Source organism: Euphorbia lathyris, chromosome 1 (assembly GCF_963576675.1).
Source record: "Euphorbia lathyris chromosome 1, ddEupLath1.1, whole genome shotgun sequence".
In the NCBI taxonomy this organism is placed as follows: Eukaryota; Viridiplantae; Streptophyta; class Magnoliopsida; order Malpighiales; family Euphorbiaceae; genus Euphorbia; species Euphorbia lathyris.
In genome coordinates, this window is record NC_088910.1 from 114,648,940 (window position 1) to 114,721,028 (window position 72,089).

General features: G+C 35.6%; 1 protein-coding gene, 2 non-coding genes and 2 pseudogenes across 3 annotated transcripts; 1 reads left to right on the forward strand and 4 right to left on the reverse strand.

Annotated features, from left to right (window-relative positions):
• Positions 1-15,815: 15,815 nt before the first annotated feature.
• On the reverse strand, positions 15,816-17,877 carry LOC136210703 (uncharacterized). Its single transcript, XM_066002079.1, has one exon. The coding sequence runs from the start codon at positions 17,670-17,672 to the stop codon at positions 15,990-15,992; it is 1,683 nt and encodes a 560-aa protein (XP_065858151.1). The 5' UTR covers positions 17,673-17,877; the 3' UTR covers positions 15,816-15,989.
• Positions 17,878-29,602: 11,725 nt separating this feature from the next.
• TRNAL-AAG (transfer RNA leucine (anticodon AAG)) lies at positions 29,603-29,683 on the reverse strand. Its single transcript has one exon. It is a non-coding gene; the product is annotated as a tRNA-Leu (tRNA).
• A 9,537-nt stretch (positions 29,684-39,220) lies between these two features.
• LOC136219164 (uncharacterized) lies at positions 39,221-40,450 on the reverse strand (annotated as a pseudogene).
• A 9,115-nt stretch (positions 40,451-49,565) lies between these two features.
• Positions 49,566-59,302, reverse strand: LOC136219171 (protein HOTHEAD-like; annotated as a pseudogene).
• Positions 59,303-69,892: 10,590 nt separating this feature from the next.
• LOC136216253 (small nucleolar RNA R71) lies at positions 69,893-69,999 on the forward strand. The gene has a single exon (XR_010683247.1). It is a non-coding gene; the product is annotated as a small nucleolar RNA R71 (small nucleolar RNA).
• The last annotated feature ends 2,090 nt before the right edge of the window (positions 70,000-72,089 follow it).

The following is a 72,089-nucleotide window of genomic DNA, read 5'->3' on the forward strand; positions in this document are numbered from 1 at the left end:
TATCTCCATTATTCTTAGTTTGGAGAAGGTTCAATATTCTACCTGGGCGGAACTCTTTAAAGTTTTTGCCAAACCCCACAAAGTTATCCACCATATCATTCCGAATGGTAAAGCCGTTGCCTCTCCCTCCGATGAGGCTGCCAAAGATCAGTGGGAAACCTTAGATGCCACGGTTCTTGGGTGGATTTATGCCACCATTACTCATGATCTGTTAGAGACGATAATTGAGCCGGATGCTACCGCCATGGAGGCGTGGAATCGTTTACGTGACATCTTTCAGGACAATAAGTATTCGGTATTGATGATTACACCTGTCTTAAACACAACATGTGTAGTTTTTAATATTAGTATCATTGCAATTGCAAACTGTCTGCTAGATCTAGTTGTTATCATCTATTTTGCTTGTTAGTATTAGCATTTATATCTCTAAAACCGTGTTACTTTATCAATCTTTTTTTTTTTTAACAAAACTTTATTAAAGTTTTTAAATAGTGATTTTGTGCGCTTTTGTTCCAATATATCCATATAAAGACGATAATTTGATATTACTACCACTTTATTAATTTAGTGATTGGTGCACTTGTCAATAGTGTATTTGACTCGCAACACCTTGAAACCAAACAAGGTAAGAGTATATAGTTTTATGAATTCATACCTTCTTCTCAAATAAGGGTAATGTTGATCACTTATTTTCCTACTTAAGTCATTTATTTTTCTTCTTAACCACAACTTTACCAACCCCTCCCAATCCTCAAATCAATAAAAGTCTATAGGGTTGTGCTAGTTATGCTTTAAATTCAATGAAACCAAGTTTTGAGACTGAAAATTGTCTACGAGGAATCCAAAAAATTATAGTCGATCAATTATATTTATAGTTGCTATATGTATAGTTGGTCAATCTTTCTGGATATAAAAATATAGTTTGGTTCAACTATTGTCGTTAGTTTTTTCTTTGTAAATATTAGTTGTTTTTACTTCAAAATAATTAAAGGTAAAAAAAATTGTAATCAGACATTTTATACGTATTTTTTTTAAGTAAAATATAAATATATTAAACAGACATTTCATATTGAATAGAAAATAGTTTATCTTCTAAAAAAAATAGTTTATAAATACAATATCCCCATAAGTGATTCTGTTTCTGACTCTACTCAATATAGAACTATGTTAGGCAGCCTTCAATATTTACCTCTTACTCGACTTGATATCTCATTTGTTGTCAATAAATTGGCTCAATGCATGTATGCTCCTACCATTATTCATTGGCAGAGTATTAAAAGGCTCGTGCACTATTTACAACATAAGAAAATAACTTGTTTTTTCGTAAGGGTTTACCTCTTACTCTCCATGGCTACAGAGATGCTGATTAGACAGATAGTCTTGATGATAGAAAATCCTCTACTGATTATGCCATTTATTTTGATCGGAATTTGATTTCTTTTACTTCTAAGAAGCAAGAATCTGTGGCTAGGTCCTCTACTGAAGCCGAATATAAGAGTCTTGCAAATGGAGCATTTGAAATTGGTTGGCTTCAGATTTTGCTTTAAGAGATTGACTTTCTTTGTACTTAGCCTTCACGTTTTCTGTGTGATAATCTTTCTCCTACATATTTAACAGTGAACCTCATCTTTCATCAGATAAACAAACGCATTGAAGTTCATTTTTTCTTTATCTGTGATCGTGTTTCACGATGTCTCTTTCAAGTTCATTATGTTTCCACAACTTATTAGGTAATTGATGTTTTTACTAAATCGCTCGTTAAGGATCAGTTTTAGTTACTACAAAGCAGATTGAACGTTTATGTCAAACTAGCTCAACTTGAAGACGAATGGTAGACAATTATATTAAATTGTAATTACTGTATGGTTATATAGGAAGTTTACTGTTTAGAAGTCTCCTTATAATTTCACTTTAGCCTAATGCCTCTTATCTCTTCTCAATATTAAAGTGTCTGTTTGTTTCCATTTTTTGGAGCTGCTTTTTGCTTTTCAATACTAAACAAGAGATCGAAAATGTTTGGTAAAATTCTAAAACAATTGTTTTGTTTTTTTTTTAGAAAAAACAACTAATATCTACTACCTATCGACAAACAACCATCATCAAACAATAAACAGAAATAGCGGAATCGAACGGGGCTTAAAAAGCATAGCTTATAATAAGGTGTTTCCACCCCCATATATTCTCCTAAGATTTTCTAAGCATCTAATGTTTCACATTTATCAATAAGAATCCAAAAGTTAGAATCATATATTATATAATTTAAAACCCTTTAAAAAATATTGTGGGTTGGGAATTTCCAAGCGAGATGCTCAGGAATCACATTATTTTACAAAAATAGGAACCAGTAAAAAAAACAAAAATTGGAATTAAATCATCTGCCTAATTTTTATGTTCGATCTTACCTAATCTCCACTCTAGCTAACTCCAGCCCAAAGAATTCTTCTCAATTTTTTTTCCTTGTATTTATATTTTTAATATAATAAAACGATATATAACATTTTTATATAAAAAGGAAAAAGAAATCAAGTGATTTTTTTTTTTTTAATTTGATATTTCTGCACAAGTGTACTCAAAATACATAAATCTAACTGTCACGTATAGAACTATTTTTAGAATATTATATTTATTAGTTTGCTGAATTGAACCCGTCATAGCCACAACAAGTGCATTGCATGTTGGTGAATTATTTAACATTTAGACATTTTTAAAATTATGGATAGGAATTAATTAAGGGAAAATTACAAAACTGGGTCAAATGGGAGGCCCATTTACATTTTAATACCCATTATTGTTCAACTTACATATATAGACTATGCCCTGAAAACTTTCCAGAAATGCCCTTTATATATATATAAGGACTTTTGCATTTCTCTCCTCTTCTCTTTTTACGCGAGCACACTTCTCTTCCTGCGCGATTTTCTCTCTATTTTTTTTCCCTTAAGATCCTTCATCAATCAAAGCCCAATCCTTGTCATGTAAGTATGATGTTAGTTTCATATGGTTAATTCGCTTTGAACTCGTTGATGTTAGTTTACTTTTGAGGTTAGAAATTCGTAAATCTGAACTTCGTGCGGAAGATCGCGTGCTTCGCATATTATGATTTCGCTTCGCGAAATATTAATATGCGAAGTCTATTGAAGGCTATGTATGCGTTTGTTATTCGCATATGGAATATTCGCGAAGTAGGCGAAGATATGATGTTCCATCATTGGCTTCGCACACTTCGCATATTTTACGTATTTGCGAAGTATGCGAAGTAGGCGAAGATATGGTGTTCCATCATTGGCTTCGCACACTTCGCATATTTTACGTATTTGCGAAGTATGCGAAGTCTGCGAATGTATTTGCGTAATATGCGAATTCGCATAATCGGATTACTACGAATTATGCGAAGTATGCGAAGTGTATGTTATTTCATGATGTTATTACATTCTGTTATCTCATTTCTTTTTTTTTTTTGGTTTATTATTGACAGAAGAATGTCAGACCAGTTTGTGTTGTGTGTGATCATGTGGAATGGCCGGTGGAAAACAGTTGGTAAGACCACGACATACGATGGGGACGAGAAGAAATTGCTGAAGCTGTCTCCGGGATTGAGCTTGGAAAGGCTGCAAGAGATAGTATACACTACTGCTCATGTTGATCCAATGTCATTTGATCTGCGTATGACTATGCAGTTAACTATCAGATGAAAGCAACTACCTGGGGCAGTAGTTCCGATTGTTGATTCAAGTGATGTTGAGTGTTTTTTAGATTATTGTCGGATGAAAACTGATGCTGTTACCCCACTATATGCTAATTTTGAGTCACGAACAATCCAACCGCGAGTCACGAAGGTAGAGAATGTTATTCATTCAAGTTGTGATGCCAATGCCACAGTTGTATTTGAAACAAATCCTGAAGTAGACAACACAACTGTTGAACGCCCCCCTCATAGACCAGGAAAAGAACCAATCACTGAGTGCAATATTGCATCCCACACTCCTGGTTTAGATGATATTAGCTCGAATCCGGTTTATCATCGGGAGGACCAGCTGTACGATGATGACATTTGGGGTCATGATCACACAGAGGAAACGGTAAATGATGGACAACCTACCCCTCCGAGACAATCGCATTGCGAAGCTGTTCCCCAAAGCAGGGTATTGGCAGAGAGTGTAGAAACAATAAGGAAGAGGAGTGATCCATTTCGATGGCTACCTGAGATCCATGATGCACCCAAATTTACTATTGAAGATAGTTCATCGAAAGGGGTCGTCGGTTTAAAGGTACACGACATGTTCTCTAACAAACGAGAATTGCAGGCTGCACTAGGTAAATACGCAGTGAATAATAGGTTCGAATGGAAAGTGTACAAGTCTAACAAGTCCATGTTTGAGGTTAGATGTAGACATTCGGATGTATGTAAATGGCGTGCTAGAGGAATTGCGATATCCAATTCAAGTATGTTTAGGCTCCGAAGAATGGATACAATGGACAACCACACATGTTCTAGGGATCAAATGTTACCACATCACAGGCAAGCGGGGAAACGAGTGGCTGGCATGCTACTTTCAGCTAAATTTGATATCCAGGGTAGAGTGTTTAGACCAAAGGACATTGTGAAAGATTTTGAGACCCAATACAAAATAAACTTGTCGTATATGCAGGCTTGGAGAGCAAGGAATTGGGCGATAGAAGATGTGATGGGTTCACCGGAAGAGTCATACATGTTGTTACCAGACTACTGTGAGACGTTGAAAGCATGCAACCCAGGTATGGTAACACATATTCAAACCGACGATGCTGATCATTTTCAGTACTTCTTTATGGCGTTTGGTCCTTCACTTAGAGCTTTTAAAGAACACATTCGGCCTGTCATTTGCGTTGATGGAGCCTTCCTAAAAGGTAAGTATCCAGGACAATTGTACATTGCAGTTGGGAAAGATGGTAATAACCAGATTTATCCTATCGCTTTTGGGGTTGGACCAAACGAGAGCAACGAGGCTTGGAGTTGGTTCATGACGAAGCTGAAAGAATGTATTGGAGACATAGACAATTTTGCCATAATCTCGGATAGGCACAAAGGAATTGACTATGCTGTGAATTTAGTGTTTCCAAATGCAATACATGGATGTTGTTGTCACCATTTGAAAATGAACCTGCAGGCCAAATTCAGGTCAGTTAGAATGATAGGCGATGTGTATTGGGGAGCTGCTAAAGCTTACAGGGTTTCAGATTTTATTGAAGCATTCACTCGGCTACGTGAGCTACATGGCCCAACAGCAGTATATCTAGAGCAAGCTGGTATCCAGAAATGGTCGCGTGCATATTTTCATACCCGTCGTTATAACATAATGACAACAAACATTGCTGAATCATGGAACGCTGTAATGGTTGAAGGAAGACGTTTGCCCATCACAATGTTGATAGAGTACATTAGAACTACTGTGCAACGATGGTTCTATGAAAGACAAACAGCGGCTGGTAAATATTTTATACGTTGTCATTTATGGTAATTTAGCTGATACATAAATACATTACCTTCATTTTCCATTTCCAGGAGCACGAGAACATTATCTGTCATTGGACGGTGAACGGAAGATGAAGAAACATGTTACTAAAGCTATACCATGTACATTCAGTGGAATAAACCAACACACATTTCAGATTGGGGACCGAGGGAAAGGGGGTATTGTTGACTTAAATGCAGGTACTTGCACGTGTAGGCAATGGCAACTTTCTCAATTTCCTTGTAAACATGTATGTAAAGTTGCATGTGAGAATCGACTAAGTAACGTATACCAATGGGTTGATAAATATTACACCAACAACGCAGTTAGATTAGCTTACGCAGAGTGCATCTACTCACTCAGACCCCAGATGGAGTGGACAAACTGTGCCCCTCCAAGGACTGTGCTTCCCCCTGTAAGAGGTTCTGCCCCAGTTGGACGACCAAGAAGTCAAAACAGAAGACCGTCACAAGGTGAAAACCCATTGCCAATGATATGTAGCCGATGTGGGAATAGAGGGCATAATAGGTTGAATTGTGACCGACCGTTGCCAAATACAATTCAAACTCCCAGTACAATAGCAAGTTCACGAAGTTCTAGGACTTCGAACAATTGATGCAGTTTGAGCAAAATTTATCCTTATGTCTTGTGAGATTAATTATTGTAATGAATTTGGTTCTATCGAACTAAAGTGTGTTTTAGAACTAAAGTGTGTTTTAGAATGTTTGGTTGTATCGAACTAAAGTGTGTTTTAGAATGTTTGGTTATGTCGACATAATGTGTGTTTTAGTTTGTGTAAGACACTTCGCGAATATATGGACAACTTCGCGAATCAATAGCTATGCGAACTAGACGTTCGCGAATACACCACTTTGCGGATCAGGACGTGTGCTCGTGAAGCTGATATGATTCGCATAAGCAATGGTAGCTTCACGAATATATGGATAACTTGGCGAATCAATAGATATGCGAACTCGCGAATACACCAGTTTGCGGATCAGGACGTATGTCTGCGAAGTAGACGTTCGCGAATACACCACTTTGCGGATCAGGACGTATGTTCGCGAAGCTAATAAGATTCGCATAAGCAATGGTAGCTTCGCGAATATGAATATTGCGAACTGGTATGCTTGCGAATTCAGTCATATGCGAATTGGCGAATGCAATGGGCACAAGATATAACTAAAGATCTATATAATAATATATAAGAAAAGATCTATATAACAATACAAATTACTCAAAATGCATACAGTTTGCCATGAAAAATTTCAAGTACAACACGTAATCTAAGGAAATCTCCGTCATCTGGGTCTAATTCATACAATTGTCGTCCAGCTGTTAAAAGTTGAGAAAAAATGCACACCAGCATCCCACAATCGTTCGATGCTGTTCTCTGTTGTGGAGTGTCCGGTAGCCTAGTCCACCCTATCCGGTTGTCCTGATTTTGACCAGTCCACCCTATGGTTTTGCCAATAGCGTATGCAAGTACGGTCAGGGGCCTCTGAAGTACTTGACCAAGCTTCTCCTCACTGTCATTAGAAAGACAACTATCATATATGTACATGTGCATATTCGTTGTATTTAGCACTCCTAATATCCAGTGGTTTCCTTTTATGTTGAATGGCATGAATATTCGCTTCAACCCCTTCCATGGTCTCATAAACATGTCATCTCTCCCATTGATAGTATTACACACGTGGCCCATATCTAGATTGTGTGACAACTGTATATATCCGGTGAATTGGCTATCACATGTAGTCCAGTCCGCATCTAAGCCATTCTCGAACGACTAGCGCCGCAACAGATACATGAATGCATCGATGTGCTAGTTAAAAAAGAAATATAGACATAAGTCAAACACATGCTTCACAAACATAAGTCAAACACATGCTTCACAAACATATGCATCACAAACAAACAAAACATAATATCTAAAAGCAATACCTCCCCGTCCCAATATTTTCCCGGTGTCTCAGCTTGTATGAACCACGGGATTTCCGGCTGTAGTGGTTCGGTCCCTTTAACGAGCCTTGATGATTTTTTGTTGCAAAAATTCCTCCACACCTCATACGTAGACACATCGTCCTTATCAATCCGGACTGACCATGACGTAGGTACAAGAGGTGCTCTAGGAACGGCGGGACTCTGTGATACGACAATATCCATGCACTGAGCCACCGTCTTAGTTCCCTTATTGGCTACCTTCTTAGTTCCCTTCGTAGCCAACTGCTTACACCTTTTTCTTTTCTTTTCCTCCGTGTACGGTGTTGTCACGTGCTGTGATCGCTTCCTTTGTCGCACCGCCCTTAGCGGCTGAGGCTGATGCACATCATCTATCACGGCTTGTGTGTTCTCGCTTAAAGTGATAATTTCTTCCTGTCAAAACATAACGACCAACATCCTGTAAGGAACATATTTAAAAATAAATATAAATCTACGTGTATATAAACTATAATACCTTTTCAGGGAGCATCTCTTGTGGTTCCGTGTCATCACCGATTTCAATCACCTCCCCACACTGATCCTCCTTCCTCTCACCCTCTTCTTTCTTATCTTCTCCACACTGCTGTTCCTTCATCCCACCCTCTTCCTTCCTCTCACCCTCTTCTTTCTTATCTTCTCCACACTGCTGTTCCTTCATCCCACCCTCTTCCTTCCTCTCACCCTCTTCTTTCTTATCTTCTCCACACTGCTCTTCCTTCATCCCACCCTCTTCCTTCCTCTCACCCTCTTCCTTCTTATCTACTCCAGTCTGATCTTCTTTCCTATCCTGGTTTTCGTTCTTATTTTCATTTTCACTATGTTCCGCACCATGCTCTTCTACAACGTTCGCCTCCCCCACATCCCCAACAAATTTGAAGTTAGTATACATATCACATCCAAGACGCTCTCCCATCCGATCTGCCTTACTCACAGCCCGTAGATCCGCCATCAACTCCTCCTTCAACTCCACCCTCAACTCGTCCTTCAACTCCGCCCTCAACTCTCCCTTTAACTCCACCTTCAACTCTGCCCTCAATTCCTCCCTGAACTCCGCCTTCAACTCTACCATCAACGCCTCCTTCAACTCCACTCTCTCCCGCCTATTAGACTCATTGAACTCCGATCTCATCTTCCGCTCGAATTCATTTGCCAATGAATCTTTAAGTTCCACCTTCAACATTTCAAATCTCTCCCGCATCCTTGCCTTCCTTTCTTCTTCCTCATTTTCCTGTATATTCACGTCATTCTTCTTCTTAGACCTCTTCTCGTTTCTAATTATGTCCTCTTCATCTATATAAACATACTCTTCGTTCTGGTTACCTACAGCATTCTCTTCCTCAATCTCTACAGCATTCTCTTCATCATTATGTACCTCATTCTCTTCCTCATTGTTCTCCTCTTCTTCACTTAGCTCAGACCCCTTATAAGGTGCGAATAAGACATCAAGGTCAAGGTCTACAGCTTTCCCATCAAAATAATCCTTCATTGGCGCATACCAATCACACTTTGCCTCATCTTCCTCGATAACAAGTTCAGATGCTTGCACATCAGCTAACTGAAAACATGAAAAATCAAACCCAACTCCACAAGTACATGTTACTTACATCCAAAGCACACATTAATTCTGTACACAAGACATATGTACTTACCTTAAATATTTCTTCAGCTTCTAAGAAATTTATATTCTTTGCACTTATCCACCGACATATACGAGGGTACACGTTCTTTGGTCTCCTCAAATAGTATTTAGGGGTTGCATGCAATATCTCCAGTATCCAAGCCTACAAAGTATTAAATAAAAACCATTACATTTGAAATCTAACATTAATTAAATCACATGCATATAGGAAACATACCTGGAATGCTTGTGCTAATCCATGAAGGTGATATGGGACGACCTTCTTCTTTCCTTCTTTCGCGTTGTCCGCGTCAAATGCCTTCTTCCTTCCTGGGATCCCACGTCTCATCGTCTTGTACAGCTCATTCCAAGCAGGCACACCCCATGGAAACGAGTTAAATACAGTCGGGAAATCAGTTAGGTTGATGATATTGTCATCAACCTTTTTCACTGCATCAGTTGTGAGTAGGAACCTATGTATAACGAACAACATAGCCATTGCCACCGCATCATCGTTATTTTTTTTCTCCCAATTAGTCTCTAAGAAGGTATCGAATATATCTTTGTGATATATGCTCTCTCTACCTCCAAAATAGAGATTCCTCAATCTGTTTTCCCTTTTATAATTGCTCATCCGTTTAAAAATTGGTAACGGATCACCTAGTCTCAATCCGGTTACGAGTGCGAATTCACGCTGATCGAATTTCACTTCAACACCATTGATTTGGAACCACATTTCTCCGGATTTATCCTCTTTCGGATTGATCTCCATTGTAAGCACCCCATGGCATAGAGGAGAGGACAACGAATACACTTCGAAGTCCACCAAATGCCCAAAACATGTTTTCCTGAACATGGCCAACTGCACTGTGGATAATCTTTGTTTCACTTTCTTCATCACCTCAGCATCAGAACGAACTGTGATGGTAGCTCTCGTATCATAGGCGTAGGGGTACCTAAACGTGTCTTTTACACTCTTCTTAAGTGTCTTTGATGTCCTCTTCCTCTTTTTGGAATTAGACTTAGAATGATCACCCTTCCAAAGCATAAAGTATATCAAATTAGTATATGAGTTTACTTCGCGAAATGAGTTTACTTCGCGAATATGAGTTTACTTCGCGAAAAGTGAAATCTGCGAAGTAAACTCAAATGCATCGACTGCTATGTGGGCATGAATTTACTTCGCAGATTTTGCTTTTCACGAAGTAAAATCATATTCGCGAACTGGTCGATTCTGTAAAATTTGGTCCCCCCAACTGATTTTAACTATTTCTAAGTATCATTATAACAAAATGAAGCTCGGAACCAACCAAAAAACACAATTAATTTGCAAACCCTACTTCTAAATCGCATGAGAAGTAAAATCACCGTAGTATAGGAATAGAAGCGTTAAAACCTAATCAGAAATCACAAAATAACATACCTTCGTGCCGGTTCTTGCCATTGAAATCGGGTGGAAGTCGCTGAAAGAAGAAATGTAAAGATTGGAGGTGTTGAAGATGTTCGTCGTTCGAGTTTATAGTTATCGTCCTTCAAGTTTCGCGAATGGTTTAGGGGAGAAATGCAAAAGTCCTTATATATATGTGAAGGGTATTTCTGGAAAGTTTTCAGAGCATAGTCTATATATGTAAGTTGAATAATAATGGGTATTAAAATGTAAATGGACCTCCCATTTGACCCAGTTTTGTAATTTTCCTATTAATTAATTGAAAGGATATCTTAGCTAGCTAGCTACCCATCAAATCGAATTAAATTGGTAAAAGACTTGGAACATTTTTTTTTTCTTTCTTAAGTTGATAAGTAGCTGCTTCTTACTATATCCATCCATTTTTATATAATTCATCGACATAAATAGATATAAATGAGGGTAGTTATAACTTATTTCATAACTACATCTTCTACATGATGGTGTTGTAATCAAATAAAAAATTGAATTATTTGGTCAAATTTCAATAATGTATATATAGGTGGTAACTGGAATAACTTGGATTTTTTTTTTCTAATTATGAACTGTTTTTTTTTTTTGTTTAGATTTAACGTTTTTCAACATATGCTACTAAACCAGATATTTTAATTTGTATATCTAAAATCCTTTTAGATTCTTCAACTTTATATCTCCTAACTTCTAAATCGTTGAATTGTGCAAGAATTTTCCCAATTTTCAATTGTATATTCACATGTTAAGCTGATTTCGGTGGACGGTAGTTGCATAGCTTCGACTTTAGTTGTATGTAATTCACATAATAGATTTGGGGTAAAGAAAGTAAGGATTTTTTTTTATTATTCGTAAATTATCATTTCAGTTTGCATTTTATAAAATGCGAACCATTAAATTTACATTAAACATTCAAAATTACGCAGAAGATGAGTTGAAGAAGAAGATGAGATTGAAGAAATTTACTTTAAATATTCAAACTTTACTTCTACTTGTTCTTTGTTGTGCTTAGTTTCTATTTCTGTTTTCTTCATTCTTCTTAGAATGAAATATGATCCTTTTAAAGTGTTGTTTGTTTTTTTTTTGTTCAAAATGTTTACTAGATTGGGAAGAAGATGAGTTGAAAAAAGATATGAGGTCGAAAAACACGGGTTGAAGAAGAATATGAAGTTGAAGAAGATAAGGGGTTTGTAAGGGCATTGTTTGGCTCTTTCGTGGGAAATGCGGACGTGCCAGAGAATTATAGTGTTCTCGAACTATGAAATTGGTTTGAGTGCGCTTTCCAACTTCTAAGTAACAAACGATTGTAAGAATCAAAGAGACCTAAAATTCCAAAAGATTCGATTATCAAAATGATACCGAGCTTACAGAAATGATTGAAGAACAAAACAAAATAAAATTGTACTAGAGAACTTGAGTGAACTTCAACTTGAATTAAAATGAAAATTATAGCTAAGGCAATGACTGAGAAAATTAAATTGCTGAAGTCTAGAGATAATTTGCTAGAGTTTTGCTTGAGTGTATGTTGAGTTGTCCTTTTTGCATCGTGGTTCCTGCATTTTATAGATGTTGAGAGTAACTTCATGTTGTTTCCACCAATCCATGTTCTCTACCATATTAGTAACTGATCAACTTTGACTCAACGATGAATTGATTCTGGAATTTCTAACTTTCTTGCTTTTTAATTGGGTCACAAAATGCACGTTAAAAATCTTAAACGACCTTCTGATTTTTTCTTAATTTACCTTGAGTCTCCCTTGAGGTTCAGCTTAGAAAGTAGTTGTCCCTTGATACTCACTCTCGGAAAATCTACTTAGACTTAATTTAGGTCAATTAATATATTTAAAATATATAAAAGTCAAAAAATTAATTATGATGCAAACATGTATTTTTGGAAAAATTTATTGGAAGAATATAGTTTGATAGCATATATCTAAATGAGTGTGAAAATATATATTCCTCTGAAGCAATTTTATAAATTAGTGTAGATTTAATTCTATTTTTTTTTTATCTCAGCAAGTTTTGGTTTTTTCCTATTTTCATTTTCCACATTAAGTTTCTTGCGTAATATTTTACTTCATCATTTAAAGCTAAAAAAACAAAGCTATTTTAATATTTTGAATTTTACACCTTTGTACTATTAATATATATATTAAAATTATTTGTTCTATTAAAAATCTGAATTTTATAATTGAGCTTATTAAGTCCTTGTTTGAATATGTGAAAATGTACACATAAAGACATAGTTAAGGCTGACAAAAAAAAAAGTAAAAAATACAAAAAAAAAAAAAAAGATTTATAAAATTTAAGGTTTAATAGTATAAATTTGAGTCCTCAACCAAAAAAAAAGTATAAATTTGATATTAAAAATCTTAATAGCACAAACACATGAAGTAGTAAAATTAGAAAAAGAAATGGTAATCGAGCAGCTTAAAAATGCATTTGGTTTGTTGAAACATAGAATAGAATGGTCCAACAACACCCAATTCTAGGGCTTATTAGTAGTTAACCAAACTAGGCTTAGGCTTCCCTCATCTCCCTTTCCCTTTATGAGCCTTTAATCATAGCCCAACACATCAAACCTTAATTTAGATTAGGCATGTGTATGAGATCGTTGCTGCAGGCCTTTCATAGGGAATTTCATAAGAGACCCGATCTTAAAGTTAACAATTTCGTATTTCGTGTTAAAATCATGTTATCTTATATGGTTTATATGATTGTATATGATATAAATACTAAAAAAAATAATACTAATATCAATCGGACTATCTATGTAGATCGTATTTTCGTATCTGAAATTGCTAACTTCGGGTCCTCGAAGAAGAAGAAGTAGTATGGTGGAATCACATGGAAGAAGAGAGAAATGAAAATTAAAAAATCGAAAGCTCTGTATCACTTATTCAAAATGAAGGACTACATAAAATCTCAAACAAGAACTGTGTACAAACAAAACTAATTTCTTACATTGCAGATCTCACACAACTCACTTACACTCAATTAGCTCTCTTAGGCCCTGTTATTTTTTACTTAATTTCAACATAAGTCAGTTAAGTTCAGTTCAGCAGCATTCAGTTCAGTTCAGTTAATTTCAATAATTATCATTATTTATTATCATTATAATTATTTATATATAATTTATAATTTAGTATTATTTATATATAATTCATCATTATTTATTATAATTATAATTATTTATATATAATGTATTACTATTTATTATAAGTTATAATTTAGTATTATTTATATTCATCATTATTTATTATAATTATAACTATTTATATGTAATTTATAATTTACTTATTATAATTTATATATAATTTAGTATTATTTATATATAATTTATCATTATATATTATAATTATAATTATTTATATATAATTTATTTTTTTGGTAGGAATTTATATATAATTTATTGTATATTGCTTACCACTAGGACAATTGCTTCTCTTGTGTATTGTATCACGCGCGCTGCTTAATATACCATTGTGCTAGTAGCTTCTATTGTTTAATATTTGACTCATGCACTTATTAATATCGATTAAATATGCATAATAATGAATTATTAATAAAAAAAAGAAATGTGTATAATAATGAATTATTAATAGAAAAAAATCAAAAAACATGCTCCAATTTTTTATTTATTTAATTCCTTTATATTTTTGTAATTTATGTTATATAAGAAAATATATTTTTTAAAACATACGTTAGAATATATATTTTAACTTTTTTTTGAAACAACATATATTTTAACTTTTAAAACACGAACTATGAAGTTTAGAACGTACGACATATTTTTTTAGAACATGTGTTATGTTTTTTCGAACATGAGTTTTAAATTATATTTTTGGAACAAATGAAAAAACGATCCAGATATCTACTGATTTTTTTAGAACATTATACTTAATTTTTGGAACACAAACTATAAACTTTAGAACATACGTTATGTTTTTTAGAACACACGTTATGTTTTTTAGAACATGTGTTATTTTTTTTTCGAACATGAGTTATAAATTATATTTTTGGAACAAATGAAAAAACGATTCAGATATCTACTGATTTTTTTAGAACATTATACTTAATTTTTGGAACACAGACTATAAACTTTAGAACATACATTATGTTTTTTAGAACATGTGTTATGTTTTTTCGAACATGAGTAATAAATTATATTTTTGGAACAAATGAAAAAACGATCCAAATATCTACTGATTTTTTTAGAACATTATACTTAATTTTTGGAACACAAACTATAAACTTTAGAACATACGTTATGGGTTTTAGAACATACGTTATGTTATTTAGAATATGAGTTATAAATTATATTATAGAACAAATGCAAAAATGGTCCATATATTTACTGGTTTTTTTAAAACATTATACTTAATTTTTAGAATACAAATTATAAAGTTTAGAACATATGTAACAATATTTAGAACGTCGTCCTTAACATTTTAAAACATAAATTACAAAAATATAGAGGAATTAAATAAATAAGAAATTAGAGTATGTTCTTGGATTTTTTTCTATTAATATTTCATTATTATGCAAAATTCATTTTTTTCTATTAATAATTCATTATTATGCACATTGATATTAATAAGAGCATGCGTCAAATATTAAACAATAGAAGCTACAAGGATGTGGTATATTAAGCAGTGCGCGGCATAATATATAAAAAAAGCAATTATCTCAGTGGTAAGCAGTGTGGAGTGTAAATTAAGGGTCCAACGTTTGAACCTCAATAGAAGCAGCATTTTTTTTAATTTTTTATACTCAAAACTACGTAGTTTTGAGTATTCTCACTATAAGAAAGTGTCATCACCTAAAAAAGGGTTTTCACAAGAGCCCTCTTATATATATATATATATATAAAATTTATCATTCAGTTCAGTTCGATAGCATTCAATTCAGTTCAGTTCAGTTCAGTTAATTTAATTTAATTTAAGTCAAAAAGAACATGGTCTTACTCACCTTATTATACACACCCATCCTTATTTGTTTAAGCTTCACTTCTCTCTGGTATTTTTGTTTCTTTTCAATAAATTAGATTCTGAAGTTTGGTGCTTCTGTTCATTAGTGCCAATCTATTTAGGACTAGCAAAAGGACGCCTCTCATTTCGACACCCAAGCTTTTACTTAAGGAAATATATAAATTTTCCTAGCTTGGCCCCAGCCGAGTGTAAATATAGACAGATTGAGTTGAATTTAGGTAATGTAATCCAACATCAATCCCAATCCGAGCCCCGGTCCGGCCCAAACCATTAACATATCCATTAAGTACTGAGTATGAATTGAAACATTTGGAACAAAAATTCATTAAAAAATTATGAAAGAAAGAAAGAATTTGATAAACAAATCATGCCATTCTCATCAGAATGTGATTTATTTTCAAAACCCAAAGAATTCAAATTGTATAATCTAACACAACTCCAGTAATCTAATATCTCCTCCTCTACTTGTTCTAAACTTCAATTATATTCTGATTAAGAGCAGTATATCTCCATCTCTCTTTCTCCACAAAATCCGCATCCAAAAAACATGAAACAAACGACCAAAGCCTATAAACATCCTCAAAACTCGTCAAAAATCCAAGTGCTACTGTAACTACACATAAACCACTCCTTCCCTCCATTAACATTTTCTCCCTCTCTTCTTCTTCTTCATCAGGAACCCAAATGTTCCTCAAAAATCCATAGCTCAATGAAATGTTGTTTCTGTCAGCAAGTTTCTGCACAAGTTCAGGATCAATTTTTTCCCCTTTCCAATCAAAAACATTGAATGCCACTGCAGGCCCTCTTTCAAACTTTATCTTTGGCCCATAAATTTTAATTGGGGGATGCCCATTTTCTGAATATGGATGTTCTAGACTCATTAATGCATTTATCAACCAGTTTATTAAGTACCTTGATCTTGTACTTATAAGAATTAGCCCCAATTTATCTGCATCATCTAAACCCTTGAATTCCATTTCTGAATCCCCAATTTCTGATTCTTCAATTTCAGAAATTGAGAGTTCTTCAGATACCTCAGATGGTTTTACAGCAGGGACAAGTTTCACTATACCTGTGTTTGTAGCCATGGATGAATCTTTTAACACGGAAAGACTCGATCTTTTCACGAATAAACACGCGAAACCAGATGGGTTTTCGCCGAATATCTTGAAGAAAGAGCAGATGAGAAAATCAGGCTTCAAGATAGAAAGTCCTAGAGTTTCCATATCTTTAGCTCCTAATGAAGTTGCGTCAAGCAAGACGTGCCATCCGTTTTCCTCGGCGATTCTCATCCAGGAGTATGAATATCTTGCTCCGGTAACTCTTGATTGAAGCGGAAAAACAAATAATCCTCGGCGACTTTTGCTTTTTCTCTTGCTTTCTAACTTTTTCTGTAATTTTCTTCCCTGGATTCTCATTCCAGGCCAAACGAATTCAGCTGACATGATTCTTGCTCGTTTTTTCTTACAATTCTCGATCATCGATTTCACGGACTCGTTTTCGTAGTCATAAACTGTAAGAACATTGCTGTGAGACTGAAACGGATAAGCTTCTGCAACAATTTTGAAAGCGGAACCTTGATTCGCGGTGAAAACCATAGTATATTCATCTTCAGAAACATTCATGAAGCTCATAATTCTCCTCCGTATGTTCGTTTCCAGGTCGGATTCCGGGGCGCCGTATTGCAATTGAGAATTCAAGCTCACTGACTTGTAGGAAACATTGAAGAACAGCGAATTGGAATCGGAATTGGAATTGGGATTCGAAGGAGGGGTAGTTGATGTAGAGGGAATTGAAATGGAAGAAGAAAGCTGAGAATATGAGAAGAGGCCATGGCCGATGTAATCAAGACAGACATGATCGGAGGAGGATAGATGATAGTAGTGTTGTTGCCGGATTTTATCGGCGTGATCGGTGAGGGGAAATTGAGGGAATGATGCGATGAAATTGGTGAGTGATTCGTGTAAAGAAGGGATGGATTCGTGATTGGTGAATCGGGAATTGGGGGAAATTGATGAAATCATTGCATTTTCGAATTCATAGCGGGAAGAAGCAGCGGTGGTTATGGATTTAGCTGTTTCAGATTGAGGAAAGCCTGGAAAACAGCCATTGAAGCAAGCTTCTTTTGCCTCTATAAGGCAAGGTGAAAGCATTATCTTCTGCTTGCTGCTACCACTTTATTCTTTTGTTCTAGTATATTATAGTCCGTCTGATTCATGATTTTGTTGACAGTGATGGGCTCATGATATGATAATTAAAACTTTTTTATTTTTGTATTTTTACATTAAAAAGTTTAAAAGTATGCAGAGATTTAATGGAGTTTCCAAGTCCGGAAATTGCCTGTCTTTGAAGATTTGAATGGAAAGGTGCAAACATCCTTAAATGTAGGATGAGCATTCCAATTCAAACTAATACTGCTATATATTCAATTGCGTGTTCTCTCTGCTCCCTCGTTTTTTTCGATTATCAAGTTAATCATTTAAAGCACTTCACTTGATGCAAAGTTACCTGTTTTTTTTCCGTTTACCTTTTCACTTTAAAATTGAGAGTTACAGGTGTTTGGTTAGAGAGTTTCTGAATCCATTGTTTTTTAAAAAACAAACATCAAACTGTAATAACAAACATGAAACAATACAGCAAATGCACTCTTAAATTTATACAACAACAATAAAACCTTAGTCCTGAAATGATTCGGGTCGGCTAACATGAACCATCGTACAAAACCGTGAAATCAAGTCGTGTCAGCGACATAAATTCTATTCCTCCATTCTATCCACTATCATATTTTCCTCAATCCCCAATGAACTCATATCACTTTCGATCACCCTCTTCAAAATTTCCTTAGGTCTTCCCCTATCCCTCACTATTGCATCCATTTGCCACTCTTCAGTCCTCCTAACTGGCGCATCAAGCGTTCTTCGTCTTATATGGCCAAACTACCTTAGTCGGTTTTCTCTCATTTTATTCTCAATAGATGTAACTCCTACTTTTGCCCAAATTATTTCATTATTCACTCAATCCTTTTTCGTATGACCACACATCCATCTCAACATATATGCATCTCCGCCACTGACATCTTATGAATGTGACAGTGTTTCATTGTCCAATACTCTGTACCATATAACAATGCAGGCCTAATTGTCGTGCAGTAGAATTTTCTCTTCAATCTATTAGGCATGCCGGGATCATAAAAGAAACCTGTAGCACTCTTTCACTTCGACCAGCCAGATTTAATCCTATGAGCAACATCTCCATCCACTTCTCCATCCGTTTGAATAACAGAGCCTAAATACCGGAAGCAATCCGAGCCCTGGATAACTCTCCCATCCAAGGTGATTGTCTGTGCCTCCCTACTGCTATCGCCGCTAAACTTATATTCTAAATATTCCGTCTTACTTCGGCTCAACTTAAAGCCTCTAGATTCCAAAGTCCGTCTCCATAGTTCCAACTTCCAAGTTTCTCTCCACGCCTTCTTTCGTCTCATCAACCAACACAATATCATCCGCAAACAACATCCACCATAGTATACCTTAAATTTATACATTGTCATAAAACTTGAATTTGAGGAAAGTTTCACCTATAGTTGAATAATCATATAAACAATTAAAATTTTATGGCCAATGAGCCAAGGAAGTTTGTAATTGATGTGAAACCCTAAAGACAGGTTAACATATTTCTTATCAAGAAATCATGTGGTTGAGAAAGCTACGTAGCTTCTTATAAAGTTTGAAAGAGCTATGGGCCCGTTTGTTTTACCTACTATTTGATGTTACTGTTTGCTGTTTACTGTTACGATTTGTTGTGTGTTGTTACGGTTTGCTGTTGCTGTTTGTTGTTGCTGTTTGCTGTTGGAAAAAGCTGCTTTTCCAAAAAGTAGAGATTCTTTGCTTTTGTAAAAGGCTGCTTTTCGGGTGTAAAAGACAAACAGGAGATCACTAACAAAACACCTAATGCTGCTTTTCAATTGTAAAAGACAAACAGGAGGTCACTAACTAAACACTTGAAACTCTCCTTTTTGAAGTGAAAATGCAAAAGGAGTCCGAAAAGAAGCAACCAAACACCCCTTAAATCATGTGTATACTCCAACATGTATATTCTAATTAGTATTAGAAATGAAAAGAAACAACCACAAAAGGGCTCAGAAAACTTTTGTGGTGGGCCCGATAATCGATAAGAGCAACATGTTTCTTTGGAATCATCTAACCATGCCAACTTCTAATTTATCATAATGTATTTATTCATAATAATAAAAAACCATAATTAGTTAGTCTTTGAATATATATATATGATAACAATTTGTGGAAAATTCTTTCTATGGATTTTGATGGCTTTTTTGGAAAGTTTGGTTATACATTTCTCTGTATTCTTGTAAAAATAGATATATGTATTAGTTTGATCTCGATGAGGGATTGTCCGATTCATCGGTTCTATTTAATAGAAAAAAAAATGTAAAATACAGTATTGAAATTTGAGTGTGATATTACAATAATAGTAAAAATACTATTTTGAATACGAACTAATTAACTCCGTAGAAATTTTTACAAAAAGAATTCTTTTTTTTTTCTTGGAAAAATTAGAGAGTAGGGCGGAACCAGGGGGGTTGGGGGCTCCAGCCCCGGCCGGCCGTCCGAGAATTGAGAAATTTTTTTTTAATAATGGTGTCTCGTAATATTTTGGAGAGAATTAAATTGACTCTATGTAGTATTATATTAATGTTCAAAGGTAGATTAGATGGTTAAGAATGTTTGTTTTTATTTGAGAGGTTCTGTGTTCGATTCCCTTCAATCTCATTTTATTTTAAAAAGTTTTTATTTTTAAATGCACTCTTTATTTTTATTTTCTTAACACTTATGAATTCATTTTTAATATGTCTTTACCATTAAAAAAAATAAACATATTTAATATTCAATTAGTTCAATGCTAGTTTTCTAAAAAAAAATGATAATATTTTTACAGTTTTAATGTGTTGGAGGCTAAAAAAATTTTGCTCAGCCCTCACGGGCTGGACTTTGCAAAATTTACCGTCAACCGCACAGTTAATTTCGATTTTTTTTATTAATATGTTTGAGCCCCAGATCATTTGGGGTTCTGGTTCCGCCACTACTGATAGCCAAACATTTGATATGAATGAATTTTGTGCATGTATGTAATTAGCAAGGTGATTAACAGAATGATAGATAGGGATAGGGTTGTCTTTTCAAATAATAAAAAAGAAAAGTGTTATAAGATGGTCCCTACCACGAGGAATCTTTTTGTCTTTGTTTATAAATAATAGAGGGACAAGTCTTGCATTTTGGAAGTATAGGAGAACTCTCTTTGAGGTTTCTCCTGATTTCATCTTCATTTTCACAATTTATATCCATTTATCAATTATAAACAAAATCAAGAAAAAAAACACACAAATGAAATAATAGTTGTACAGTCAGTGATTGATGGATTGTCAAAAAAACCATAATAAACTTCATGAAAATGGTATATGAAGCTTTATTCTTTTCGATAAAAAATACTTAAAAATACCAATAGAACATTTATAAATCATTAAATAATACAATAAACATCAACTATAAAATAAAAAATAAGATGGCATTTTTTAAGAAGTGAGGTTTTAGCTTTAATGTATGAAATTATGTAAATTTAACTCAGACATTTCAAAGTAAGATCAGTTTTAGTTATATGTTAAGAAAAAATTGAAAAAATTGATTTAACTATCACATCAAACCTTTCAAACAAATTTATTGATAAACTGAAACAGTTTCGTATATTTTGTATTGGTTATTTGTAACTATTAGCAATAAAGTAAACATTTATACACATTGACAAAAAAAAAATTGTGATTAACTTTTATGTATCACATTTAATTGTTAGCATTTTAATAAGTTTTTTTTTTTTTTTTGTAACTGTGTTGGTAATACATTAAATATCTTAGACGTAATTGTTATTTGGAATGTTCAATATGACAGTTAAATAACTATTAAACAAGTCTTTTTAAGATTTTAGTAACGTAAAGCTAAAATTAATCTTATTTAAAAATATTAAAGTTAAATTTACACGATCAATTTGTACTCTATTAAAATGTTAGAGTTAAATTTAGTCCTTATTTCTAAAATAAATAATGAATCCATTATTTTGTAGAGTTACATGAGATGACACAAGTTGCAAAAGCAATGAAAAATTAATAAATATAGGGCGTTACCGTACACCGCCCCTTTTTTACAGCCCCCGCCCCTTACATACCCATTATGCCCCTTCCATTATTTTTTTAAAAAATTTGAAATCACCCTTCTCTCTCTCTCCCACACCCGAACAAAGCACGTAACAAAAAATTATGGATCCGAGAACGTCGGAATACGAAAACTCCGAAGATGAGGTAATGATTTAATATTTTTTTAAATTTTTTAAATTTAAGTTATAAATTGATTTATTTTTTTTTAATTTTGTGAGGGGCGGGTCACGGACCCGCCCCCCTTAAGACTTGGGCGGGTCCAGGACCCGCCCCTGTTCAGACGTAGGCGGGTCCATGACCCGCCCTCGTCTGAAGGGGGGCGGGTCCTGGACTCGCCCTCGTCTTAAGGGGGGCGGGTCCGTGACCCGCCCGCGTCTGAATGGAGGCGGGTTCTGGACCCGCCTCCCTTTAAATGTTGGCGGGTCCTGGACCCGCCTGCCTATGTGCAGGAGGTCCAAGGACCCATTTTGCGACTAATCTAACATTAGTCCGTGTTGCATGTATTTTCAGGAGGCAGCTAGAGTTTGGGTTGGCGACGGAATCGATTATAGTCCTTATTTCATAACGAGCACGGTATTTCAAACAAATGTGGAAGCAATTCAATGGGCGAAAAACATTGCAATCAAAAATGGTTTCGAGATCGTTATTTCTTCGCATAAACACGGAGGTAAACAAACTCTTCTGAGATGTTCACGTGGCGAACGGTATAGAGGATTGCCTATTCCCTTAGAAGATGGTTTAAGTAGAAAAACAAAAACTAAAGCGTGTGGCTGTCCATTTCGGCTAAAAGTCAGGCAGTTGCAAGATTTTCCGGGTTGGCAGATCGTTGCTAATGCTGGGGAGCAGAGTACGCATAATCATGAAATGATAGTTTATGCGGAGGGACACCGACAGATTAGCGGTCTTAGTCCAGCAGCGAAGCTAATTGTGCGTGACATGAGTTCGTATCAAGCAAAGCCGTGTGCTATTATGACGGCACTTCGTACGAAACATCCAGAAGATAACCCAACAATAAAGCATGTATACAATTATAGAGACCGGTTGAGGAAGGATGGGTTTGAGGGTAGAGATATGATTAGTCAGTTTTTCCACCTTGCCGTCATGAACAAGTATTATCATGCTTCGCTTGCTGATTCGGAAACTAATGTGTTAACACATGTATTTATGGCACATCCAGCTTCTGTTGAATTACTACGGACGTACCACTAGTATATTGGCATGGATTCAACATACAAGACCAACAAGTACAGAATGCCATTCTTCGAAATTGTTGGGATGACTCCATGCAACAACAATTTCAAAATCGCGTATGTGATTATGCAGGATGAGACCGAATCTAGCTACTGTTGGGTTATGGAGTGTTTGAGGAATTTGATTGGATTTGACATGAACCCGACAGTTATTTTGACTAATAGAGAGTTGGGATTGATGAGGCCTGTTAGAGAGGTTTTTCCAGATTCTGCACACATGTTGTGTACTTGGCACATTAACAAGGATGTAGAAAACAGAGTCTACAAACTCATGGGTGGAGACATGAATTTTGCTTCAAAATTCAAGAATGGCAGATGGAAGAAAATAATAAATTCTCAAACGGTAGATGAATATGAGTTGGAAGTGGCCAAGATGAAGGATACAATGGGAAAGATAGGTAATGTGGTAGCTTATGTTGAGAATACATGGGTAGCCAGCAGCTCATTTCTATTCACCCCAAACACCTCCATCACTACCGACTGAAGTTGTTCCCCACCAATGCTATCAGACACCAGCCGCCCCTCCACTGGGATACGTAGAATCTCCCAGACGTCATGCAGCATAATCGTCATCTCCCCAAATGGCATGTGAAATGATGACGTATCTGGCTGCCACCGCTCCACAAAAGCACATATAAGGGGCATATCAATGTGTGTGTACATGGTAGATGGGAGGTGTGATAGTTGCGATCCCCGTATAAGCGCCCTGACCTCTGGACGAGCACTCTTATACCAGTCATTTAATTTCCTGCAGAATGTCCCTCTAGTGTGGCCCCTTTGAGCATCCGCCATGAGCTTCTCGGCTTCTCGGTCCCTCCGAACAGATGCTGTAACACCACGTCTAGCAGGATGGCGAGGTCCGGAACCCTCTTCAATGTCACGCTGGAAAATAAACATTCAACAGTTACTAAAAGCAATACGCTAAATACAATCCCTAAATATTTACAAAAACTACACGTTAAAGTTCTACAAAAAAATACACTAAATATGTTCTAAAAAAATACACTAAATATGTTCTAAAAAAGATACGCTAAATATGTTCTAAAAAAACACGTTAATATTTCTAAAATAAATGCGCTAAATATTTCTAATTTTTTTTTAGTTGTTAGTTTTCTGTCCCGAAAATCGGGACAGAAAACGACTCCGAAATTACATCGGCGGGTCCAGGACCCGCCGCTATCTCTTGACGGGCGGGTCCAGGACCCGCCAGTATTAAGACCATGGCGGGTCCAGGACCCGCCATAGTCATATGCGTGGCGGGTCCAGGACCCGCCATGCTCAAAACCAAGGCGGGTCCCGCACCCGCCACGGTTTTGAGCATGGCGGGTCCTGGACCCGCCACGCATATGACCATGGCGGGTCCTGGACCCGCCATGGTCGTCAAAATAAACTTTTCTGTCCCGAATTTCGGGACAGAAAACTTAAAAAAAAAAAAAATTTGAAAAAAATTAGAAACACGTACCAAAATGAGCCCGATTGACTTTCCTTTACCTCCACGTCCAGCCATAATTAGTCCGGGTTTTCTTTTGGTTTGAACTAAAGTGTTTGGAAGTTAGAAATTGAATTTGAACTTAATATTGCTAATATAAGGGAAGGGGCAAAATTGTAATTAAGGGGCGGCGTGAAGCAAATCACTAAATATATGGAGTGGAGGTTGATTGTGAAGTTGCTTTCAGGGTAATATGGTCAAAGGGGATTTTTTTTCTATGTCTCATTTGTATGACGGTTTCTCCATAACGAATTTGTTGAGTGTACTCACCTTCTCAAAATTCAATAAATTTTGTATGAAAAATATGCATTCGCTTACTCTTCCTCCCATAATTACCTATTACTTTCTTTTCTTGTTTTTCAGGCATAAACCCCGTTTCATCTTACCCAAAATACTGCATCCAATTTCTTAGGAAGCGTCTTGAAAACATCTAACTTAAGGGACTTAATCATCAAATCTGTAGGTTGGTCTTGAGAGCTACAAAGAACGGACTAAACATTACCATCTTTAACAAGATCTCTGAGAAAATGAAATCTTACTTGTATTTGTTTGCAACGGCCATATAGAACTGGATTCTTTAACAACTTGATAGTTGAAGTATTATCATACATTAAAGTGATACAATCAGCCTGCACATGACCAATTTCTTTCAAAATTCTTCTCATCCAAATGGCTTGACAAGTATATATAGTTACTACAACATATTTTGCCTTTGTGGTTGGTAAAGTGACTATAGGTTGTTTCTTTGATGACCAAGCTATTGCTCCTCCACTCAACATGAACACGTAACCCAAAATGTTCTTGTTATCATTCTCGTGTCCAGCATAATCACTATAAGTATAACGCACCATTTCACTTGCTCCTCCTATTTTGTAAAAGACATAGTAATCCATAGTTCATTTTAAGTAACTCAAAACTCTGTTTACTGCTGCAAGATGTAATTATGTGGGGCTAGCCATAAAACGAATTATAAAACTCACAATAAATATGAGATCAGGCCAAGTAGTTGTAAGGTATATCAAGCTTCCCACCATTTTGCTTGCAATGAGTTGCATTTACTTTGACTCCTTTATCCGCATCAAGGTTTTGGCAAGGAATATTCAGATTCCGAATAAAATTGCATTCTTCCATTCTAAAATGACTTAAAACTGTAACAACATATTTTCTTTGGCATATAAAAACATCTCAACCTTTTGTAATAGCTCAATTTCAAGAAAGAATCTCATTTTCCCTAAATCTGTCATGTCAAACTACTAGAATTTTTAAACTCACACAGCAACACCACATCATTACTAATAAACAACAAATCATCCACATAAACACTTACAATTAAAATTTTACTTCCCTTCCTCTTTATGAAAAGAGTGTGTTCAATGGGACTCCTTTCAAATCATTTTTTGATGAAATACGACTCAATTCGACTAAACCAAGCTCTGGGTGCTTGTTTTAATCCATAAAGAGTCAAATTAACATTTTTCAATTTTCAGTAACGTAACACTAAAATTGATATTTATTAGAAACATTATGATTAAATTTGGACCATTGCATACGTTAGGGCTGTGCACTTCACCGAAAAAGTTAGGGTCCAATTTGGCCCTTATCCTTATAAATAATTAAACAATTAAAAAAGATAAAGGTAAAATTTGATTTTAACATTTTTGTTGATAAATTGAAATAGATTCATACATTTTGGTTGGTTATTTGTAACCATATTAGTAACATAGTAAACATTTTGACACATTAACAAAAAAAAATTATGATTAACTTGTATATGACAGATTTTGTTGTTAATATTTTAACATGTTTTTTCTAACCGTGTTAATGATACATTACATATCTCTAATGTAATTTATGTTTTGAAAGCTCGATGCAATTAAATAATAGCCAAACTATATTTTTCAAAATTTCGGTAATGTAGTGCTAAAAATGATCGTTAGGGTTAAATCTGCACTTCACCAAAAAATGTACAAAGCCACCGCAGTTTATTGACAAACTTGTTTGAAAGGTTCGATATGATATTTAAATAAAAGTCAAATCAAAATTTTCAAATTTTGTATAACGTATAACTAAAATTGTTTAAAAAAAAATGCTAAAGTTAAATTTAAACCATTTAATATGTTAAAGCTAAATATTCTCTTCTGAAAAAACAAATTTGATGTCATTCTTATTTATTGGACAAAATTTTCAACTAGAGAAAGGAAACATAATTTGCTGAGGGTAGGGATGACAACGGATAGGGTACTCATAGGTAGTGTCAATTCCAAACTCTCATCCTTTTATTTTTTAATTATCCATACCCGTACCATTACTCTAATGTATATACTTTTTCATCATAGACTCTTCCTATTTAATTTACGGGTACCTACGGGTACCCTTATCCGTTAAGAATTAATAAATAAAATAAAAAATATTACGAATTTAACAAAGTATAAATTTAATAAATCATCAATCTAAAAATTGAACAAATTAACCTTAATCAATAAGAATAAATTAACTTAATGGTATCACTCAATTTCTGTTCTAGTTATATTTGGGATATTTGTAATGGCCGAGACTTGTGTCGGTTCGCTTAGTCTTCCCATTTCTCTCTTTGACATTATTTGTTTTTTATTTTATTTATTTATTTTTATTGATTTGGGTTCAGGGGTGGTTGTCTGATGGGTGGCAATCTTGTTGGGATGTCTCGGGCCGCCTTTCCTTGTCATCTATCTTTTACTAAAAACAAAAAAAACAAAAGGTTTGGGTTCAAATCTCACATCTTATGTTTAAAAAATAAGGGAAAATTACAAAACTGGATCCAATGGGAGCCCTATTTACATATTTAACCAATTTACTAATCCTACTACATATCTAGACTGATTTTGTGTGACTTTTCCATAATACCCTCAATATTTACACGTGGCTCGCTCTATCCCGTCTGACTTCGCATATTCGACCATATGCGAAGCCTGCGAAGCTGATGTTTGGATTTACTTAATGAATTTAGTTCGCATATGCGAAGCCTGCGAAGCTGAAGTTTGTTTTGCTTGATGAATTTAGTTCGCATATGCGAATGCTGGATATGACTTGAAGCTAATTCGCGAAGTGGTATATAACAAAAAATGGCAAACAACAACGGATTCTAACATTAAAATCATAACATTATCAAAATTTACAAGAAGATTGCCACAATAACAAGATTCAAATCATAACATTATCAAAATTTACAACAAGATTGCCACAATGAACTCTCCTAACGAATCATTTCAAAGTGAACTTAACTAATCCGGTACCAATCTTGAAACGGATGAGTAATCTTGGTGGGCACCGTGAGACACATCCATCCCAAAAGGTCTGGACTTCTAGACCTTTTGGGATGGACGTGTCCCACGGTGCACACCAAGATTACTCATCCGATTCAAGATTGGTACTGGATTAAGTTAGGTCCACTTTGAAGATTGGCACCATGGGATGGACGTGTCCCATGGTGCACCCCAAGATTGACAAAACCTCTCCTAACCAACCACTTTAGGAATGAATGTGACAGTCTTGGAGAAGTTCATCCCTATACAGGAAGGAAAATCATCTCCCCTGCAGCCCAGTACGCCACCTTCCAGAAAGGGATATTACGTATTCAACCATCTACAGAAAAAATTAATCGTGTTAGGCAGGGAAAAAGACGATTTTGGCTTCGCGAAATGAAGATTAGCGAAGCATGCGAATGTAAATGTGCATGGTTTTACTTCGCATATCGATGCTTTCGTGAAGTCTGCGAGGTCAGAAACGTGACTATCTACGTCGCATATCGATGCTTTCGCGAAGTCTGCGAGGTCTGAAACGTGAGGATCTATTCGCAGACTTCGCGAACTAATCGATTCGCGAGGTAGATCCATACGTTTCAGACGCTTTCTCTTCGCACATCTTCGCGAAATCAACGATTAACGAAGTAGATCGTCACTTTCCAGGCTCGTTCTCTTCGCAAAGCTTAGCGAAACCATCGATTGCGAAGTGAATTCATGAAAAAAACGCAGAAAAAAACAGATACTTACATTTTTCGCCCCTTTCACCCCCAAAAGCGACAATAACAATATGATAACATGGGAAGAACGAAGGAAATAACGTAGAAAAACCATTTCTTTGATGGTAACAAGAAGAAAGAAACCAAGCAACGAACAGGAAGATGAAAAACCATGGCTTCGTTTTCTAGGGTTGGGAAGTTGCATAATCAAGAGATGAAGAGAGGAAAAAGAGAAATTCATTGTGATTTTGACTAAATGGTGCAGATTTCGTGCAATTTAAAGGAAGAAAGGAAGATCAAAAGTCTTGAAATCATTAATGCAGGAGCAACTTTTCGCATAACCAAGGAGATAGGGGGAGCGGCGATTCACGAGTGGTGGAAGTGGGAAGGTTAGGGGTATTATGGGAAAGTCACACAAAATCAGTCTAGATATGTAGTAGGATTAGTAAATGGGTTAAATATGTAAATGGGCATCCCATTTGACCCAGTTTTGTAATTTTTCTAAAAAATAATAATCTTCTTTAATATATAAAAGAGTGTAATGGGTAACAGGTACCCTAGGGGAATTCTCATACCTGTCTCATTCCCCTAATGGGTAAATGTTTTGATCTCATACCTGTCCCATACCTACAGGGTACGGATAGTCCTATTAGGGTGTGGTAGTACCGGGTATCCGCGAGTACAGTACCCGTTGCCATCCCTAGCTGAGAGTGAGATTTGAATTGATAAAAGGCATAATACCCATTTGGCTACCTAAAAGAAAATTTCAAAATCAATTAGAACTTTAAACTATCAAAATCATCAATTAGGTCCATGAACTAATAAAAAATCATCAATTGAGTCCCCATTCTAAAAAAAAATCATCAATTGAGACCTCATCGAAAATCATTCGGTTGAACAGTTTTAAACCCTCTTCTCCAAACTCATTTTGAACCAACACAGAAATTATTACAATCTACATGAAATAGTCACAGTTCAATGACCTGATTTATTATTTTGATAGTTTAGGATCCTAATTGACTTTAAACCTTTAGTTTGAGGATCCAAATTGGTATAATGCCATTGATAAATTATCCATAACTAGTAAAGATTTTTGAACTGAAAATGAAAAAGAAAAAAAAACTTGTTGAGAGTGGGATTTGAACCCACGCCATTTCGGACCAGAACCTTAATCTGGCGTCTTAGACCAACTCGACCATCTCAACATGTGCCAACTGGATGTGTTTCATATTATATATAATCAGTTTGTATGATGTAGACCAAATTCCATAAATCAAGGAAAAAAAAGAACTACAACCAGGGGAGAATTCAGGATTTCTCCTCCATGGGGGCAAACAATACAGCTAAAATAATTTTATCCAAAAAATAATAATTATAGAAAACCAGATATCAAAGCTCAAATTCAAGTAAAATAGTAGCAGAAATATAAAATCAAAATTCAAGTAGGAGCAAAAAAAATATCAAAGCAGAGAGGCAAAGATCGGAGATGGAGTGTCGGACCAACGATCAACGATCCGACTACGGAGAGATTGACTGCCGATTTTGATTTAATCTTAGTTAGGATTAAGGATTTCAATTTAGGCTTAAGAAGAAAGAGGAATTGAGGAAGAAGAACTAAAAAGATTAAAGAGAGTAAGAGAGACCGATGGTTTGTTTTAGGACCTATTTAGTTTTACATTGAAATAAAAAGTAAATATTTAAATAAAAAGAAAATATTAAATTTAAAACCATTCTTCATCTTCAATTATAGAACCAATAAACCCTAAATCTCCATTGATGAATGAAAGCAAAGCTCTAAAACTTCAAAATTAATACCTGGATTTTTAAAAAATACAAATGTTAGTAGGGGCAACTGCCCCCACTGCCTCCATGCTGGATTCGCCCCTGACTACAGCAATGTAAGTTATTTAATATAAGATTACTATAATATTACCAAATGTCCTTTTCTTTTCTCCTCATTTAATATTTTTTTTAATCATTATTTCCACAATCTATTTTAATTTGTGCTGAATTTTAATGACATGCTTGTTGCTGCTTTCTTTCTCATATGATGAGTTTAAATTTGATCTTGATAGTCTGAATGGGATTTTTCCCGGCAATCTAGGGACTTTTTTGGAATAGAAAATTTTAATGCTCGTAATGATTGGTTGATTTATTATGAATTCTTAACAAATTTGAATGATATTTGTACTCATTTCTATAAATATGATAATTCAGAATGTATGATTGATATGAGATTTATTTCACTACGTAATATCCTTTACAAAATTATTGCAAAGATGTTAGTTAATTGTCGTGAACATTTCTCGTTCTGGTATCATTCCTCATAGTGAGGGATGGATCTAAAATTTTCAACTAATGGAGGCAAATAAAATTGAAAAATATTATATTAAGTAGAAGAAATCTGATGTTCTAATTCTTGTGTTTCTTTACCGGTCTCCCATTTAATTTTTGACACGTCGCATAATTATCCTACTTTAATCTTATGAACTTTGATTAAAGTATACTAATTATAACGTGTGTGAGAAATTGAATGAGAGATTGGTAAGGATATAAGAAAATAAAGACAACATATTCTTCCATGTTTTTTTTTATGAAAATTGATTTTCTTCCATGTTAAGTATGTAAAAGAATCCTAGCTAATTTTAGGAATATGGCTAACAAAATTAAAGAAATAGAGTACTAATTATAATATTAATTTTAATCTGCAAACCTTAACAAATAGAATTTTGAATATAAGATTTTTGCACATGTGCTAAGAGTCATGTAGTTTTCTAATTAGGTGATGTACAATAATATTTAACACCTTAGATCCATAATCATATAGAGCATGAACCAAATATCCACGAGTGACCCAACAATAAATATAAGAATGATACCATGTAACAAATGGTAAACAACACTTAAAAAAAGCATTATTTTGTATATATAACGAGCCATATTGCAACCGATCGAATGATTCAAACTTCGATAAACTTAGTTTGAATATCTAAATTAGAATTCTATTAATTAAAAGGATTCTTCATTACAAAATTCCCAACAATAAAATTTTAATCTCTGTAATTTAAAGCTCTTTATTCAATCCATTTTTTTCTATTATTATTATTACTATTATTATTATTATTACTATTATTTAATCATACCAAAGTTGAAACCATGATCACAATCTACCTAAGATTATGATACGGACATCTCCAACACAAGCCCAAGGCAATGAGGGAAGACGTCTCACACACCATGTGCCAATAGCCACAGACTCGAGCTGTAGAAGAAGTGTGATGTTTTATTTTCACACAACATGTCACTAGGGGTACACACCGTGTGGTCTGCTAGCTGAGCCTTTGGAACTTTCAAGTTTAATTCATACAACATGTGAATATCTCCACAAGTCGTGTGAGTTTCGTTGGAGGGATGAGTGGCTGAGGCATGGAAGAGCTGGGCTGACGGAGACATAAGGCCACACGCCGTGTGGAGTGGCCTTTTCAGCATTATGGACAAGGGGACAAGAGCTGCCAGAATTTTACCACATTCTATTTTACTGTTTTGCCAATGTCCTTATTTACTGTCTGACCGTTTAGGTTATTAACCTAAATGCCACTTAGCCAATTATCATATCCTTACCTATATCCTTTACTTTATGTTGTTAATCCTAGCTAGGTTATTTTAGTCTTTTACATTGTTATTTGTGGGAGCTATTTAAGCTTATTTGTTTGTAAGAATGAGCAACTTTTTATGAAATCAATTATCAAAAGCCTTCATTGGAGCAAGGTTTAAACCTTTTTTTGGGATTAACTCCTTGAAGCTAGGCTTGAGAAGAAACTTTTTAGTTGATTTAAGATCAAAATCAATATTAATCTGTATTAGTTAGTATCAGAGCCGGATCGTTTCCTTCCCGGAGTCTATTTTTTGCAATGATTCAACCCTGACTACCCTAAGAGGTAATGGAATCCATTGATAAGAGATTTGAAAACATGGAAGATTGTACAAAAGGGTTTAGAAAGAGTCTTATGGAGCAAAAGGAAAGTTATGACGAAAGAATGAGTGAATACCCGTCAACCACCTGCCAGAGGTCCTCACCGGAGGCAAGATGAGGTTATTAGACCCCAACCCTAAAGGTAACCTACACTCCCACCTTCTCCACCCCAAATGCGGAATCTTCTTCAACCATATGTGGGCCCTATGGCTCCCGAGGTAAGACATCTTAATCACATTATTATTATTCATAATGCAGATAGTGATAGTGATGGAGATACATTTGATGAGTTTGAGCATAATAGAATTGGTAGAAATTTGGGTATTAATGATGATGTTGGTATGGTTGGTCATGGGAATATGAATTATGTTGGGGAAACCCATATGTTGAGAATGTGAATGCTAGGGGCAAGTATGCTGATAAATATGATAGGGATGATGCCTTTAAGTTGAAGATAGACTTGCCTTCATTTGGGGGCGAGTTTGATATTGAGGGATTCCTTGATTGGTTATCAGAGGTTAAGCGATTTGTCGAATATGCAGGAATACCGGATGAGAGAAAGGTTTGTTTGGTTGCATATTGATTGAAAGGCAGGGCACCAGTTTGGTGGGACCACGTTAGTGAAGACAAAAGAACAAGAAGGAGGGATCCGATAAGGTCTTGGTTGTGGAAAAGCGATGTTAAGGGAGAGGTTTCTATGTACGACCCCACTATGAGAACAATACATTTACAATTCTTACCATGGATGTTCTCAAGGGAGTAGGAGTGTCCACCAATACACATCAGAGCTCTTAAGGCTTTCGACAAAGGAAAACTTATCTGGAACCAAAATCCTAAAGACCTCACGGTATCTTGAAGGCTTGAGGTACAATATATAAGACAAAATTGGTACTCAAATAGTCATTTTGGTATAAGATGCTCAAAACTTGGCATTGAAGGCGGAGTCCCAATTGAGTGTAAAGAGTCTGGAGCACTCTAGGAGGATGCTGAAGAGGGTAATACTTCCACTCAGGAACACTTAGTCAATAGATGATGTGAAGCAAATTGCAAGTCCTAGTGGGACCAAAGGGTATAATACCGGAAGGATGCCCATTGGGAATGGAAACCAAGTAAAAGGAGTTCCATCTCCACTTCGGAACAACAACCCTTATGTCAAACCGGCATCTTTCAAGTGCTTTTGGTGCAACGAGTTGGGCCATAGGTCCAATGAATGCTTGAAACGGAGAACTGCCAATATGGTAGTACATGAAAGTGAAGAGGAAGATTGATGAAGTGGAGGGGCCTTAAACTATTTGGAGAAAACGGACCCGAAACTGAAATTTTGAAGATAAAACGGGTTGTTGGAATTTAGCGATTTCGAACCCTAATTTTGTTGGATTCGGCCCATGGTGGACGTGTTTTTTAGCCATCCGAGGTCGTTTAGGGCCTCAAATCGGCCTTTTTGTGTTTTAGCGCACTTTTCTTATTTTATTATTTTCCTTTTCCTTTTAGGTTTCGGATTAGGTTTTATTTTGTCAGCCTATATAAAGGCTCGACCTCCACCTTATGTAAGGGGGTGATTGATTAATAAGAATTTCAGAGTTTATTCTCTTTTTTTTTCCAATTTTCGTTAGTCGTGCGCGATTCAACGATAGTTGACGGTTTTAAGCTTTGTTCGTGCGCGAGCAAGTGTTTAGAACGAAAGTCTATTTATTTCTGCTGCATCAAAGATGATGATGAGGTATATTGTGAACCCATTGATAGTGGATCCTCTGGGAATGAACGAGTCGTCTATATGGTGAAGAGAGTGTTAATGTTGATTGGTTTAGAGCAAAATCTGAGACACCAACTGTGTAGAATTCGGCGTTTAATCCATGGAATGGAATATGGAGTGATCATTGATAAGGGAAGTCTAGAGAACATCCTTATTAAATCCGCTTTGAGAAAGTTTGTCTTAGTACCCCAACCATACCCAAGTTCGTATCGAGTTGGTTGGATCCAAGATGGGGAGAAGCTTAATGTCACTCATTGGTGTAAGGTTCCTGATATGTGTATATTATACTTATTTTTACCTCTTAATTCTCATGATTTAATTGGATAATTAATCTATTAATGGGAGTTTTAAGTGATTTTTCTATAGATTGGAGAAAGAAGACATTGGTAGATCACTTATGCTTAATTGGAGTGAAATTGGTATTTTGGAGGAGCAAAAAGACCAAAATGGAGAACCAAGGATCAATGTGAAACTTGGAGAAAAACATATTCTGCTTATTCAAGGGTCACTGCCTGTTTGCTGGAAGAGTTCACGCTGCACTTAAAGGAGAAGAACAACCAGGAAAAAGTGAGAATAGCTGGTTGGGTGAAGCATGGACCCAAAATATGAATGATTAATCTTTCCTGAATTCCAAAAATACATTTCTTGAAGAAGAATTGAATTTGCTGCAGAACAGCCATGCTTTTAGAAGAAAATAATACAGCATGGGCTGTCTGACTGTTCAGCAGACTGCTCTCTGTCTGTCAAAATAGTCTGACAGACCATATCTTGAATATTTTAATGTATCTAGAACAATGATTTCTGCTAGATTTTTAGGCTATTTAAAGAGTCTTCTTTTATGTTTTGAAGCATTCAGATTTTACATCTGAATCTTTAGTGTGTAATTTTGATTCTAGTTATTTAAATGCATTGTTTGTTCTTCCTTATTATTTTTATCTTGCCTCATTCAATTATGAGTGAGTAATTTAATTAACAGGTATGCAGCTGTTCAGGAATAGGTAAAAGAGCAGGTTTACTTCCCTCTAAATTCATTAAGTATACTTAGTTTGGTTGTTCAGTGAGTAATTAGCATTAAATAGGAGTAGCTAACCTATTTCTTAGTGGAGCAATCACGAGGAGACTCTCTTTGCAAAACTGAACTTTCACTAAACACATTTAATCATGAATCGGAGACGTAATTGATTATATGTTAAGGGTTTTAATTGTTCAAATTAAATGTTTTCCTGTTCTTAAGGCTTAAAGATATATTAATCTCAAGGAGACTTATTTTAATTGTTTTTAAAGAACGTTGGGAACAAGAGATACCTAACCGATTTTCGTGAAAGATATCTTAAGCCAAAGCTGTTTTTACTTAATGAACAAGGAGTGGAGTGCCTATTCACTACCATTTCTGTGCATGTTGTATACTTGTTCTTCCCAAATCTGATATCAAACTTCTTTTTAACTTGTTTTACCTTTTTATTTTATCAAATCAACACCAACTCAATTTAAGTGATTAGTTACCTTTAAACTTGACTGTGCTCATCCTTTTAAGTAATTATATTCAACTGTTCTATCCATATGGAGACGATAATTTACTTACACTTTATTACTTGTACCTAGTGCACTTGCTAGTGTTCACATTTTAGGATAACAGTTCCTATTTCCATTGGGGCCCATAAATATGAGATTATGTGTGATGTAGTTGAGATGGATGTGTACCATTTGCTCCTTTGGGAGACATTGGCAATTCGACCAGGATGCCTTACATGCAGGAAGGGACAACACATACACCATATTCAAGGATGGAGGAAAGTAAATTCTTACATCCTTGAGGGGCTCTTCTAGTGGGGAAAAGAAATCCACCTTAATTGTTTGTCCAACCCGGGAACTAGTACCAAAAGGGAATGCAATGACTTGTCAAGTCTTTAACCCGATGGTAAAGGGTAATCTGTTTCAAAGAGAATTTAGTTTTGACAGAGTGATCGAGGCATGCTACATTCCATTGACTCCGGGGATTGGATCCACTAGTTTTTATAGCAATGCTACTCCATAGGATGAATATGGGCCTTAACTCGAGCAAGCAATTGTTGAGCCAAGCCTTCTATCGGGTAATCTCCACACTCATTGTTGTATATTTTGTTCACTCACTTAAATTGAGAGCTACGACAGCTTTGTTGGGAAGACATTCGTTCTTTGTTCTTATTATGACGCATCACCTCATGAGGAGAAGATTGATGGTCAGGAAGTGTGCCAAGAATGAGTGTTTGGGAAGTGTGTCTAGGTGGAGCAATGAACATGAGATTTCTATGACTCGAATCTGTGAGATAGTGTATTCAAAAATCATCTTGGGCCTTGACATGTTGTTGGTGATCGAGAGTAGTTCTATTGAGCTTACAAAGCGCACAGAAGTTCTTGGGCGTATGGAGCGGATAACACATGTTGGGGAACACGTTATTTCTTATCCTATGATAGACTTGGGGTCCAAAGCTTTTGAAGAGAGAGAGAGAGATAATGATGCGGAAATCTCTAACACAAGACCAATGCAGTGGGGGAAGACGTCCCATAGACCATGTGCCAACAGCCACACAATGTGTGAGACTTAAGCTGTAGAAGAAGCACTACACCATAGATTGGCTATTGCAACTACCTTATAGAAAGTATTGCCTTAAAATGTTGCATTACCTAAATCGATGTGATTGATACTATTCATGTATATCAAATGCAAGGATTCTTAAGAAAATGTTGCTATTAATAAATTTTTAGTTGTTTTATTGAGCTAAGTCACCATTTACAATTAGATGTTGCTTTATTTTACTTGACAATTAACTAAAGCTACATTTATCAAGTTAACAAGTGTTGCTTTTAATAAAAATAGAAAAAAATATACCTCTTTTAATAGTTATAATTAGAGTAAATAAAAATCATGTCGTTCGATAAAATTGAAAATTAAATTCTAAAAAGATAAATAATGAATTGGAAGTGTTAAAATTATAAATGATGTAACTACTAATAAATACTGAAAATAAGTATTGAATTTAAAAATTCTAGTTAATAATATTTAACATAAAATTTTAAATTAAATATTTTGACTTAACTGAATAAATGAATTTGTTCATAATTGAATAATTGAGGTGACCGAAAAAATAGTTATCAAACACATTTAAATTGAAGGGAAAAATATACAAATAAACTTCGTAGCTATACCGATTTTCAAACACAGTCCCATATTTTAAAAGTTGATAAATAAGACCCGTTTGTCAACTTCTAAAACACGAGACTGTATTTAAAAATCGATCGAACTACAGTTTATTTTTTGTACTTTTTCTAAAATTAAATAAATTAATTTGCATGATTTTTTTTGAAGGACATCTTTGTCATTTGTCATGATTATGTATGAAAACTTTTAAGATTCCCTCCTATTAATGTTTTCCAAATTTTTTGGGTCCAATATTTCCCATCAAAATAAAATCTAAATAATAATGAAATTTCTTTTAAGAAATACACTTATAGGCCATTTTCTAAAATTTCCAGACTACCCCTTCTCTCTAGATGATGTTTTCTCGGTGTAGCGCTCTCTCTCTCATCAGCCATGCCATTTTTTTTCTCTCCCTTCCTTGGACTCTCGCTCTCCTCATCTCCATTCCCTTCCAGATCGAGTCTGTCTCCTTCCCTTCTCTCACTTTTCTCTTAGTCTGAGTTCGCATTTTGCTCGTGGTCAAAGTTGGAGAAGGCTTCATCCGGTCGAATTTAATCCGTAAGGGTTTGGGCTGAGGACGAGGTAATAAACTCTATCTTCATACCTGTGTCACTTGATTGTTATAATGGTCCTGCATTTTTCGAAATAAATCATCGAGACCAAGCTCATGCTTAAAATTGGGCTCAAAACCAATAATTTTAAACCAAACACTGGTAAAAGAGGCAAAAATAAACAAACCTGGAGATCAAAGGAGAGCCAATAGGACAAATCCAACAAGCAGAAGCTACTACTCGAACTTGTTCGACAAATGTCCTAGCCATTGCAGAAAAAATTTCTCTTATTCCATTCAACTATTAAAAAATTCAATAATTTAAGGATAAAAGAAGAAAATGGAGGAATTGTACAAAGTACAAACAAAAATTTATTTCATTGATACCAAGACTCATGTGCTTTCCAAAATTGAATGATGCAATTTGCAGGGTAAATCACTAATATGCTATTTTGCCTTTTAGAAAGGGCTTGTCTGTACTAAAAGCAGGATGAATATCGAATTCTTGACCACAAGTAATTCTGAATATTAGTTTAATTTTAACGAAACAATAAACACATGTTTTCTTTTCGTCCAGATATCTATCTATTGTTAAGGATGAGGGACTTGAAATATCATAGCCAACCCTTGATCCTACAAAGTCAGCAGTGTATCATCCAATTACTGCACGTCAATCAAAGTCTCGGGTTCACAGGTCAGTGACCAATTTTGGAGTTAGATATTAATTAAATCCGAGTTTAACTAGTGCTTTACCTCTTAACAGAAGGATGTATAAATTTAAAGGCAGTGGCAGGTGTTATCAAAACAGCACTTTTCCTCCTTGTGTCGGGTAAATAACAACTAGTTCTATATTACTCGTCCGAGTTGCTCCCTTATTTTTTGGATAGAGAAAGAAGAAGCAAATGTTATTATATTATTGAAAATGCAAATAAGTAAATAAGTGTCACATTATTAATGCAGTTGGGTGGAACTAATGGCACCCGTCTTCTCAAGGGAAGCCTGGCAATGTGTGTGGTATATGATTTAGGTATACTTTATGTGTCGCCAAATTTTTGACATTGCATATATGATTTGCACTAACTACTTGACAAACTTGTAAATATTGTTCTTATTAAAAACTTGACCACAATATGATATAACGAGTGATTACTCGAACAACCTTGAACCTGATTAATTGGATCCACCTTGGTCATCATGCTGAAGTGAACTTGAGCTAAGGCGGGCATACTTTCTGGTTTTAGTTGCTATTTTGGTCAAGAATTCGATATTCGTCCTGCTTTTAGTACGACTAGCTTATAATTAATTCGCCCTTTGCAAGTTCAAGGCAAGAATAATGCATAATCATTTCCTTCAATGTCTGCTACGTGCTTTTCATATCGTTATCCCATAGGATACTCTTTCTAACATAATCTTTTTTTTATATCTGTCCAATGCACTTTGCCTTCAGGTGAGAAAACTGAAGCATTCCAAAGAGCTCCCCTTGCAACCATCACGGATGAAGCACCTGTTGCAGCTTTGCTTCGTTCAAAATCTAATAATCAAAGATGTTTCCATTTGCAATAACTAGTATAGATAACGCTGATACGATGTAAGCAATCTCATTCCACTTTTTTCAAATCGCTTTGAAAGTTCCACAGTATCTTGGGACAATTTTAGTAATTGAATCTTACATGTTATTGGATAGTCCAAGTTCCTACTTAATGTTGTCAAAATATCATTATTGAGCTATGGTTTAGTAAATAGTGCAGCACTCATGCCTCCACTTATAGAAAATGACTTGGGGCAACCCATATTAATGTCTATAGCAGCAACATCTTTACATACCACTTGAGCAGCAGTTAGAGCCCTCACAACATCAGAGGTGCCAATTTGGAATACAACCTGATTTCTTTCTCAATTGCAGGTTTTGAAGACCATATTTCTGTTCCTTTCTGCACGAAGTCAGTGGACCAAATGTATTCGTTAACTTTGCATTTGCATTTGAGAAACTTATGATCAATAATTTCCTCTCTGTATGTAATATTTGCACCATATTCAGCAGCTAGCAGCCTGAATGGAAACGTCCCAACTCAAACCATGGGAGCGAGGACAAGCTTGTTCCTATACTCCATATTTTGTTGCAATGGGGCAACCTGAACTGAAGGTAGACATAAGACAATGGCACTGCTTCTTATTATCTCGTGGTTCTTATTGGGTTGGTCATTGACTTTATCGTTGTGATTCTTATTTTATTTTTATACCAATTTTGCAGGAAAAAGGGTTCTTATTGTTTAATTACTGACTTATATCTAATGCTTTATCCTTGTATAGGTAATCATTTGAGTTTCTATTCCAATTTATCTATCACTGACATTTGTTGCCTTTTTTCACCTATATATTTTGCTTTGGCATTTGATTCGTAGTAAAGTTAAGCGACTTGGTATACCTGATGAGATGAGTGTATAATACTCATGTTAGCTGATGATATGGCTTGCAGTGCTAGGAATAAATACTTTGCTCAAGTCTTCAACAATGGGAATCAGAAACTGAACCATCGACTCTCTTTCTTCAAATTTAAAGTTGATGAATGAAGAATGGTTTATTTATACTTGTGATGGTTAGATACTTACCGTTGAATTATAATGTTAGGTACTTTTGACGGACAATTTCCTTTTTTTTTTGTATGTTTCCCTTTTTATGTAAACAAACGTTATATTGCATTTGTTAGTAGAAATTTGTTGAATATTGTTGCTTTTATTAGCAGATAATGCTTTAGACAGAAAATGGTTGCCTTTGCTAAAGAAATATCATTGCATTTTTCAAATAAAAAGGGTTGCTAAAGGTTATAAAATGTTGCTTCCGTTACAAAGTATTGTTGCTTTTGTATTAACACATTGTGTTGCTTTTGTTTAGAATGTGTTGCAAGACTTTAAAAAAGTGCTGCAAAAAACTGCAAAATGTTGCAATCTGTTAAAAGAGGCAACATATTTTTGAAATTACAAGTGTTGCTTCAATGATTAAAAAATGTTGGTTTTATTGTTTTGTGATATAATGGTGCCTTTCCTATAAAATATAGCAACATGTTTCATGATGTTGCATTAAATATAATGTTGCCTTTGACAGCAAAGGCAATGATGAATATACCAACACTTTTAATGTGCCCTAATGTGTTGCCTTATTTCATATTTTGGCCTATTGTTACATTTTTAGGGTCTATTGTAACTCATTTATAATGTTGCAATTGGCCATCTATGGTGTAGTGAAGTGTGATGTTTTATTCCCACACGGTGTGTCACTAGGGGCTTGTGAATATCTCTACACACCGTGTGAGTTTCATTGGAGGGATGAGTGGCTGAGGTATGGAAGAGTTGGGCTGGCGGAGACATAATGCCACACGCCGTGTGACACCCCCATACACTGTGTGGAGTGGCCTTTTCAGCAATATGGACGAGGGGACAAAAGTTGTCAGATTTTTTCCACTTTCTTATTTTACTGTTTTGTCAGTGCCCTTATTTACTGTCTTGCCATTTTGACTTATTAACCTAAATACCACTTAGTCAATTAACCCCTCCTTACCTCTATCCTTTACTTTATGTTGTTAACCTTATATACGTTATTTTAGTCTTTTACATTGTTATTTGGGGGAGCTATTTAAGCTTCTTTGTTTATAAGGATGGACAACTTTTTTATGAAATCAAGTATCAAAAGCCTCCATTGGAGCAAGGTTGAAACCTTTATTTGACATTAACTCTTTCAAGCTAGGCTTGAAAAGAAACTCTTTAATTGATTGAAGATGAAAATCAACAAGTTCAAAATTAATCCGTATCAAATTAGAATTCATCCACTTATTCCTATAAAAAAAAGAATTCCACCGATGTAGAATATTTTATAAGCTAATGCTCTAGTAAATATATATATAAATTATTGAGTTCATAAATATGTAACAAAATATGAAAAACAATAAAGACTGTACAGTTTTTTTATAAACAGAAACCATATATTAGCAAGCAAACAATGCAAAATCATTCAATTGTACTTCTATTGGTCCTATTAATCAAAGTAGAGTCTCTCATTGTACTTGTTTATCTTATGTTCTGAAATGCTTTTGCAAATTTTATTTAAAGCTGAAGTAGAGGTTAGTTGAATGTGTTGGGAATAAAAGCATATTGGAAGTCTAAATTGGCACATCAGAAATTAAAATTTCTATTCCCTTAAATTATGGATCTCGTTATATCCGTTAACTCATAAATTAAAGGCTTAATACATCCCCAGCCTCCCTAACTTGTCCTAAAACTGCAACTGACCCTTGAACTTCAAAACGTTATAATTAACCTCCTCAACTTGCTTATTTGGAACAAATAACCCATCAAATGCCATGTGTCAGCACGTGATTGGCAGCGCATGATAGTAGGGGATTAGTTGTGATATTTTGAAGTTCTAATGAGGACTTGAAAGAGAATCGTTCTAATTTCTCCCCTAGAGCGATAAGAACTCTAGTTGATTTGACTTTTTTTACCTTTCAGTGTATAGTTACAGTATAATTTGATCATTGATCGGTTATATCCAAATGAATCGTGATTATGGATATTGAAAATCACATATACAGTCACATTTTTGTTGTCTAGGTTAGGTTTATCAAAACAGATAGATTCATGAAATTCCAATTTCAACCTTTAATTTATCACCTTGTAAGGGTTTAGAGCAAGCATCTCATAAGTGACGAGACATGTATCTCTCTTTATCCGAGAGTGATGAATGTTTAATCTATCATTCAACTACCTTGCAACTACTTCATGTAATACTCAATCATTGCCCTGAGTTAACACTTTCTCAAATGCATTAGTGACTAAAGTCAAACTATTACAATTCATAGTTCAATATGACAATGATATTTATTTAAGTCAGAGGATTATTTAAAATGAGATCTACTAGCATCATTCAGGATTTATCCATCTAGAACTCATGCTTGATCTCATGTGTGGAGTTTGAGGAATGTTCTTGATAGATAGCTAAGATTGAGGATTGGTAATGGTAGCTCGATTCAGATTTGGCGTGGTATGTTGTCAGTTAAAGCAGATGGTTTTCTTGTTAACTCTCTTTTGTGTTGCTTGTCTTAAGGATTCACTTGTTTCGCATCCATTTATACCGAGTGCTTTGACACCATGAAACCCCTTATATAGAACTCACAAATCGTAATGAATCATGTCAGTCTAACAAAAATGGTGAACTCAAGTAACACTCTAGGTTTTAGACATTAATTATCAATTTAATCTTTTAATTCAATTGGTTTCTTGATATGGTATTAGAGCGTTTTAGACTAAATGATTAAGGATTTGAATCCCAAGAACCCATTAACTAACATGCATGAAAATGATTCAATGGAAAAAGAAGGTAGAAAACAAAGCAATTAAAATAAAGGTAAGCTAAGTTAGGTTGATGTAATTAATAATGATACCTTTGGGATGAAAGCATTCTATATAGGTCTTTGTATTAAGTAGAAGAAGATGAAGGGCAACTCTCCTTTGGCGAATCATCAAAAACATAAATGACGCTTGCCATAGAAGAGAAGCCCTCCAACTACTTCACTTACAGATTTCTCCCTTTCTTTCTATTTCATATAGAAAATGCAGAGAAAGAAAGCACAAGCACAAGCTTTATAAAGGGTTTCAACTATTTGAAGAAATAGGATATGCCATTTGGATATCCAACTTTTGGTGCATATGCCTGCTTTCTACGCATCTCATTCCCATTCTCATGCCATGCAATGCCTCCCTTTTTCTCTACCATCATCAATAACTCTATTTTTATGAGATTCCATATGGATGGACTAAATATCAAACTCTCCCTACCAGACTCATTTACTTAAAACAGATCATTATAATAATAAACTTTGCGGTTTCACTCGTGTTTTGCAAACACGTTTCCATGGCTTAAAAGTTCACAAATGTGAGTTTTCCAATTGCAAAAATAGTCTTTTTCAGTAAAATGATTATTAAACAAGAAGAATTTGAGCATTTTGTCTACTTTAAAAATCTTAACTGTTAGGAGGTGTACAATGAGGAAATATTTATAATAATATTAGAGAATTTCCAGTGGAGCGGTGAAATGCGTAGAGATCGGGAAAGAACACCAACAACGAAAACACTCTGCTGGCCGACACTGACACAAAAAGCCAACGAGTAACTAATAATCCTGTTATACAGAAAAAAAAAACAGTTACCATGCCCTTTTCTAATACACTTAACAAATCAATTAATAACATTTCCATATATTTTTTATTGGTTGAATGTATATACTAAAAATTCTCTTACAATGAGATATGCAAAGGCATTGGAATTTTTACTTTTGAATATCTCTCGTATACAAATTTTGATGGTTTTAGTAAAAAAAATGTAAACCAATATATATTTTTAACGATTTTGGTCACATGTACCTTAATGATTAATATATGATCATTCTGCGGCAAGTAAATCAAAAAAGAAAGAAAAAGCTAGACAAGCATTTCACTATTAAGAGAAGAGATGATGGAATAGAAAGGTGGAGTATTATTAGATCTAAATTTTGATCGTATTACTATAAGGTTTGTTTTTTATATTTTTTCTTAATTAAAATTTAAGCGAGTCAAACTTTTTTTTTTTACTATGCAAGACATGTATGGATTAAAATTGGTCTAATAAACCATGGTGATAAATTGAATTTAAAGAGTTTTAATTTAAATCGTTCATTGACATGATACTAACATGTCTAAGATTCAACATATGATAAGTAAGTCTATTGTACACATGCTTCACGCCTAAGGGTATTCGTGTACATGATATGTCAGAAATTAATATAAATATTATAATTATTATATCTTAACTATCCACTTAAGTTTTTATTTTAAATATTGACAAGTTTATATTGTTGGAGATAATATAAATATTATTTTTGGAAATTTTTTACCTAACATAAAATTTTGGATTATATGGTTTATTTACGTAATAAAGCTTTTTATAACAATGTCATTTATTATTATTGAAATTTCAATTTTTAGTGGATTTCGTGATTCGTTTTTTTACAAAGCAACTACTACGTTATGTGTTTTTTTTCTTATTATCATTGAATGATTCGTATAAAATTAATTTAATAGTGATAAAGATAAAGTACAAGCAAAATAAATATAGCGTAAGTTTATATTAGAGATAACAATACTAGTTTTTTTAGTCTTACATTATCACGTAACCATTTAAATTAAAAACTTAAAGACACAATAAGAATTTTATTATTATCACAGTATTATTAGTTTAAAGTTTTAAATTAAATGATAGTAATAAATAATCCAAATTCCATATTTTGGAGAAATTAAATAAAAATGCAATCCAATTATGTTACTTATCATGATTTAGACCTAACCCTATGTATGTTTTGTCCATCTTCTCTAATCTCTTTTTATTGAATTCCATTTTCTTTTTAGAAATATCAGAAAAAGGAAAAATATATAAGCATGAGATGAGATGAGATGCCTCCTTTTCTGTTATCCAAGGTGAAGGTGGCACCTAAGTCTGGGCCTCGAAGTATATCCTTTGTCATATTTCTATATGTACACGTATACTTCAGAAGTACGATCACTTTTTTATTATAAATATAGTTATAATATCCATTCAGACTTAAAATGTATGAGATTTTATAACTAAAATGACTCTAAATTTTTAGGGTTGATTCTTCACGTTAATTAATTAGTCACTTTTGGATGTGAACTAACCTAAATGAAGACAAAAGTGAAAACAATTACTTTTCATAATATAAATTTGAATAAATGGCATTAAAGGTCATTGAAATTTGAAATTGAATTTCAAACTCGACTCGTTTATAAATCAAATCGAACATGGTTAAGTTTTGATCAAGCTGGATGTTGAGCCGCTCGTTTTATTTACAGTCCTATCCTTAATTATTTCAGCTTTGTAATAGTTAAGGATACGATGGATGGATTGGATTTGAAAGTTAAAATTTTGAGTCCATTTGGCCCAAGTTTATTACTGAATGGGCAATCCAGCCCCCCAACAAGTGATCATTGGTTACTTGCTTCACTTTTGCATTTTTAGTGTTTTTTAAGCTCAGTTCATACCAACAAATGTTTATATTAATTATTAGAGAAAATTACATGAAACATCAGCATTGTATATAAATTTTAGGGTAAATAATTATAAGATTATACGATACGGATCGATTTCGGGACGTGTTAGTTTTAATCGTAAACTAACAAAGATGTTCTTCTCTAGCTAAAGTAGAAGGAGTGAATCCCGGGTTTTACGGACTAAATCCGTAGGAAATCATTGTTAAAGATGAAAACCTTAACAAACTTCACAAGGAAGAAGATATAATTTTGATTGATAAAAAGTTAACTATTACAATGACAAAAAGATGAATTTATATCATCTAAAACCCTTAAACCAAATTACATAAAAGGCTAACATACATAATTAAGTAAAGAGTAAGGTTAGGGGGTAAAATGGGGGTAATAATAAGATGGTGCCATGGGTGTAAATAAAGGAGTGGTAGGGTTGTAATAAGGGAGTGGCAAATGTGTAAATAAGGAGTGACAGGATTGTAAATAAGGAGGAAGCTGGAGTAAGGAGCAAGTTCCTTAAATTGAAGGTACGCGGAGCGTAGATTGGCTGTTGAGGTCTTCTCCGGATCAGTAGCCATTTTACGCGGGGCGTGCCCAGATCTACGCGGAGCGTAGATTGGAGGTTGAGCTCTTCTCCGGATCAGCAGCCCTTTTACGCGGAGCGTAGGTTGCTGCTGAACTCTTCTCTAGATCAAACCAAGCTTTACGCGGAGCGTGCCTGAGCTGCTGTGTGGCACTGTTTTGGCCTCTTTACTCGCTTGTTGCTCGTGCTTGGTTCGTCCTCCGACTTCCTTCTACGGATCCGATCCCAGAAGGATGCCCCGCATCATTATATGTTTTTACTTCATATATTAGTTAGTCTATTTATTTTTAGAAATAAATATAAAATTTTTCAATTTTTATTTTTGTTAATTTTTTAGTCCTTATATTGGAGTCAAACTATACTAAATAAATTTTAAAATACAAAAATTATCTTTTACTCCATGTTTTAATAATAAAATATTTATTTTTTCTATTTTATATTTATTTATCTATTTTTTAATCTCTTTATTTTTTCTTCTCTTCTTTTATATATCTTGGGTCTTTGCCTTTTCGGGGGTGCCAACCTGGTTAGGATTTCCGTTAGGCTAGGTCCGTATTTCATTTAAAAAATTTAGTAGCGTAAAATTTATTAACTTAAAGTTGAATGAAAATTATTTCAAAAATTATCAAAATAGAAGTAAAACTATATAAAATTATAAAAAGTGATTTTTTTTTTTTATCTCTAATAAATTTCATAAATTTAACAATAATATTAAATATTAGTTTAAAGATGTTATATTAATGAACGAAGAAAAATAAAATAAAATTTTAAGAAAATAAGTAATACATTTTTTTATGTTAGTATACTCGAGTATATAAATTTTGGTGTATATATACTTCACAAAGTTCATTAAAACTATTTAGACTAAATTTGAAACTAAAAGATAATTTTTTATTATTATGTATATAACTATGGGCAGTTTTTAGACTTTCATCTTTAAAAACACGTAGAAAGACTCGGTTTCAAAAAAAAAAAAAAACACGTAGAAAGACGAATTAGTTTATTAAAATAAAACTTAACTACTTTATAATAATATGATTGACCAATTAATGTGTTAAGTAAAAGTTTAAAAACCTTATACTTATTTACCCTATATTTTATGAATGAATTTTTGTCACTAAAATATCTTTATTTTATGATATTATGAGAAAAACTCATAACTTATCTTATTTATGTTAAATAAGCCGCTAACTCTATATTTGCGATTCATCTCTTTTTTCCTGACATTTTTTTTGTCATGTTGATGTTTTTCTTTTCTTTTTCCATATTGCTCCATTTTTGGTGCCATTATTGTATGAAAGAAATTGTAAATATACTAATATAAACATTTTTTTTTGAACCAATATAAACATATTTCTATTTATTTAAAGGGTAAATTCCAAAAAAAACCATTGTGATTTGATGTTGTTCCAAAAAAACCCTTGTGGTTTGTTATTACAAAAAAAAGGACTGTGGTTTGCGCCGTTACCCGAAAAACGGAAATTGGTTTAACACCGTTAAAGTGCTGAGGTGGCACAGGGGCAAAACGGAAAAATCGAATTTTTTTCCCTCTTCTCTCTCCTCCTTCTTCCTTCTCCCTCTTGTTCTTCATCTTCTTCTTCTTCTCCTCCTCCTCCTCCTCCTCCTCATCCTCCTTCTTCTTCTTCTTCTTCTCCCCTCCTCCATTCTTCTTCTTCTCCATCCCTCTTCTTCTTTCTTCTTTTTTTTTTCTTTTTTTTTTAAAGTTTCGGAAATTTCCAGATTTCCGACGGAAATTTCCAGATTTCCAGATTTCTGGACAGAAATCTGGAAATCTGAAAAATTCAGCAAAATATGCATATTAATTTAAGTTAATTTCCCAGTATGTATATTTGACATATTTATTGAGTTTCATATATATGAAAAAGAAATTTAATTATTTAAACTCATTAAGGTTGGTAACTTTGATAGGTGAAATTTGGAATCCTCAGCAAAATGGCTGCAAATTTGGCATTTTACATCGATGAATCCACTGCTGAAAAATACTCAGAATTCTTGGCAGATTTGCGAGTAATTTTGACAGTACGATATTACACGTTTGGAAATTTCAAGGTACCACTTCTGGGCAATGAATTCGATGTTCAAGGAAAACATTATTGCATCGTTGATCTATTCCAACAACGAAAACTAGGTTCAATTCCTGTGACTCTAGCATTAGATGCTCTCACTTTGAATCTTGTGGCTTTTAAAAATGAAACCAAATCCTATTTCTTTGCTAATACTGAGAAATTGACGGACGAAGTTTTCCAAGGTACAGAGCAAGTCGTAATGAACTTCTATAATACTTATCAATCTTTAAGCAGTGAAGATGCTGTGAACTTGGGAAAAGCAGTGGAGATCCAGTCGTAATGGTACAGTCGGAAATCTGGAAAATTTTCTGATTTCTGGAAATTTCCAAAACTTCAAAAAAAAAAGAAAAAAAAAGGAAGAAGAAGAGGGATGAAGAAGGAAGAAGAATGGAAGAAGGAAGAAGAAGGAAGAAGAAGAAGAAGAAGAAGAAGAAGAAGAAGAAGAAGAAGAAGAAGAAGAAGAAGAAGGGAAAAAATAAAAAAAATCGATTTTCCCGTTTTACCCCGGTGCCACGTTAGCACTTTAACGGTGTTAAGCCAATTTCCGTTTTTCGGGTAACGTTGTAAACCACAGTCCTTTTTTTTTGTAATAACAAACCACAAGGGTTTTTTTGGAACAACATCAAACCACAAGAGTTTTTTTTTGGAATTTACCCTTATTTAAATTCACTTAACAATTAATATGGCCTAAATTTAAGGAATATGCGATGACAATATTGAGTGTAGAATAATAGTATTTGACATAAATACATTGAAATATGGGTATATTTTATCACTATTTGTAAGTTCATGTAAGTGTCGTAATTATTAACCCTTTATTTAATGAAAATTAATATTAATACACGAAAAAAATAACGGATGGTGAAACTTGTGTTCATTAGACTGGTAATGATTCTCGGCTTGCCATTGCCAGCCTTTCACGCAATATATTCACCCCCATGTACCTGCACCATATCAACCCAAATTATCCGTTAATCACTTCATAAGATAAAAATTACACCCATTTTGTATAAAATAACTCACTCTCGAACCGATTAATCAAATAAAAATATATATATATATACATTACTTTCCGAGCATCATAATAGTGGCTTGGGGATTAGTATCAGGAGAAACATTAAAAGTAGAACCATCAATAACCCTTAAGGATTTTGCCCCAAAATAGGGTTTAAAATGAAATTTTAACCATATAAAGGGTCCGGTTAAACTTTATGCCCACTGTAGGACTGGTTTAACAGGGAGCGAAACCGGAAGCCAACCTTCCGGTTTCGTTTTGCAAAGAAACCGGAAGGCTGGCTTCCAGTTTCCCAATTAATTTTTTTTAAATGAAAAATAGAAATCGGAAGGCTACCTTCCGATCTCTATGACCCTTGTTTGGGCAGAGTGTGGATATGACCACACTCTGCCCTCTTTTTCGAATATATTCACACTGCTCCCTCAGGAGCAGTGAGACAACACAACACATTCACTTCACGGTGTGAATGTGTTGTGCATAATAATTTTTTTTTATACTACTTATACAATAATATTTCATTTTTACCCCACTTCTCTCCTCCTTCACCCCTTCTATTTAAATTTAATTCTACCACTCGCACTTCTCTCCTCTTTCACCCCACTTCTCTTGTTATTTTCTTTCTTCTATTCCTTTTCTTCTTATTATTTTTTTCTACTTAAATATTTGATCCCTTAAATATTTGATTTTCTCTCTTAATCTCTCACAATTCACAAGATTATCTTTCACCATATTTGAAGAGTTCAAAAAAAAATTAAAGGTATGTTTAAGCAATGTAATTTTTTTTATATGTAATTAGTATTAAAATATTAGATTGAAGGGAAAATTCTACCGGACGGCAATTAGACCAGCATTGTTATATGGTACGGAGTGTTGGGCAGTGAAACACTGCCACATCCATAAGATGTCGGTGGCGGAGATGCGTATGTTGAGATGGATGTGTGGTCACACGAGAAAGGACCGGGTGCGTAATGAAATAATTCGGACAAAAGTAGGGGTCACATCTATTGAGAATAAAATGAGAGAAAACCGACTAAGGTGGTTTGGCCATGTGAGACGTAGAGCGCTTGATGCGCCGGTTAGGAGAACCGAAGAGTGGCAAAGGGATGTAGTGGTGAGGGGTAGGGGAAGACCTAAGCAAACTTGGAGGAGGGTGATCGAGAGTGATATGAGTTTATTGGGAATTGAGGAAAATATGGTAGTGGATAGGACGGAGTGGAGGGAGCGAATCTGTGTCGCTGACACGACTTGATTTTCACGGTTTTATATGATGGTTCATGTTAGCCGACCCCGAATCATTTCGGGACTAAGGCTTTGTTGTTGTTGTTGTTGTTGTTGTATTAAAATATTGGTTATTTTCTATATATTGACTTAACTTTATTTTTTTTTCCATGTTGGTGTATAATAGAAGAAATCTACTAAATAAAAAAAGGTATGTAATTATTTATGTATTTCATATGTATTAAATATGTTAATATTGGAAATTAAATTAATTAAATGAAAAACCTATAAATTTGTTAGAGAAATGTGTTATAAAATTTATATTTAATATTAGATATATATGTTATAAATATGTTAAATATTTGAAATAGGTTAAAAATATGATAAAATATTAACATTATGATAGATGTGTTATATGATAGAAATGCATGATGTATGATAAATGTTTGAATTATTTTAAATTTTTTAAATGTTTGAAATAATTTTTTTATTATTTTTTATCTAATTTTTTTATATGTAATTAGTATTAATAAATTGGTTATTTTCTATATATTTACTTAATAATAATACTATCTAAATTTTTTTTCCATGGCGGTGCATAATAGAAGAAATCTTCTAACGGAAAAAAAGGTATGTAATTATTTATTTATTTGAAGCTCTTAGCCTGTTGGTTGAGAGCTTACCTATGACTCTAGAGGTCATGGGTTCGAATCACACTCGGGTGGGGTGGGTTAAGGGTTTTCTTCATCTTTGATGTAATTTTCCTTTGTTTAATGTAAGTGCATTGCGCACAACCTTAAGAAAAAAAGTATTTATTTATTTAAAGTGATATGTATTAAATATGTTAATATTGGAGATAAAAATAATTAAATGAAAAAACTATAAATATGTTAGAGAAATGTGTAAAAAAAATTATGTTAAATATTAGATATATATGTTATAAATATGTTAAATGTTTACGAATTATGATAAATGTTAGAAATGTACGAATTATGTTAAATGTTTGAAAGACGATAAAATGTTCGAATTATGTTAAATGTTAGAAATATTAGAAATGGTTTAAATGCGAATTTTGTTCGTAGAAGTAGGAATTATGAATTAAAATAGAAGTAGTAAATATGAACTACTTTAATAAGAATTTTGTAGGGTAAAAAATGTTTAATTAATATATAGGACTTAAAGTGTAAATTGTTGGAAAACAAGTAGAGTTTAAAAATATATATAGAAGTTGTAACTATGAACTAAAATAAGAATTTTGTATATATAATTATTAATTATGAACTACTTTAATAAGAATTATGTATGTAAAAGTCTTAATTGTGAACTTAAATAGATTACATGTGTGTTTTAACAAAGTAAGTTAATGATATTTAGTAGAATTAGTAAGTTTATGAACCAAAATGACTAAAATGGCCCAACGTTGATTATATATGTTGATTAAATAAATGCTTCTAATATGTCCCATACTAGTAATTTTGATAGAAGAACTATTAAATAATTTTTATATGTAGGTACTATATAATGGCAGGATATATTAATTATATCGTAAGTTGGGGCGGGAATATGAATTTTAGTGGTTGTGATTTTGAATACGATTGGTCTACCACATCCGCAAAGAGTAAACGACTGAAGTTTAGAAATAAACCATCATTTGGCGAACTTGTATCTAATCTCGAAAGAGCGATTGAGTTAGACAGTAGTATGAAGTTAACACGAATCGTGTACAAATTTCCTATCTACAGGGATGATTCATTGTCATTTTCTCATATGACTATATCCAATGACGATGATGTTGACTTCATTTACGATAACTTGAGCAACATACCAACATATCGTACGGTAGAATTATATCTTAAAGTTGATACATCAACAAACAATGCAACGACATCAAATATGCTACCTGTATACAATGAGTTTGTCAATACCCAGACAGGTTATGGAAATACATGGAACATTGAAGGGCCATCAACAGCTACAACAAGCTATCATCCCCCATCGAATTTTAATTCGGTAGATTGCCAACCAAGTGGCGTGTTTGACGGGTATTTTTCAACGCCAAATTATGGTCATCCAAATGATACGCAAACTCAAAACTTCCATAATAATGTTCAATACACAAACTCAAACGAAGGTGGAGGCGGAGGCGGAGGCGGAGGTAGAAGTAGTCAATTTATCCACCAACATGGATTTGCGTTTGAAGCTGGAGGTAGTCAATATACAACAAGAATTGCTAGCCAAAATGTAGAAGAACCAGAACCTGACCCGGTAAGTGAATACGGGGGTCGAGAAAGCATATCTAGCGAGAATGATGTCGACTTAGATGTGGATGACGATTTTGATTATGAAGAATACGACGATCATGAAGAACATGAAGAACAAGGAGAAGAAGAGGTTGGAGTTGATGTTGATGTTGGCCTTCAAAATGAGATGGTCGATGGTAATGTGCATGATTCACCTAGTATGGTTTCTTGCACTGCGGGATGGACTTGAATACAGCTCCACCAAATGCTTTTGAATTCTATGGTATCCTGGATGTTGCCCCTTTATTATCCTTTGTCTTCCCAGCACTTGAATATTCAATGATAGAACCAGACCGTGTATATAGCAATCTTAACAAATCAGAAGATGAGGCAATACAGGATGGAGTTTCAGAGTTGCGAAAAGGATTAATTTTTGTTGGCAAGGAGGATGTGCTAGCAGCAGTGAAGAAGTATTCAATAAGGAAGAACGTGTCGTACTCAACGGTTGAGTCGAAGCCATATAAAGTAATATTGAAATGTTGGCAATCAGAACAAAATTGTCCATGGTGGCTAAGGGCAGTGTTAAAAGAGAGAGAAGGACATTGGATAATAACTGTTTATAATGGTCCTCATACGTGCATCAGTTCTTATTTGACACAAGATCATCGAAAGCTAGACAGCAGGCTGATAGTGAATTGTATTATTGATATGGTTGCTAAAGATCTGAGATTGCGAATTGATGTTATACAAGCAAACATCAAAACCTTGTTTAAGTACCACATCACTTACAAAAAGGCATGGTTTGGGAAGAAGAAGGCCTTGGAGCAGGTGTACGAGAATTGGGAAGATTCATACAACAAGTTGCCTCGATACTTGAACGCAATGAGACATTACAATCCTGGATCTGTCACTATTATTGTGTCCAATGAAACACACGACCAGAGTACATCAATTTTCAAACGAGTGTTTTGGAGCTTCAAACCATGTATCGAGGGTTTTAAACATTGTCGTATAGTCATTCTGATCGACGGTACATTCCTGTATGGAAAGTATAAACACACTTTGTTGGTAGCAACCTCCTTTGATGGCAATAATCATATACTTCCGATTGCATTCGTGATTGTTGAAAGCGAGAACCAGTCTAGCTGGGCTTGGTTCATGGATGCTATTCGGACTCATGTCACTCTATCATATAACACATTTAACATAATTTTATCACATTTCTAACCTATTTCAAACATCTAACATATTTATAACATATATATCTAATATTAAACATAAATTTTTTTACATATTTCTCTAACATATTTATAGGTTTTTCATTTAATTAATTTAATTTCCAATATTAACATATTTAGTACATATGAAATACATAAATAATTACATACCTTTTTTTATTTAGTAGATTTCCTCTATTATGCACCAACATGAAAAAATAAATAAAGTTAATTAAATATATAGAAAATAATCAATATATTAATACTAATTACATATTAAAAAAAATTACATTGCATAAACATACCTTTGATTTTTTTGAACTCTTCAAATATGGTGAAAGATTAATCTTGTGATTTGTGAGAGATTAAGAGTGAAAATAAAATATTTATGGGGGTTAATGGAGCAGGAAAAAAATAAGAAGAAGAAAGGGAATAGAAGTAGAGAAGAAGTGTGAGAATAAGTTGTGAATTGTAAGAAGAAGAAAGGGATTAGAAGTGTGAGAAGTTTGAAAAATAAATGGAAGTAAGAGTTTGATGGGATAAAAAGTTAAATAGGAGGAGTGAAACAATTAAATAGAGGGTTTTGTTTTTTTTGAAAGATGAGGGGAGGGGGAGAAATTAATATATATATAAAAAAAATTTCAACTATACATTCACGGTTTCAAACCGTGAATGTATAGTCTTCACTGCTCCCATCAGTGAAAATTGTTGCCTTATTCCACCGAATATATTCGGTGGAATATGGGCAGAGTGTGGTCTTATCCACACTCTGCCCAAAGGCTTAGAGACCGGAAGTCTACCTTCCGGTCTCTATTTTTTTTAATAAAAAATAGAAACCGGAAGGTAGCCTTCCGGTTTCTATTTTTCATAAAAAAAAAAAATAAAAAAAATAAAAATTAGAAACCGGAAGCCAGCCTTCCGGTTCCTTTGCAAAACGAAACCGGAAGGCTGGCTTCCGGTTTCGCTCCCGGTTAAACGAACCCCACAGTGGGCATAAAGTTTAACCGGGCCCTTTATATGGTAATAATTTCATTATAGACCCCATTTTGGGGCAAAATCCAACCCATAAAGCATCGACTCCGATAACCTTGTACTCATTATCAACTACACTTCCAACTTGACAACCTCCATGATAATGTCATATTGTCCTCACTGTGTCCTTACAAAATTGTTCTGCTGATTTTGATGTATTTGGATGTCTTGGTAATAAATTTCCTTGTAAATTTGCTGTCATGTTCAGTAACTCTGGTATTGATAAGTTGTCTAACCTGAAGTTAGAAATCGACGTTGAATTAATGACTCTCTCTATTATTGAAATTCCATCTATACATCTTTGTAAGTCTTGTGGTTCTTTGAAGTAATTGAATGTGATTGATGGATTCTGATTTGGGTCTCTTGATGTTAGCTCGATGTGACCAGTTGAAATTGGACCAATTATTTTTTCTAAAATGAAACCTCCTCTGAATGCGGATTCGTCAAGCTGCCCCGTTGCTTCTGTTGCCTTAGCTATTGCTTCTGGTGTTATTTCTTTCAGTGGCACTATTGATAGGTGATTTATCTGCATCAAAATTTGGTTGCTAAATTTGTTAATTTGGACCAAATTGATCCTACAAACTAAATTTAGAGGCTAATTTGACCAACTAAATGTCAATTTCGTGTCGTAAAAGAACATTTGTGAGATATACAATGAAATGGATAGATATGCATGTATGATTTGTGGATTAGAATAATATTAATTGATATTATAGCTTTTAAACTTCATTTTATAATATAAAATCGAGGGAAAAGTACAAAAATAAGCCTTGTGGTTTGGTCCATTTTCGAACTGCACCTATGTAGTTTAAAAGTTTGCAAAGTGGTACCATGTACTTCATTCCGTTAGCAAACATAGGCATTTCCGTCTAACGGTGTTAAAAATGATGAGGTGGCAGTCAAAGTCAAAAAGTAAAAAGGGCATTTTTGTCATTTTATTTATTTTCAATTTTATTATATTTTTAGATTTTAAAATTTATCCAATCCCTACCCGACACTTCACCTCTCCTCTTTCTCTCAGCTCTCTCCTATCCATCGTCTTCTTCTACCTTGCGTTCCTCCACAGTCTTCTTCTGCTGCTTGCATTGTAAAAATAACGATGAAGATGGTCTTTGAGTATCACTTGTGCTTATCTTCTTATATTGCTTCCATCCTTCCATGAGGAGAAATGATCCAGTTAGACTCTTTAAACAATCACTTGCTCAGACGCTAGTGTTTTACTACCCATTCGCCGGCCGTATTGGGGAATGGCCCAACCGTAAGCTCGTCGTTGAATGCACCGGCGAGGGTGTTTATTTGTTGAGGCGGCTGCCGATGTTAGTCTTGAGCAATTCGGGGATGCGATTCGACCTCTGTTTCCTTGCTTTGATGAGCTCCTCTTTGATGTGCCCGGTTCTAATGGGATTGTTAATTGTCCTTGGATGCTCATTCAGGTAATTAGTCCAGAATTGGATAAACTTTGTTGTTGAATTATATTTAGTTATTCTTCTTGTTTGCGATCAATTCAGATTGATTTTTCTTTTCGAAAACAGAGCTCGAGCAGTTATGCGGCTGAGGGAATAGTGATTTGACAGGCGGTGGTGGAGGATTAGCACCGTTGGTGACGGCGGCGCCATTGGCGGCAAGTTTGGAAGAAAGGAAGACTCTATCCGATATTTGCAGGTGGGGGAAATTGGAAATTGGGAAAAAAAGAAGAGGTAATGAAACAGAGAGAGGAAGAGAGCATGAATTATAGGAAAAGTTAGAAAAATCAAATAGAAAGAGAGGTAATGAAATAGAGAGCATGAATTGCACGAATTGCAGGGACAAGAAGATGATGGATAGGAGAGGTTGAAGAAGATGATGGATATGAGAGAGCTTACAAAAGGAGAAGAGATGAGGTGTGGTTGTATATTGGATAAATTTTAAAATCTAAAAAAATAATAAAATTGAAAATAAACAAAATGACAAAAATGGCTCTTTTACTTTTTGACTTTTACTGCCACCTCATCATTTTTAACACCGTTAGACGGAAATGCCTATGTTTGCTAACGGAATGAAGTACATGGTACCACTTTGCAAACTTTTAAACCACATAGGTGCAGTTCGAAAATGGGCCAAACCACAAGGTTTATTTTTATACTTTTTCCTAAAATCTATTAACAATAAAACTTAAAACGCAAAATCTTTAAAAATTAAAGACATGATAACCTAGAAAGAGTTATTCAATTTATGGTGACATGGATTACAAAAAAGCCATTGATGTAATAAAACTTATCTAAGTTATTATTTCATTAATTTTTATTTGATTTTGTCTTTATTATTATTATACAATATAATGTTCAAATACTTTTATGTCTAGAAAGAAATTTAGGAGTTGTAATATTAGTAGTTATATAGTCGCGAGATAAATTACTTCTAGAGTTATAAACAGGACAAGACGGAGATATGAAATGGTTCCTCCATTCCCTTTCCTTATAAATTGAAGTTTCTCCAATATTAATGTCCATTTATAAATCAGGAAAAAAAAATTCTCTATTCATGTCTTGTGAAAGTTCCATGGAAATTTGATTCTATGCGATTTTTTTTATCTTTTAACTTTTATTATTTTTTATTTTTAAATACTAAATAAAAACTACACAAAATCATATTTTAAATAAATAAAAGAAAATTATAATAATTCAATATTTTAATCAAATGCAAGTAATATATATACATTTTTTTAATTTTTTATTATAGTTATATTTATTAAGTATAAAAATTAATATTATTATTAAATAATAAATATATAATATTATTAATAATTTCAGGAATCTTAATAAAGTCGGAAAATAGTATTCCTACTGGAATGAGAGGGCATTTCCCCACCCTATCCTTGTTCTAATTTAAGGGGGAAAAAATTCACTTGTCGGAATTTTTTTGGCATTCCACTGGTTGGGAGCAAGGAATGAGAATCCCTACCTCGTTGACAATCTTAATTGCAGTAATGGAAACTAAATATGCCACAATTGAACTTTCTAAAAATTGTGTATATAATTCGATTATAATTTGATTAATGAGAGATGGGAATTGTGATTAGTACCTTAGGGGAGAACAAGCCAAAGTTAGAACCACTAAAAGCTTCTCCCAAAATGAGTAGTTTTAACCACTTGATTAAGAGAAACCTCAATGGGAACAGGTGATGGGACGAACACTACATTCATTGGATTATCCGACATCGTTTGGCCAATCATAGGATGTTCAATTACTACTGATATATTATGGGCCTTTAGTTGGTTTGTTGGGCCTACTCCACTTAGCATTACTAGTTGTGGGCTTCCTATTGCTCCTGCTGAAATGATAATTTCATTTTTGGAGCCTCTTTTTATATATGCTCTATGTTTCACCCCTGATCCATCTCTATATATGACTCCGTAGGCCGTTGGCCTAGCTCTCTAATGCGGGGCATCTCCTTCTGTGATCGGGTCCGGACGAGGGAAGTCGGAGGAAGAACCAAGCACGAGCAACAAGCGAGTAAAAAGGCCAAAACATGGACACATAACAGCTCATCAGCTCAGGTACGCTCCAAGTACTTTTAGGCACGCTCCGCGTACTTGAAGGTTTGATCCGAAGAAAAGTCCAGGAGGTCATCTACGCAGAGCTTAGATTAGGCACGCTCCGCGTAGAGGGAAAACACGCTCCGCGTATAAGAAGAAATGATCTAGAGGAAGTTCAACAGCTAATCTACGCTCCGCATACCTTCATTTTAAGAGCCTACGCTCCGCGTAGATTTGGGCACGCTTCGCGTAGAATGGGTACTGATCCGGAGAATAACTCAATAGCCAATCTACGCTCCGTGTAGAATTAGACACGCTCCGCGTACCTTCACTTTAAGGAACTTGCTCCTTACTCCAGCTTCCTCCCTATTTACCATCCATGCCACCCCTTTCTATTTATCCCATTTACCCCTTATCTTTATGTTTTAATTAGTTATGTAATTTGCCCTTTATGTAATTTGGCAATTAGGGTTTTTGAGATGATATAAATACATCTATTTCTATTGTAATCTTGAACTTTTTATCAATCAATATTAAATCTTCTTGAAGAAGCTTGTTAAGGTATTCACCTTCAACAATGGGGATTTCACATTCCTATGGATTTTAGTCTATGAAACCCGGAATTCACTCCTTCTAGTTTAGCTAGAGAAGAAATATCTTTGTAAGTTTACGATTAAAACTTTCAGATAAAACCGATCTGTATCAGTTGGTATCAGAGCCGATCGTTTTCCTTGAACGAAGACTTCTTTCGACAATGATTCAACCGAGTTTTTCACAAGCTTTAAAGGAACGTCTTGAAGCCGAGATGAGGAAGATGGAGTTCCAATATGCCAAAATAATAAGAAAGATAAGAGAGAACTTGGAGTAAGAAGAGATGAAAAGACTCCAAAGGGAAACCACTATTTTGCCTCCTAAGGATTCATCCCAAATCGGTCCTCTATGGCACAAAGAAGAGGTAAATCCAAAGCTTTCAATTCTTGATGTGGAAGTTGTGGGTATGCCTACTATTAGTGAGGATTTGGTTGTTTGTGGTGTTGTTAGTAATTTAAATTCTCATTGTGGAGTTGTTGATAATGAATTTGTGAATGAGGATTTGAATGTATGTGTGGATGAGGAGGAAAGGATGCTTGTATGTGAGGACATGGGAAGGGTTGAATTTGTGTGTGGTAATAATGAGGAAACCCATGTTGCAAGGGATACTCCCCAAGTGTTTGATGAAATGCCCCTTAGGCCTAGCTATATAAGTATGCTTAAGGAAATTGATGGCATATGTCTTGAAGAGGGGTACAAGGAGTTTGGGCTTGGTAATCTCTTTGGGAAGCATGATGAAATTAGTTTATGTGTGGAGATTGATGGCTATGGAGATGGGAGAGATGTTGGTGGTTCTACTGCTGTCCTCCGATGTGACTCTAGCAAGTATACTAGATACAAGTAATAAAGTGATAAGTCAAGTATCGTATCCACAGGGATTGAGATCAAAATGATATGAGAAAATCGTTGCTGAACAGAGTGTGTGTGTAAAGGTATCTTCTTAGTAGGATTGATTGTTTGAGTGTGATAGTTAAAACAACAGTGTGCTAAAGTTATGAAAGATATGACAAATAGAAGACAATTTAAAGGATAGAACAGGCTAGGCACTGCCGAACAGGTTGTGTTAAGTCTTACAACATTCCAACGAATTAGTGATGATGCCAATGAAGCCAAAGTATCAGCTTTAATGCCCGCTTAAGTCAACTTTCGTGTGTTCTTAAGTTCCTGAGATTTACTAGAACCTTTAGCGCCCTAAAGATACGTTCTTTCTCGCATTAAGATCGAAGCTGCATTTCTATTTAAGAAAACCTTCGACACAACCATCTAACATGTCTGCTTCGAGGTTGCGAGATTAATAGAGATATCAGTGAAGATGCAAGCAGTGTCCTAACATTCATCTATCACATGCATAAATGCCGAAGCATAGAAGTTAAACCCTCATCAATCACAACATTGAAAAAATACTACACATTCATTGAAAACGATATAAGACTTACATTACTGGCCCGAACTGGCCTTGCCCATTCTAGATGGATTACTCACTCATATCGAGCAGTGAGTAATCAGTTGTTCTTGATACATTCAGAGACTCCATGGGAGCTCTCTTCTAAAGCTTTTCTCAAATAACTTATCTATTCTATGAAAACTAATACTATCCGAACTCCCTATCTTTCCTTCGCTACGCCTACTTAAAGGAGAAAGACAGGGACAAAATTGGTACATGAAAAGTACCCTTACCAAAATTAAGTCAACTAATACTAAACAAAAATAAATTAAAATGATTAGGAATCCTTTTTGACCCTTGAACACTCAAGGGTCGATACTTTATTTCATCTTGCTTCTATGAGTAATGCCACCTTAACACTTTACCGCCTGCTGCTCTGCCTCTGCCACCTCTGATTTGTCGCTGTCCGTCATTGAGTATCCGATGTTTAACCGCTGGATCAAATAAAGGCTCCACTCCTTCTTGGCGGTAGCGAAACAAGCTGTTTCCAGCGAGTTTGGCTTTTATCAATGCTTACCTATAAAAAGATATTAATCAGTCCTTTATCTTGCAATGTAATGTAAAAAACACCCAAATTCTCATATAAATATTATGTTAAACTAAGTCAATTTCATGCCTAACAAATACCCCCAAATTGAACCTTTGCTTGTCCTCAAGCAACAAATTGTAAGAAAGAATACTGTAACAGAAAAGAGTTAGGAATGAAATTTTTCAGAGAAAGAAACAGAGAAACATAGATTGTTTTGCCCAATGAAGAAATTAACAGATGCGTGCTATGATTTTAAAGAGTTTAGAGCTTGCTTTAAACAGTGCGTCCTTTTTTCTCGAGAACTTCCTTAAAGCTTACAACTTAGACTTCTACTTTCACAAGAAGCTACCACTCGCCAAACATGCCTCGCTAAGGAATGGAATAATTCACTCACTCTCGCATGGCATTTATTTACCATAGGAAAAAGAATTCGATTTCACTCCTCAGCTCAGACACCACACCCTTAGGGTGTGAGTTTGCCTATTGGTCCTGAATCTATGGGTCAAAATTCTTTCAAGCATAGTCCAAAGGACTTGACAAAGGTTGTAATGTTAGGCTCGGTTTCAGGTTTGATAGTGAAAAGCTATTTCAGTGTATGAATTCTGTCTTTATGCAATTTATTTAACCGACACAGCTTTCAACAATCAAAGTGATCTACCCATTTCCACATTCAAACAGCCTGTTTTCTTAAAACAACCTATCCTTTCTAAACTTATCAATCATTAAAGATCTTTCCATCCAAACACAAACTTCCCAGGTTCCTTTTTATCTTATCTTTATTATCTGCACAACTGCCTTTGCTGTGTAATTTTTAAAAGCACATAATTTCAATTTAAACCGTTGGTTTTGAAGCACAAGACAGAACTCAAGGCATTTAGGAATATCAGTGAAAGGACGGGGTATTTTGCATGGTATTCAGAAAGAACATGCTATGGCTCAAGTTGGGTATCCTAAAGCGCGAGTGCAAAGCACATGTGGCTTTTTGTGTAGTGGAAGGGGGAACTAATGCTTTTTTCTTCCTATGCTTGTCAAAAAGAATCTCCATTTCAACAGTGCAAACCAAGGCAAATTCTCCCTAAAGATAGTGAGCGCTAGCCCTCTCAGAAAATAATCAATGCATACTATAGATGCACTTTCAGGCTCGAGTTCTCACTATTTTTGGGGAAATGCAGTAAGACAAGGGTTACTAATTGTGAAAGAAGATTTAAAAAAATGCAAAATTTTTGGAACTTCCCGATTCGGGGAGGCAAAATTCAAACAAACAAGTAAAACCCAATAATTCCATCAAAACACGCACAGTGTGTTTAGTGATTCCCCTTGAACATAAAACAATCGAATAGATAATGATTTAAACAAGGAGATGAGAATGAAGAAACGAAAATCACAGAAATCACAAAAGGACATATGCATCAAAGATTCTCAAGGGATATTTGTTCTACATCAAATCACTAGTTAAACAACTGAATTTAGCATTTATCATGTTATTCCTGCATTTATTGTGATACACAACCCCCACCCCCAAATTAAAACAGAACATTGTCCTCAATGTTATAATGATGGCAGCAGATTGTAAATAATTTAGAGCATACAACACATGAATAGCACAGTTGGATAGAGTAAGGGTGTTAGAGGTTACCAAATGCTAGGACAGCGACCATGTTGACAGATCAGGCGGGCTGGGAGAGAGAGGAGTTAACCTCTCTATCCGCAGCGGCAGGAATGCCCTCCCCTTTCGAGGAAGTTTCAGCATTAGCATTAGCAGTAGCAGGTGTTTCAGGCATTTTTCTTACCGGACTTTTGACAGAAAAACCGGATGGACTCTCCTTACCATGCTCCTCAATACAGATTGTTTTTAGCATGTCGATCGATACCTCATGGGACTCATACTTTTGCTCGAGTGCAAATATCATCTCACGGTTGGCTTGGTTTTGAGCACACAGGGCATTTAATCTGTCAAGGATGTCCTCGCTCGAGAGCTTTGCACATTTCTTATAGAAGTTCAGATCCTTGGGCAGCTCGACCTGTTCAGAATTCGATGAGACCGACACAGTTGGCTCATTCTTTCTCTTCCGGCTCTCAACTTTCCTTGATGTTACAAAGTCCGACATCCAAACCCACTTCCCGTTCACCATTTTATCGAACAACATCTTCTGCAGGATTTTTAGGTCAATCTGGTCTGGGTGGTTCACAATAGTGAGCCGAGAGTGGTCCTCAGGCTTAAAGACTCCGATAGATTCAGCAATTCTTGTGACAATGCTCCCGCAACAGATAAGCGATGAGTTCTTCTTACAAAAGGCACTGATGTATTCCCCAAACCAGTACCCTAGGTTCATTCTTGGCCCAACTGCCATACTCCACAACGCTGTCAAATCTGCGTGTGGCATGGTGGCTTGATTTTCTCGTGCGAAGATCGTGCCGGAAACCAACTTGTGCAAGTAGCGAACAACATAGTCATCAATATTGGATGCCTTGGAGACACTCCCATCATAATGCTGCTGACCTATAAGAGAAGTCCAGAAGGCAGTAGGGTCAAAGACATCAGGGGTCTTGGTGAACGCTTCCATGTAGCTCTCGGACTCTAGGTCATCATCATCCGTAGCACCTAACATTTGGTTGAACAGGTTCAGCGAAGGCCTCTGAGTGTGACCCATAAGCCGAAAACTGAACTTCCCTTCTTCTTCAGGATCGGTGATCTCAGTATCGTGCTTAAAAGTAGCCAGGAATTCGAGCGTCAATTCTTTGTACGCAGGTTCTTTCATCTCAAAGAAGCAGCTGAAATGGCCCGCTTCCATGAGCGTGCATACGCGATCGTCAAGCTTTAGCCGCCTCAAGGTGTCCCAACAAACTGTTCGGATGGGTCCGAACTCAAGTTTGGCCAGATCTTCGTAGTACTTTTTCACCTCAAGATCTTTGAACTGGGAGAGTTCCTTTATGAGCTTTTCATCTGGAACAAAAGCTATAGTGCTGGGTTCCGTCATCTTCCCTTTTGCCTTTTCTTTCCTGGCCGAACCCTGTACCTTTACGTGTTTTCCCGAACCACGGGTTCTCATGCTGTGCTTTAATTTAAATAAGGTTTCCCAGTGATAAAGGGCACAGAGCATGTGATGTCTAAGTGAAAGGAACTAATAAAGGAAAAGAAAATACAGTGAGCGAATGACCGTAATAAAGTAGATCTCTTTAAGTAGGGAGAACAGAAACGTTCCGTTGTCAATCTGTCCTTATGAGGGCGGTCCAGAGGACGCCACCTGGAAAAATTAGACAAAAGGCGTGTTCGTTCGAATATGAATAGGGGTGATGAATGGTCATGATTTAAATTTTGAATTTATTGCTCCCTATCCGTTTGATTTCATCGAGGAAGACAGGCGAAATGAGTGCCTAGGGATATAGGATTAGACGTGTTTACTTTTTTTTTCTGACTTTTATTTCGCCGCCCAACTTCCCATGGTAAACCACTCCCTTACTGAACAGGTACATTCGTAAAACTTTACCTTTAGGAAAGGGTGTGAGTTTTACGACTGTGCTTATTCCGGAGATACTCATTACGGATCAATGCTTGACATTAAGTGACTTTATTCTACAATTGATACTACTTAACAAAATTTTGAAAATTAAATTAAAATAATTTAAATGCAAAGTTACTTGTGCTACAATTAGTGTTTGTAGCGAACACCCTTTTCGCTTCTACTGGCTTGGGGGATCCTGAAAGTGAACTGTGTCGATCTTCCTTGTGTGATCGCTCTCTAAATATGGTTTCAGTCTTTGCCCATTTACCTTGAAAGGTTCCTGACCTTCCTTGCTAATCTCAACTGCTCCATGACCAAACACCTTGCGCACCAGATAAGGTCCCGTCCATCTTGACTTTAGCTTCCCAGGAAACAACTTGAGTCTTGAGTTGTACAGGAGGACTTTCTGACCTTCGTGGAACGTCTTTGTCTGGATTTTCTTATCATGCCACAACTTTGTCTTGTCTTTGTAATTCACGGCATTCTCATATGAGAACAGCCTGAATTCTTCCATGTCGCACAGTTGCATGCGTCTCTGTTCTCCAACAGCCTATGTCTCAAAATTTAAGAACGTTAATGCCCAAAAGGCCCTGTGTTCCATTTCTACTGGTAGGTGACAAGATTTTCCGTATAACAATCTAAACGGAGACATTCCAATTGGTGTTTTATAGGCTGTTCTATATGCCCACAGAGCATCGTCCAGCTTGTTTGCCCAGTCTTTCCTAGAATTGCCAATAGTTTTTTCTAAAATTCTTTTGATTTCACGATTGGAAATCTCTACCTGTCCACTTGTTTGTGGATGGTAAGGTGTGGCAATTCTGTGAGAGACTCCAAGCTTTCCCATCAGCTTCTCGAATTTGGCATTGCAAAAGTGGGTTCCTTGATCACTAATGATCGCTCGTGGGACACCGAATCTGGCGAACAGCCCTTTCAGGAATTTTACAACCACACGGGCGTCATTGGTGGGACTAGCCATTGCTTCGACCCACTTGCTCACATAATCTACCACCACTAAGACATATTTATTCCGAAAAGATGTAGGGAATGGACCCATAAAATCTATGCCCCAGATATCAAAAATCTCGCAAACAACTATGTTGTTGAGGCGCATTCCTAGCCGAAATGTTGCCTGTTCGTTGGCACTCATTACGAGTGCTAACGAACAGCTGGGCATCTTTGAAAAGAGTTGTCCAGAAAAAACCTGATTAAAGAACCTTGGCTGCAGTTCTGCTAGCGCTATGGTGTCCTCCAGCTTCATGGTCATGACAGTGGCTTAGAACATCCTGTCCCTCTTCTTGCGATATGCATCTTTGAATAATTTGATCAGCGCACAACCTGAAAAGATAAGGGTCATCCCAAAAATAATATTTAATTTCAGAAAAAAAACTTCCTCCTTTGATTCGTGGACAGGTTGTGTGGCTTGAGCGAACTCGCAAGGTAATTAGCAATATCGGCAAACCACGGCGCAGACTGTGCGGCATATAGATGCTCGTCTGGAAATCTTTCCAGAATCTCTGGTTGTTCCTAGCTACTTTGGTGAGAAATCCGTGACAAATGATCAGCCGCGACATTTTCAGTTCCCTTTTTATCCTTAATCTCGAGATCAAACTCTTGAAGTAACAATAGCCAGCGGATTAATCTCGGCTTAGCATCCTTTTTCGCGAACAAGTAGCGCAGCGCAGCGTGGTCTGTGTGCACAACTACTTTGGATAACACCAAGTAAGGTCGAAATTTGTCGAAGGCATACACAACTGCAAGAAGCTCCTTTTCTGTAGTTGTGTAATTCTGCTGGGCATCATTTAGCGTCTTGCTTGCATAGTAAATTGGCCTAAACTTTTTCTCTATTCTTTGCCCAAGGACGGCCCCCACACAAGTATCGCTCGTGTCGCACATCATCTCAAAAGGTTGCTCCCAGTCTGGTCCTGCCAGTATAGGCGAGTTGATCAGCTTGGTCTTTAAGAGCTCAAACGCCTTCAAACAGTTTGCATCGAAAGAGAATTCGGCTTCCTTATGAAGTAAGGCCGACAAGGGAAGCACAATTTTTGAAAAATCTTTGATAAATCTGCGATAAAACCCTGCGTGCCCCAGAAAACTTCGCACATCTTTTATATTGGCCGGAACAGCCAGCTTTTCGATTACTTCCACCTTTGCTTTGTCCACTTCCATCCCTTTTTCTGAAATTTTATGCCCGAGGACAATTCCTCCAGTGACCATGAAGTGGCACTTCTCCCAGTTCAAGACCAAGTGGGTCTCCTTGCATCGCATAAGCACTGCTTTGAGGTTATTTAGACAGCTATCAAATGAGTTTCCATAAACCGAGAAGTCATCCATGAATATTTCTATGGTCCGCTCCACCATATCATGAAAAATGGACATCATACACCTTTGGAAAGTGGCTGGAGCGTTGCACAGCCCGAACGACATTCTTCTGTAAGCATAAGTCCCATACGGACATGTGAACATTGTCTTCTCTTGGTCCTCACTATGAATTGCGATTTGGTTGTATCCTGAATAACCGTCGAGAAAACAATAGAAGGCATATCCTGCTAACCGCTCTAACATCTGATCAATGAAGGGCAAAGGAAAATGATCCTTCCTCGTGGCTTCATTGAGCTTTCTGTAATCAACACAAACTCTCCACCCGGTAATCGTTCTTGTGGGCACCAACTCGTCTTTCTCATTGAGGACTACTGTTGTTCCTCCCTTCTTTGGCACAATGTGAACAGGGCTTGTCCACACACTATCAGATATTGGGTAAATAATGCCAGCATCAAGAAGCTTGATCACTTCTTTTTGCACAACCTCCTTCATGTGGGGATTTAGTCTGCATTGCGGTTGGACAGTTGGTTTGTGCTCCTTTTCCATCAGGATTCTGTGAACACAGACTGCAGGACTGATTCCTTTTATGTCATCAACTTTCCATGCGATTGCATCCTTGTTTCTTCGCAAAACCGCCATGAGTTGCGCCTTTTGATCAGGAGTTAACTTTGAGGATATGATGACCGGACTTCCGTTGGGTGGTTTAAGGAACGCATACTCGAGGTGTGCAGGCAACGGTTTCAAATCTAGTTTAGTCACCGGCACAGTTGGTATCTCCGGTGGTTCTTGATGAGTAGGAATAGTAGGATCGAAAGGAGGTGCCGGTAGGTTGGATTCAATGGAACAGCCTGTTCCTTCGCATATGTTCACCTCTTCTCCCAACAAAGTTTCTAGAGTGTCCTGTTCCTGCAAAGTAGACAAACTTTGAAAGTCATCCAAGAAATAGCATGTGTCATCATTATTATTTGCACGTCTCATTGCCTCATTCATTTTAAAGATGACTTCTTCCCCATTAATCCTTAAAAATAATTGTCCCTCGTCTACGTCTATCAATGCTTTCCCCGTGGCTAAAAATGGTCTACCTAGGATGATAGGAACATGCAAGTCTTCATCAATGTCCATTATAATGAAATCAACGGGCAAAATAAATTTCCCTACTTTGACGAGCACATCTTCCACAACCCCCCTAGGATAGCGTACTGAACGATCAGCTAATTGAATAGACATACGAGTAGGTTGGGGTTCTCCTAATCCAAGTTTAGCATATACAGAATAAGGCATCAGATTTATGCTAGCTCCTAGATCACATAGTGCATTTTCAATATTTAGCTTTCCAATTGAACAAGGAATAGAAAAACTCCCTAGATCTTTTAGCTTCTTAGGTAGCTGCTGCTTGTTTTGTAGTATCGACGAACAGTCTCTGTTGAGTTGTATCATGGAAATGTTTTCCAGCTTTTTTTTGTTTGACAGGATGTCTTTGAGGAATTTGGCGTATGTCGGCATCTGTGCCAGTGCTTCTACAAAAGGAATGTTGATGTGTAACTTCCTTAAGGTATCCAACACTTTCGAATTCTGTTCTTCCAGCTTCTTATTGATTAGACGCGTTGGATATGGCACAAGTGGAACATACGGCGGTGGTGGTTTATACATTCTTTCGCTTTCCTCTTGATCCAGCTTACTTGTACAGGTTGTCTTCCTTGTTTCTTCATTACTAGGAACAGCATGTTCCTGCTCCCCTTCAGCTTCTTTGGACGTTCCTGCACACTCAGCATTCTTATCAGTCAAAACATTTGGTTGAGTTTCCTTACCAGACTTTAGGGTGATTGCCATGACGTCGCCCTTAGGATTTGGCTCTGTGTTGCTCGGCATTATTCCCTTTCCTTTTGACGTGGATGCAGCTATCTGGTGAACCTGTGTTTCCAGAATTTTTATTGATGCTTGTGTCTGTTTCATAAACTGCATCATCATTGTTTTCATATCTGGCTCTACGTCTTCTTTTGGTGGCACAGGTTGCTTGTATTGCTGCTGAGGTTATCTTTAGTACTGTCCTCCTTGCTGTTGTTGATACCTTGGCTGGTCTTGATACCGTGGTTGCCCCAGCTGGTCTAGTTGGCCTGTCCATCCAAAATTTGGATGGTTCCTGGTTTCAGAGTTGTATGTGTTAGAATAGCGGTTAGGCTGGTTCCTTTGATTATACCCTGCATAGTCACATTCAGCCTGTGCGCTCTTTCCCTGCTTAACTCCGGGACAGTTGATATTGAAATGAAGACCTCCATAAAAATCGCAAATATCATTGAATGGTGGTTCGTTGTGAATTGAGGACACGTTTATCTTGCCCAGTTGTCTGGCAAGCTGTTCTACCTGACTTGTCAATTTTGACACAACATCATCATTTCCCATCTTCTTCCCTTCACTTCTGGTTGAGTGCCAGTTGTAACTTGTGCTGACTACCTTCTCAATAAGCTCATACAAAGCCTGTGGCTCAAGATCTTCTGGATTACCGTTAGCAATGGATTCGATTTGAATTTTGTAAATGTTGGTCACACCATTGTAGAAATTTTGCACTTGCATCCACATAGGGATACCATGATTTGGCACCCTTCTCAATAACTCTTTATATCTCTCCCAGGCTTCTGCCAGCGACTCATCCTCTTCTTGTATGAACCGAGACACTTCATTTCTCAGTTTTATGGCTTGTCGTGGTAGGAAATATTTCATCAGAAAAGCTCGCGCCATCTCTTCCCAACTTGTGATTGTTCCTGGTTGTAAATTTCTTAGCCAGTTCTTCGCTTTATCCCTTAGGGAAAAAGGAAACAGCTTCAGTCTGATAACATCGTCAGAAACACCTCTGTTCGATCTGAATGTGTTGCACAACGTGATGAATTCTTGAATATGCCCATTTGGATCTTCAGATTGAAACCCATTAAATTGTACTGAGGCTTGGATCATCTGTATCATGGACCCCTTCACCTCGAACATGTTGTTCCCCTCGTTGGGTAACACGATACATGATGAATGTCCCTCTGTGGTTGGCCTCGAATAGTCTCTGATTCGCATAACAGGAGGGTTGTTATTCTCTCCTTCTTATTCTTGGTTTGGTTGAACTGGTTGTTCGGGTGGTACCCTTCCAGCCATTCTTCTCTCTCTTTGTCTTTCTCTCTGTCTAGCACGTCGAGCTCCCGCTCTGTTTCATCTACACGTCCTCTCTAATTCGAGATCGATAGGAAAAACAGGAGGTCCAGCTCTACGCATAAACAGGTTAAGAACTTCTTTGTTTCCTGCACGCCTTAACAAATGGATTAAAAACACCCTGTTTCACAGAAATTTCAGATAAATTTTGTTGCTTAATCCCCGGCAACGGCGCCAAAAACTTGTTGTCCTCCGATGTGACTCTAGCAAGTATACTAGATACAAGTAATAAAGTGATAAGTCAAGTATCGTATCCACAGGGATTGAGATCAAAATGATATGAGAAAATCGTTGCTGAACAGAGTGTGTGTGTAAAGGTATCTTCTTAGTAGGATTTATTGTTTGAGTGTGATAGTTAAAACAACAATGTGCTAAAGTTATGAAAGATATGACAAATAGATGACAGTTTAAAAGATAGAACAGGCTAGGCACTGCCGAACAGGTTGTGTTAAGTCTTACAACATTCCAACGAATTAGTGATGATGCCAATGAAGCCAAAGTATCAGCTTTAATGCCCGCTTAAGTCAACTTTCGTGTGTTCTTAAGTTCCTGAGATTTACTAGAACCTTTAGCGTCCTAAAGATATGTTCTTTCTCGCATTAAGATCGAAGCTGCATTTCTATTTAAGAAAACCTTCGACACAACCATCTAACAGGTCTGCTTCGAGGTTGCGAGATTAATAGAGATATCAGTGAAGATGCAAGAGTTTCCTAACATTCATCTATCACATGCATAAATGCCGAAACACAGAAGTTAAACCCTCATCAATCACAACATTGGCAAAATACTACACATTCATTGAAAACGATATAAGACTTACATTACTGGCCCGAACTGGCCTTGCCCATTCTAGATGGATTACTCACTCATATCGAGCAGTGAGTAATCAGTTGTTCTTGATACATTCAGAGACTCCATGGGAGCTCTCTTCTAAAGCTTTTCTCAAATAACTTATCTATTCTATGAAAACTAATACTATCCAAACTCCCTATCTTTCCTTCGCTACGCCTACTTAAAGGAGAAAGACAGGGACAAAATTGGTACATGAAAAGTACCCTTACTGAAATTAAGTCAACTAATACTAAACAAAAATAAATTAAAATGATTAGGAATCCTTTTTGACCCTTGAACACTCAAGGGTCGATACTTCATGTCATCTTGCTTCTTTGAGTAATGCCACCTTAACACTTTACCGCCTGCTGCTCTGCCTCTGCCTTTACCACCTCTGATCTGTCGCTGTCCGTCATTGAGTATCTGGCGTTTAACCGCTGGATCAAATAAAGGCTCCACTCCTTCTTGGCGGTAGCGAAACAAGCTGTTTCCAGCGAGTTTGGCTTTTATCAATGCTTACCTATAAAAAGACATTAATCAGTCCTTTATCTTGCAATGTAATGTAAAAAACACCCAAATTCTCATATAAATATTATGTTAAACTAAGTCAATTTCATGCCTAACATCTACTATGTTGGGTTGTAGCATGTCTTTTAAGTCGGGCAACTTGGCACGTGAATTAGTCGGTTCGAATTATAAAGAGGAGTGTGAGGAAACGAGAGGTCGTGGAAAAAGACGGACCGTGGATGAAGATGGAA

Excerpts from the sequence above, each read along its gene's own strand:
- LOC136210703 (XM_066002079.1), bottom strand. The coding sequence starts at position 17,672 with ATGCTTTCACCTTGCCTTATAGAGGCAAAAGAAGCTTGCTTCAATGGC.